Genomic DNA, 72,089 nt, shown 5'->3' with positions numbered 1-72,089 from the left:
TCTAGGTTTAGGCTAGTTTACTGCAGTGATTCTGCAATAAAGAGATTAGGAATAAAAGAGATGGGATTTAATTTATGAGATTTCTCTAACTGATGGCTGGTTCATGGGATTTTTATCATCACCATGAATAGGTTTTGCTTAGCAAGGGCAATGAAGGACTTCTGAGAACTCCAGGTGAGAGTTTTATAGTTGCTTAATTCTGCATGTGTCCATTTCTGAGTATCTGCTTTGAGTTACTTTAAAGTCCTTTTAACAGCCACTCCATCCGACTGTTAGAGATTTCCCTGATAGCTCTGCTTGTGCTTTTTCTTAGAGAAACTGATCTGAGAAATAAATTGCAAATTCAGAGCTTGCCCATGGAAAGGGGTCATTGTTTGTCTGGGAAGTCAGCCTTGCTGGTACACATGCTTTGCCTGTGGGCAGGGAATGATGCCCACCAAACCTGGTTTGCCCCAGTTTCTCTCTTTCCTCTTGGCTAGAGGAGCCTGGATATGTTTGTACTCAGCTCATGGATAGCAGCAAGAGACCTGGAAGGGAGATGTCTTCCAAGACAGGACCTGAAGCTGTTTTTCCCTTTCCTGTGAAGATTCAGAGGGAGGGCAGGATATCTAGCAAGGCCTATTCCACCCTTTCCTGCCCAAAGTCTACCTGAGCACCTCTGGTGCACCAGCATGGCTCTGCAGCCAAGCCAACTCTTTCCTTTAGTCCCCTTATAAACATAGCTCTGGGATATATCACCAGAGGATGTCAGCATCCTGATCTCCCAGGATGTTTCTCACAAGACATAGGTATTACAGCTGTCATCCACTGCACAGATTTTCATGCTGTGTGGGTTCTGCCACGATGCAGGCAGTTCAGCGTGGGCATCTTGTAGGGTGCAAGGTCTGGCTTTCACTCCTTGGGTTCATCCTTAGGTGCAAGTGTGATGAGGGCCATGTGCTGGGCAATGACACAGAGATACAACCCATGGACAATCGAGGGTCATCCCTTGCCTGACTAATGGCTCATATGGTATGGGGGCCTTCAGGAATGCATCCGTGGTGAGGCCATGACTGGCCCTCAGGTCTTTGAAAGGGGGCAGCCTGGGCTGAGGCACCTCGCAAGGCACTAATGTAGGGAGAAGTAACAAACACTGAAACTCTTCCTGATTTTCATCTTTGTAAGAAAACATTCTTAGGATTTTGCAAGGACACAGGGTGTGGTCTATTAATTTTATTACCAATAGGTCAAAATGTGTTAATCTTCTGGCAGGTGGGGCAGCACTTAGTGGCTAAGGTGGAGAGGCCCAGGGAGGGCTTGGGCTTCAGGACTGAGTAGCAGATACAAGCTGATCCCTCAGCTTCTTCGGTTATAAATCAGAATGAAAAGAAATAGTTGTTTCTCTGCATCACAGGGTTAGCACAAGGCTTAATTAACTTGTGTTTATGATATCCTGCTGGAAAGGTGTTAAGATAATTAGAAATGTAACTCCTACATCTGTTCAGGACTACTCCATTGGGGCTGAAACCCATGATTAAGATTTCTAGCAGATGTCACAATGCAAATGATGATGACTACTAAGTGGGAGTACCAGAATGAGGAGCACAAGCAGGTCTCCTCCCTCTGAAAACAGGTATGCTCACGCCATCACTGCTGTCCACACACCCTCATGTTGGGTGAGGTCCCTTCAAGGCACCTGGCCCCACATCACTGTGCTGCTCAGCTCCATGTCCAGAGGGTACAGGAAAAAAGTGCTGAAAAATGGTGTTTCATGATAATCATCCAGCCTCTGACAAGCAGATTAATCCATTCCATGCTTTCTACTCTCACTGTAGGCAACTGTGGAGAGAGGCCCTTGCCATTGGAAAGCACATTTTACCGACGCCATTAGGGAACAGAGTGACATCATTTAAATTTTTTGGAACAATGGCCTTTTTCCCACAACTGCCTTGTCTTTTGTTCCCTTTGCACTGGCGCCATGCAACTGGCTGGGGTCTGACGTTATTCCCCAGGGTGCCAGGAGAAAGCAGTCTCTTGAGAGTGGGTGATTGGGAGGAGTCAGGAAAACACTGATGAGCCCCAGTTGGTTTTGAGTCTGTTGGGGGAGGTGATGATATTTGGTTTTGGCTGTTCTGTATTTTAAACTTGAAATTTATTAGAAGAATACCTGACTGCAGAGCAGGGATCCAGCCTGTTGGTGTCTGGAGGCGGTGACATACGCAGACAGAAGGGAACATAAGGAACACTAGGTGGGGGCTGGAAGCTTCCTGGTCTGGAGCCAGGCTGAAGGACGGAGATAAAATAGGATCCTGCAAATAAAAACTTCCCTCGTTACTCTCTTTCCTCTCCAGAGCAGACCACTCCTTTGCATCAAGGTAAGGCTTGGTTCTCCTGGTCTTCCCCTACTGCTTCCTCGAAGTTCCCCCACCTCCTTTGCTTCACTGCCTTCTCCTCCTTAGCCAGATGTTTGTTTCTACTTTTGCAGCCTGGACTTGATTCCCACCAAGCCTGGTGTCTCTGCTCTTCACAGGACTGATCTAGCATTCAAGACTTTGAAAGTTGTTCAAACTAGGACTCCTCCCATGTTAGGAAAAACTAAGGTACGTGTCAGTGGCGATGTCTTCAGTCTCCTACTCAGCAAAACTGCACAAATGTCATCTACATGAATGCAATCTTTTTCTCAAACCCTGCTAACATTAGTAGTTTCCAAATGAAAGACCACACAAATTACTTCTTTTAAATATGGGTAGGAGGTACATTCCCTAACCTCTTCCTTGGCAGTGGTGGAGCTGTTTTGCCTGGGAGAAACAACAGAAAATAAGCCCAAACAACCCCCTCAAAACCACAAAAATCCCAAACTGAAATCAACTCCCAACAAGACTAAACTAGCCTGAGGTAGGCACCCAGAGAAGATTTCAGCCCACTCACTTTTGACAGTGCCATAAGGAAGCGAAGGCAGGATCTCATGCCAGGAAATGCCAGGCAAACTGAACCTGAGACGGGCTGCCCGTCTTCCCCGCTGAGCTGGCCTGGACACTTGGCACTGCATTCTGGGTGCGTTGGCTCTGTATGGCAGGTAGCCTCTTATGAATTCCTGCTGGCAAGCCTGCACCTGAAAAGCAGCTCCAGTGACTTTTATCTTTTTTTTTTTCTTTTTTTTTTTTTTTTAATGCAAAGCAATATGAAGCATGAGAACAGTGAAGACAACATGGGGTTGTTTGGGTAATCACTGTGCAGAGATTTAGTACCTGGTTTCTAAAACAAAAGTTTCTTGGGACATTAATTCAGTAGTAGTTGAAAAGACAAATGGGCTTCTGGGTTTATTAGGAGCGGAAGGGCAAAGCTTCAGCAATGCCATTATATAGACCCACAGTGAGCAACTCTCTTAATTATGCAGTGTCTGGCTCCAATCCCATGTCTCAAAGATGGCATAGCAGAATCTGGAAAGGTGTATAAAGGACCAATAAAGCTGGCCAGAGCTGTGATACAACTTCTCTAACACAGAAGATGAACTGAAGTTCCACAATCTGGAATAAAAGGCAACTGAGAGGAGAAACTGGAGAGGTTGTAAAATCATTAAGTGAATGAATTGTAGAATCATAGAATGCTTAGGGTTGGAAGAGACCTTAAAGATCATCCAGTTCCAGCCTCCTGCCATGGGCCGGGATACTCTTCACTAGACCAGGTTTCCCAGAGCTATATCCGACCTGGCCTTGAACACTTGCAAGGATGGGGCATCCACAAATTCTCTGGACAACCTGATCCAGTGCCTCACCACCCTCACACTATAGAATTTTTTTGTAATATCTAGTTTAAACCTACTCTCAGTTCGAAACCATTCCCCCTTGTCCTGTCACTACATGCTCTTGCAAATAGTCTCTCTCTATCTTTCTTGTAGCTCCTTTCAGGTACTGGAAGGCCATAATTAGGTCACCCCTAAGCCCTCTCTTTTCCAGGCTGAACAAACCCAATTCTCTCAGCCTTTCCTTGTAGGAGAGGAGCTCTATCTCTCTAATCATCTCGATGGCCCTAGACTTGCTTCAAGTCAATGTCCTTCCTGTGCTGGGGACAGGAAGGTGAATAAGAAGTAATTATTAGCACTTTGTCACAAGAAAAAAATTAAGACGCTTGAAATGGAGGTTTAAAGCAAAGAAGAGAAAGTATTTTTTCTCTCATTGTACTTCATTAAACAGTGGGATTACGTAGAATGTTGTGAAGGCTAAAAGATAAAATTAGTTCATAAGCACTTAGATTTATGGAAGAAAGGCTATCAGGGCTAATAAACACAGAGCTGCAGATGTGTCCTTTGATTCTATAAACCTCTGTCAGCCAGCTGCTAGAAGCCATAGTAACACACCAGGTGGAGCAGCACTGTATGCTGGTCCTAATCCTTCTTCTTTTTCTTTTTTAAAATGTATTCCTTTTGTATGCAATCCTAACCTTTTTCAGAGACTACAGGCTGAGTGGCGTTACTCATACGGTGGTTTTTCTACTTACAGTGCAACAGCTGTGAAAATGCATCATCTATCATTTGAGGCAACTGGGGAAAGCAACATGGCCAAGATGAAGTTCTCTGGGCTGGAAGTTCATTAATATGACATCAGCAGAATTACATCAGGGATCAATTATTACCGTTCATTTTCAACTACAAGTAACTGCTTGGAACACTAGTCCTTTCCAGCTAGGTTTGGTGGACTGTCCTTATAAAGGTAACAGTGTATAAAATAACCATAAACAGGATGAATACAAAGTATGCTTTGGATGGATGCTAGTCTACTCTCTTCATAAAAAGGATGAGAATGGAGTAATGTACATTATGTTTTAAGTTATGTTGCATAGTTGCCTCAAAACCCCTTCTTAGGGGAGCAATAAGTCTCGGGAGGAAGTGCCAGCTCCGAATTAATCCTGATAAAACCTACATATTTCTTCTTGGGGATTCTCACAGGAAATGTCTAGTTTTGCTATTTTAAATTATTTTTTTAAAAATGTGCTACCAGTTGTAGGCGTTCTGAAAATAGTTTAAGTAAAGGAGTAGGTGACAGGCATGGAGTAGGTGACAGGCATCAATATAAAGGAAGAATAGTGAAGTTTGTGTCACTGAGCTTGTCACATGCAATTTGAATACTCCTGAGAAGATAAGCAGTACCTTAGAACCTATTAGTTTTTAAACCAGCCACTAGGTTACAGAAGCAGGTCTCCCAGTTTAAATCAGCTTCAAAGTGAATGTGTGAGGAGTGTTCCTGGAAAAAGAAAAAAAAAGAAAAAGAGAGAAAAAAAAAATCTCCAAAGGTATCTTTCCCCTTTAATACACTGCCAAGGGCTTTCTTGCAACAGGAAGAGTTAGTTCACAGGGACTGGGAAGCCAGAATTTGGGCCTCAAACACAGTATTAGGAAAGCTAAAACATGTGAAATTATGCTGCTAATGAACCTAAGACAGTTGGCAAGTCATTACCTCCTGTCAGAGAAGCTGGAAAAGCAGTGTGAGGAAGAAGAGTCTGTGCTGCCTGCAGGGCAATTTTGGCTGTTAATGAACCTGCATGAGTGAAGAACATCAAAACAAGGCCAGGAGTCTTTCTTGTTTGTTTATTTCTTCCTGTAGGAATTTGTCTGAAGCTGCTTAGTACACTGCTGTCTGATGCTTTCAGGTTTCATCCAATATCTTCCCACCTCTGAATACAGGACCTCAAAATTGTTGACAATGGAAATAGGTAGCTTTAGACAACTGTACCTTTCAGATGCTCTATGTTTTTCCTCCTCTGCTACACACCATCGCTTTACTGTGAGGTTGCTGATGGCACCGAAGTGACTGTCATGGCTAGGCACGGTCTGACATAGCATGGAGCAGCTCCTTGCTTTTACCTTGACATTCCCCACTGTTGTTCTTCTCCATATAGCAGCCTGGGAGATTTTGATTCACCTGCCTGTTTCCCCAGCTGGGGATAACCCAGTGACTTTGTGATACTGCTAAGACTTCCTCCTAGAAAAGAAGGCTGTAGGAAATGTTTTCTTCTGCATTTTCAGTAGAAGGATATCGGACTGGACTGCATTCACCTCCGCAGATTTCAGATTGAGCCCTTGATAGCAGACTCCCCTCTATGATAAGATTTTCCTCCAACCTTTAAGAACATGCTACCCCAAACTTCATCACACCTTCTTCATCAGCATTTACACATCATCTTGTCATTTCTCGATACAGGATTTTCTTTCCTTCAGGCCGCAGACCACTAACTGTCCAAACATCTTGTGTTCATTTCACCAAGTCCTAACAATTTCTGACTGTTTTTCCCATTTCCTTGCCTATTTGGGTAATCTGGTATAAAACATTCTGTTTCTAAGAGGAAGGCAAAGCTCTTCTGCAGTTAACATGTTCCCTTATTTTTGCACTTTTATGCTAACCTACATCAGGTCCACTGCAGAGCAATTAACTATCGCTCCAGCTTCCTTAACCATTAGAAGATAGCTAGCCTGTATTTCCCAGTGCAGGAAAGCCATCCAGGGCTCACAGTGAGGATGAGGGAGCTCTTGGTAGACAGTGAAGCCTCACCTGGAATTATGCTGGCTTGTGTATATAACAGGATTCAAAATTTCACTGACCTTTGTCAGATGTTTCACCATTGATGTCACCCTTGATAGGGTAGAAGAAGCTCCATTACAACCAAGAGACCAAACAATCAATAATCAGCGTGTAGGGGAACACTGGATTCAGCTTTGCTTCCTGAAGCAAAAGCTCATGTGGAATAGTTGTTTATTTCCAGTGACAAACAGGGAAGAATCGTTCATTTCGCAGAGCTTATGGAAAAACTGAAGCTGAGAAGAGGAAAGAAATTATGGAGATGAAATAGTCAGAAGAAATTATTTCCTGTATACACAGGCATAGTATTTTTTTTTCCTAAAAGAACCTGATATGAAAAATATTATCATTGCTGGGCTATAGGAAAGGAAGAATTTTGCCTTCTCATCTCAGCTTGGTTTCAGCAGATAGACAAAGCTGCCTTTTGCAGCTCACAGAAGATGAATTTTTTTATCCTAAAACTGATGTTTTCTAACTAGAGCTCGACTCCTTACCGCATGAAGGCACTGGTGTAACCAGGGAAGCAGAGCATCCACAGAGCTGTGATACTAGCTGTGTACCAGTGAAGTAAATTGAACTGAGTTCCCCAAAAAGCTGTATGGATCACCTGGGAATTGCATAAGCTCAGTACTTCATAAAAAGGGCTCATTTATTAAGGATGTTCAAAGTAGAGTCCCTCATGATGGGATGACTGCTTGAAAGACATGACAAGGGGGTGAAGTTTATGCAGTTTGTGAATGACAACAAGTTTGTGCTGACTGGCTATGGACATGCAGTTCTGGGATGAAGGAGCACAATGGGACAAAGCCAAGATTTGCCAAGCAGCAGGAAGAGGAGTCACAATTTACTAGTCCAGGCACACAACCACTTATCATGCCTGGAACCATTCCCAGGAGGCAGAACTTGATTGTTCTATTGTTAAACAATTTTGTTCAAATTGTTGAACAACTGCAAAGTATTGTTAAATTGTTAGCATAGCTCCTACCAAAGAGCATCTTCCAAAGAACTCCAGGCCCAGGGTCTGTTCCCAGAAGGCAGTTTGAGTATAGGAACATTCTTTGGTGGATAGGAGAGCTTAAATATATGGTCATGGGACACTTAATGTCAGGAAGTGGAGCTGGGCACAATAACTTTACTCATACAGACATAGCTATAACTTGCACAGAGGAGAAGGCAACAGAGATTTATTTGAGTGCTTCTGAACAACCTATTTGGGAACCAGAAATAATTTTAAAAAGAGTGTTTATCAAGCCAAAACAAAGGTCTGCAGCAGCGCTCTGGATGATACCAACCCACGAAGGGCTGCAGGCACTCGTTGCTGCTGCTCTGTCAAAAACTCACACGAAAAAGTGAGCAGCTATCAGCTGGGGGATGGCCAGCCACTGCAGCAGTACTTGCTCAGTGCCAGGAAGTTTAGATACTAAGTTCTTGCTGTGTGGAGTAGAAGCAAGTGAAATCGCACATTAAAAACACTGCTCTTAATAAAGTTTTGTGGTTTTTTTCTGTTTAGTTAAAGCGTTGACACAGACAGTCATTTTGGGTTGTAAGCGTTTGCTTCATATTAGCTTGGTTGTTGCCCTATTTGTCATGCTGGTACTTGAGAAACTGAAAGCAGAAACTAGTAGAAAACAAAGGGAAACAGCTGAGCTTGTGCTAATCCTATAAAGTTAGTAAATCAAAAGCAAATAAATATCACAGATAATGTAACTGGGGACTATAAGACTACATAAGATCCCTCCAAAACATGGAATAAAACAAGCTATCCTCTTCATCTGCCTGTTGCTTATGCAGTTCTTGTTTAAATGTCATTGTAAGAACAATGTGCCAAGAAATATAAACTGCAAACACAGCATTTTAATAAGCTCAAAGTGAACTAAAACAAGCCAGAACAGATCTGTTGGCTTTTGCAGTTTTTTGTTTGAAGATGGGGAGGTTGGAGGTTGGGGGGCATGCAGGGAGGGTATTGTTTCTTGCACATGTTTGCCTGGTGCTCATTAACAGGGGCAGTGTTAAAAAATATCTGTGACATGTTACAGGCTATAATCTTCAAATTTAGAGCCTTGTACTGCTCTCAATCTAGTCACACAATCCCTGTTAAGGAGTGTAGAAAGCTCTGAGAAGTTTGCGTAATAGGCTTTAATAGCATCTAAGAAACAAAAAATCTCCTCCTCAACTGTGCTCAAACCATCTTTTCTCACATTTTGCAGAAGGACGTTGGGTACTAATGTATTTTACCATCATATAATCTGTTGTTCTTTAAGAGTAATCATGTAAAAATGGGCTTAAGGCAGATCTAATTCATAGATCTGATCAGTTGCCTTGTCAGATATAGCAGCAATTACAGTGTAGAAAGGTTAATCCCAAATGTGAAGAGGGCTGAGTAACATCCTTCCTCCCCCCTAGAATTAGCCATACATCCATCACTTTCCATGGCACAATATCCACTGGTTTTTAGTGCCTTGGTTAACAACAGCATCTCCCAACTCATGTTGCTCAGTTTTGCTTCTGCTTTGCTGTGCCAAAATCCCTGTGAACTCCTGAGATGAAGCTTCTGCTTCAAGTCCCAAAAGATCAAGCCTTTTCCAGTGTGTAGGCTGTGGTGGTTCCCCTTCCCCAGCACAATTGCTCTGTGCTGCTGCTGTCAGAGGGGCCTGGTGAATGGAAGGAGGATTCTCATGGATGCTGTCAGAGAGCTCCATTCTAAGCAAAAGCACAACCAGCACAAGGTTGGGCATGGTGGGGCTCAGGGACTGCAGCTCTGCTCCCTGCCCTGCATGGCATGGCATGACAGCCTCCAGGGCTGTGCCACCCTGGCCTCTTCCTCTGCCGCTACTTCCCTCCTCCCTTCTAAGCAGGCTCCTGCCCAGTGTTTTAGAAAATTAATGCTAAGTAGAAAATGATGAAAGAATTACCTGTAAATTACCTGACTAATCATATTCTCTCTCCTGGGACCTATTACGCTTCTGAGCTAGCAACTTAGTCATCCTCGCAGGCAAGCTCTCTGTGTTTCCTGGTTTTGTTTGTCAGGTTCATCCAGAATATTTGCAAATTTTTTAGTTTTCCTGCAAGCTAGCTGTTGAGTCCTGCCAGGTGCTCAGCTCCCCGAGCACTCTCCACAAAATTAATTAAGCACATGCTTGACTTTAAGCGTGTGAAGCTGATGGCAATTAGGAAAATGGCAGGTTCTACAGCACTCTCCTTGTTTGCTGGCAATTCCTTATGTAGTTGGGACAAACTGTCCGCTAGAGACGCTTGCCTCTCTCCATTGACTTATGAGGAAATCCTGACAGCCTGTACACCAGTAAGAGCAGTTTGGATATACCAGCCAAGACATAGCGTGTGTATCCCTTGGGTAGGGTATTTTGACTCACATGGAAGATAAGTGAAGCACTATTTTTAGCATCCTTTATTGATTCCTGTATAATTTCCTTTACACTTCCTGTGGAAGTTCCTTCCTTTCCAGTAACACCAGCATTTGAAGTAGCACATCAATCCCTATTATGTGTCAAACTTGACTTTTTTTCCCAAGCCTCGGCATGATGCGGAAACTCTTAAACACAAAGCTTTCCTGTAATTTAAACACCCAACTCTATGTGTAATTCAAATAAGATGTGGTGAGTACTAATGAAGTTACCCCCGGGCTTAGCAGATAGTACAACTTTCTGGATTATTTGTGGGAAGGTTGATATAGAGCCACAAAATACTTTACTTTGCCAGAGAAGAGAAGGAATGGCTCAACGAAAGCTAAACTCTGAATAACTTTGGCTCTGCTAAGATCCCTTTTGTGGTTCTGATTTATTCTTCCCACCTGAAAATTACAGGAAAAAATCACAGTTATTCACAGTTTTATTATACTTGCTCTCAAGCATGGTGACTCTCGAGCCTCCTGAAAACTCTTGGAGGAGTTACTGCTTTTAAAACACTTTCATCACCAAAAAGAAATGATGTTTAATTCAAACCAAAATAGTGGAAGGAGTCTGGCCACTAGTTCTGAAAGCCAGATTCAAAGGTGAAAGCTGAGGATCCAGTGCTGATACCTATCGTGTCTTGATAAGCCAAATCAGACCACGTCAAATGAAAAGAACACAAGTGTTTTCACCCTCAACAGCACTGTACATTACATCAGTGCTTTTTAGATTAAGATCTATCTGTGGCTATCCATAAAGCACAGAGCAGAGCAAGGCAAGTGCTATGCAATTTGCTCATTAACTATTTTTAACTCACGCATTTGCTATTGGTATGCCAGCCTTTGTCTCAGGATGTATCAAATTCTATTGATTTTGTGTGGGATTACAGCAGACAGAAATGGCCTTGGTCATTTTTGCATCTTTAGGACAAATTGCCTCCACTGAAGGCCTTAGAGCCACATTTTTAAGAAACATCCAGCCCTGTAAAAATGCCAAGGCATTGGTTTATGCCTCAGTTTCTTTGGTTTTACTAAATATAAAGTGTTTGTCCCTAATCTGTTAGAGATACATGCTAAGTTTTCACCGCAGAAACTGTGGGCAAAAGCATTGAACACAACCGCACTGAAGCACAGGGACCCACCTCCTCCTCAAGGTTCGCAATCTACCAGGTGTGTGTGCACCAGAGGAAGACAGATGAGTGGAGGAAGATTTAGCTATTTATGCTGCACGTGCATGGCAGAAAAGCCAGCCACAGGGTGTGATTCTCTGAATTTATGGCTCTTCCATACTGCATGAAATCCTCCCATACACTGCTGTATTTGGGAAGTGAAGGGGTTAACCGAAGCGATGATGCTTGTGTCTCTGCCATGCTTCCCAACAAATACTACTTTTTGATTGCCACCTAGGTAAGGGCACCCCAGGTCCATGCTGAGCTTCTCAGTAAAACAAGGAACTTCTCTTGGCCTCCCACTGCCCAGGTTTGGTGACACAAGTGTGGAGCCAATGCACACCAAAGAAAGGAAGGGGGTCATTTTTTCTTCCTGAGGATATTCTGACAGTAAAGTTTGGGAAAGATGTGTGAGCTTTTCATTACCTCTGCTTTCTGTCCAGTTCAGGTGAGCCCTGTGGGGATGTGTAAACCCCAAAAGGCTTTGAAGTAGGCTTGAAATATTTTGTCAACAGGGACAAACGAATACACTCAATGTCACAGAGGAGTTTTCTGTCCTTGTACCCAGGTGACCAGTTTGGGCTTTGACCGCCAAGATCAGAGGCCTAACAGACAGTTCACAGGCTGCAATACTTTTATCATTTTCTTCTAAACTCTGAATAGTTTTAAATGCTTCATGAAACTCAAGTAAAAGCAAAACTCAACAATGGCTAAGCAGCTTGCACAAAAATTTAGCTGTCTTCCTTGCTCTACAGTTCTGAAATGCTTTAGATGGATGTTCTTGTGCAACACTAGCTCCGGCTTCCACGGTGTGCATTAGGACTGCAATAAATAAGTTGTGAGTTACATGAGCCTGACATGGTATTTATGAAAAGATCATATTTGCTCCTTTGAAATAGCCACCCTGCAGAAAGTCTGGCACTTGTACAAAGGTATTTATTTGGTGCATCCCCTTTAAAGGTCAGGAAAGAAAGCTGAGAAGATGGGTAATTGCAAAACTTGTTCTGAAAATGTGCTCTTATCTGCTGGACAAGAGGGGAATGTCAAGAAGGCAGGGAGGTGAGCTAAAGCAGGCTCAGGGAAGATGCGAATTCCAGGACCCTCACGTAGGCAGATGTTACGAAAGGAATTCCTCCTGGCTTTGCCATCTGAGGAGTGTTGTCTTCAGCCAGCAGCAGAAGTATCCAAGGGAGAAAAGAGCCCTAAACTATTTACCCCACCTACCAATTTTTTGTGAAAGCAGGGACAAGAAGGAAAAGAAAATTCGATTTAACATGCATTTAATGTGGCATTTGGATTACCCTGTTTTGCTACGGACTGTCCTTTTAAATCCAAATCTACCTTCATATTCAGACATGAATTCAGACCTGGCAGTTATTTCAGTGTTTGACCCTCTTTTCTGTTGCCTCCAACACATTTAAACAGGTTTTCTGACCAACACTGCTGTTAATTTCAAACAGATAAGTGGCCTATTTGATAAATAACAATTTCAAAAACAGATACTCCCTCTTCCTTTGGACTTGTTCTCTGAGACTAAGATTACCCTGTTTTGCCTACTCCAATAGTTTTTATCCACATTCTCACTGATCCCCAAGTTATTTCCATGAGGCACTTGCTGTACCTTGTTACATGACCATGAAGACTACTCTTTCACTCCAGAAGGTATGGAAACACCTAACTAACTTCTAGCTCGTGTCCTTGGCTTTGGTGAGACTTACAGCCTCTGCTGAGCAGAGTGTTATTGCACAAGCCTTAATCCTTTTCCTTCATCTGGGCTTGTATTGATGCATTGAGGCTTAGAGAGGTCCACCACCAAGCACAGCACAAACTTTCAAACCAGGATTTTCCTGGCAACTCCAATTAAATACTGTAGTGCAGGAAGGAAGGATGGGCAGGACTGATCACCTTGTAAAGTGGAAAGTCTCTTATTCAGGAAAAGGTGCTCGTGTTGCAGACACTGCTTGTTCCCATGAGTAAGCATAAATTACCATTTCTGAGTTTCTCACACTATTAAAACTCACTGAGCAGACAGAGGGCCCAGCACAGAGGAGCAGGGAGGCACTGGGTGTTGCCAGGATCCACTGAGCCTCAAATGGAAGATGCCCAAGGATTCTGGAAGCAGCTAAACTTTTTCTCCATAAAGAGCAGATGAAGTTGTTCTCCTTTTGAAATAACAAGATGTATAATTCCTCCATATACACCGGCCATTTCTTCTGTTTTATTCATCTAGAAGTAACAAAAGGAGATGTCAGAGCTTGTCCAGACTTAGGTGACAAGAACCATTTGATGGAGGTCCACTTTTCTCAACTGTAAATTGAGATAGGCAGCATGCCAGTGAGACCACAAAATAAAGGAAAATAAATAACCATTTGTGGTAGCGCCCTAGAGTACCCCAGTTTCATGTCTCCCTTTTATTTACAGTATTGGTGGTTAATACTGCTGCATGAATTTGAACCAGTCAAAGAAGCAGAATTAAACCCCAAAGTTCTTGTTTTTGAACTGTGGTGGGCTGTGTCACCAAAGAGCAGCAAGTACCTTGTGCTCTGGTCAATGGGAGCAGTGCTGAGCCCAGACAGAGGTGACCGAAGCCAAGTCCTGGAAGGGAGATCCATAGGCTCTGCCACAAGCATTGCCCCAGCTTTGCTGTGACCTTGGGAAGCCTCTTTGTCCCCATCACCATCATTCCCTTTAATCACACTCATGAAGATGTCAATTGCTTCACACTTCCAAGGGCTTCTCTTTTAATAAGCTGTAGCTTCATTCACTCAGCCAGCTGGAAACACTGGGTTTCACTGGTGTTTGCAATAATGCAGTGGAAGAAGAGAGCCAGCCACAAATCAAGCAACAAAACATGTGGTCTAGTCTGGGGTGGATGGTCTGGGTTATGCAGCCTTGTCTTGCCAAGTGGATGAAATATTAATATTCTGCTCTCCATCTGACACCCACAAATACGAAGGTAAGAACAAAACATGAACTTAAAGTGTTTGCACAACAGCCATCAGGCCGTAATGAGATTTCTATCCTGTGGTCTCTGGGATATTTTAGACTGTCAGGCCCAGCAGTTTACAGCATATGGTTTATGCATATCAGACTTGGGGCATGCATCTGGATAAAGGTGGGCCACTGTGAAAAAATCTTCAGTGTCTCCTCTCCTCCATCACTCTCTCTCTTGCTCCCACTCCCTCTCCTCTCTTGCCTTTCTATGCCCCACCTAAAAGCATACATGCATGATCAAACCTCATTTTGTCCCTGGGAAGGTTACAGTAGTTACTAAATTAGGAACTTTCTCTCCTCAGCATTTCTAAGATAACACACAGGAAGAATAGTGGAAGGAAGAATAAGAAAACCTAAATGCGGGGATGGCTACTTCAGATGTGCTTTGGAAAAACACTTATTTGTGGATGAAAAGCCAAGTGCTCCTATTGATCTCTTTGCACCTGGCATAATAATGCAACCATCACTTCCAGCAACTACATAGATATAAAAAGCAGAACTCCACAGTGAACTACCTATCCCACCTAGCAAGTTGTGAATAACAGAGGGGAAGTTGGAGCTGATGCAAGTGGAATCTCTTTTCCCACTTAACTTTGGACTTCTGCATGAGCACAGGCTGCTGTTTAACCAGAGCATAAATCTCATGATTCCATGATACCAGTGGTGGCATGTCCATGTTTTTTCAAGCCAAAGGCACGGCTTTCAAGACACAGGTCTGAGAGCCACCAAACAAGCACTAGCAACTGCTGTGGTAGATCTCGACATCTTCCTGGCACTCAGTTTCCTTCTTGTATGGGTTACACTCAAGGGAGAAAAACAAGACAGAGGGAAGACATGCAGCTTGGGCTGCTCAGAGGAGTCTCCCCATGGTAATTCGTGGAGCTCCTTTTGGACCTATGAGATGAGGAGGACCATTGGCACTCATTTGAGTACAGCTAGCAACTATTATTTTCTTCTTTTATTACATTTTTAATTTACAAGAACTGGACACCCACAGCCTTCTCAGTGTCTCTGCCCATCACTGAAGTTCTTCAAGAGTCCTCTCTGTATCCAGAAAGGCAGACCAGATCCTTAATTCACTTATGAAGAGCTTTGAAAATGCATGTATTTGATGCCATTGAGAAGTGGATACCATGGTAGGGATGCAAAAAAAGTAATACGAGGCTGGAGAAGTTCTTCAGGAGATTAGAGAAAGCTAAGTATTTAGATATGTATATGAGCTGAACTAGAAACTATGCAGAAAGCTGACATGATTTAGACACTGCTAGCATCTGAGGATATGAAGTAGCAAGTTGGATGATGGATAAGCTGTAGGCATATGAGAGGAGCCTAATGGAAGTGGTGTCTGTGGCAAGCAAGAGAATCAATATCACCGTTTGCTGAAGAACATGTTTATTCAGAAACAATTAAATGAGAGTACAGACTAGTTGCCCCTTGTAGATAAGCTTGCTATTTATAGAAACCGCTCTCACACCTTTAAAACCTCCTCCTTTCAGCTTTGCCATTCCCTTTAGTGAGTATAATTGATTTGGTCAGTATTTCTCAAGGCCACCAACCTCAAGATAGCATCACTGGGAGGCATAACCAAGGATGACTTGGAGTCTGGCTGAGAAGGACATCTGGGCTTTGCATCACCTCTATTCCGAGGGAGCATCCAGTGAGCAATACCACACATCAGTGAAAGTTAGCCTTAGTAAGAATGTGACAGTGGATTTAATTCAAAGGTTGCTTAGGCCTGTGGTGTGAGCAGGTTCAGTGTCTCTAGCCTAAGGCCTCTTTCTTTGCTTATTCTTGGTGCCTTTTATCCACCGTAAAGTGCCTGCTAGTGGCTATCTCTTGGCTAGGTTGCATTTTCTGCTGCGTGCCTTTGTAATATTTTTCAGGAAATAGATTCTGAGCATTATCCCCATGAGATTCTGGAGACTTTTATGTTTGTTTTTGCTCTGGAAACAACATTTCTGGCCATTGATGAACAAACATCACAGGTTTAAGGCAAAGCAACTGGCTCATTCCAGGAAAGACTTTGCCTGACATATTGTTGATAGGCAACCTCTGAGGAGACAGTAACAGCTGTCCTCTTTGACTTAAATGCCTAAAACATTTAAAACCCTACCTTTATTTCTCATGAGAGGTGCTGGACAGACAATGTCCCTTCATTTGTCACAAGATGCTAAACATAGATCTCAGAGCCTGCACCAAAGGTTCCAAGTCTTAACATGATGGGTGATATTGTTGCTGTCTCACTGAGTCAGTTCTTGGTTACCATGGTTTAAACTGACATGAACCGCTTTTCACTGATCTCAGGCCACGATGTGTCTGTTTTACAAGCCCATGTAATGGAAAGGAGAATTTGCACTACTGGGTGATGAGAGGAAGTTGAGACCTGACCACAGACCATGCCTGTATATAATGAGTGCCCCTGTGCATGCTCCATGGTCCAGATAAATTTCAAGTGATTTGAGTTGATCAGCTGTCTCTCATGGAGGCGTAATTCAATCAACCTTGTGCTAAAGCATGCACATGGGTAATTACCATAAATTACATGGAGCAATCACTACTTTGTGTACCTTGAAACCTCTCTTCTCCTCCAGTCTGTCACCAGTGCACACCATGGGCTGGATTCTGGCTCTACTGATGCTTGGGCAGCTCCAGTGTGTGAAAGGCAGTGAATCCATCCTCATGAATAAGAATATCAGTCTGTCCCCTCCTAAATACCTCTCACTACCAGTGAGGTTTGGTTACATACCAAGATTTCTCTCAATTTGTCTTGCTGTGCACTCTCAGGAAAAGCTTTTCTCAGACCCCTGTTAGATCTATCTGAAGTTTTCACTTTGCAGCCTGTTATCAGACAAGATTCTGATTCACTTGAAATGGTGCTGTTGGCCAAGTGAGCCTCATTTACCCACATATATGACTTTGAAAGGAGTAACAGAAAGTCCAGCTCTGGTCTCAGACAGCCCTAGGCTAGCTCAGCAGTTGGAACTTTAATAGGAGCTGTATGAAATCAGACACTAATCCCCATGGACACTCTAGTGGGAAAAAACAAACAAACAAACAAACAAACAAAACATCAGGAGAGTTTTATTTCCTCTGTTTCTCCTTCCTATTACTACTGTAAAGTGCTATGGAATCAGACACAAAAAACATATGCTTCTTAACAGGAAGAACTTGTGTGTCCAGGCAGGTTTATATTTAGAATGGGAGTGGTTTAAGATGAGGGATGGGAGTTGCCTCTAAACATTGCCATTACTTCTTTAATGGAATGTACAGCTTTCCTCCCTCTTTAAATAGCAGAACAGACCTCTACAACCAATTATTAAAGCTTGCAAGCCTTCCTCAGGCCTATAGATGGCATATTCCAACTATTTGTATTCTGTGAAACCAGCAGGATGGAGAGCCGAACAACCAAAAAGGCAAGATTGAAAATGAAATGTTTCTTCAAAGGCACAAGGGAATTATAGGGGTTTCCCCCCCCCCCCCCCCCAAAACTCAAAGGCAGGGAAGTGGAGAATCAATGAATGTTCACAATGGATTCTTGCCCTTTATCTAATTATAGACAAGAAATGCAATGCAAGGGCACAAAGTGTTTCTGTTTTCTTGAAAACAAAAGCAGACTGAAAAATGAGGCACAAAATATAATGCAGATGGGAATTACAAAAAAAAAAAAAAAAGGATACCACCAATGAATCCTGCAAGAGCACAAAATACTGTGGTGGTGAGTGGGACTGAAACCTATGCAGTTCCAGTGTTGTTCTTTAGAACATGAATTCTTTAGTCCTTTAGAAAATGAGCTCCAGACATTGTCCTAGGGGAAATCAGAAAGTTTAAAGGGGACCCTAGGAGCTCAGTGTCCTCTGTACAGTGTGGATGTTTAGAAGACTGTAACTCAGCAGCAGACCAGATAAATTAAATTTATCTGGCATTTTAAATGTACTCTGACAATTATTGGTTCATAGGTTAGTCAGGTCAGATTCAAATAACCCTTTGACTCCATCTCTGTGAAGAAAATACTACAGAGGTCTGCCTGTACACTTTCAGGAACATATGAGGAACATATCTGCTAGCAGAGAGCACAGCAGCATGTCATTTTATTAAAAGTGTGCTATGCTGACGAGTCAACCTTTATTGAGGTTTGTCACACTTTTTTTGTGGATGTTGGCACATTCTGCACCATAAACAAAAGAAAAACTCATGTTTTACAGAGCAAAGTTTGCTGTTGCAGGGTTAAAGGTATCTTTTTAATCTAAACTGCAATCCATCTGGAGATCTGCAGCAAAGCTCACCAAAACCTAATAAAATAAACAGTGGATGGAAAGAGTTTATATTGGAAATTATATCAATAACAGCATTAGCAGAGCAGGCCACATGCAAGAGTGATGAGAATTCATCAGAAATTGTTCTGATGATCCTCAAATAACAAAGACTTATTCTTCTTTGTTTTTGTAACACATGCTATGGTGAATTTTCCAGTGTCCTTGAAGTCTGCCAAGAATGAGGAAAAGGAAAGGAAAATTAAGGAAGGAGAGTACTGCAAATATGGGATGACAGAGGGCAGAAAAATGTGGAATGAGCTTTGATGTGGAGCAGATGTACCCCTGCATTCCATAACCAAAACCAATGCCGAGGTCGCTCTGAAAACAATGAGGAGGGAAATGTCTCCTGTCTCCCTTTAGCTTCAACACAGAACCATTTCAGAAACTACAATGGGTAACAGAAACATTTCTAACATCCCCCCCCAATCTTCTCCCATGGAGGGAAGGGAGCAAAATATAGGCAGAGAGAGAATTACACTCTCAGGTATGCAGCAGTGTTTCTCTTAATTGCTTCTGGATTCAGACACTTTACAAAGTGCCCTATGTTACCCTCAGTCTGGGGCTATTTCCTCTGTCTCTTGGAGATAAAGCCAGAGAAACATTCCTAATGTGTTGTATAACAGTGTTCAATTGACATAATATGCAAATAAGAAACTGTATCTATTTTTTAAATGTTGAAATAGCAGAAAAATATAAGACAAAAGCATAAGCAATGGTAAATTACAATATTAGTTCAAATATTTTCTGTTTTTCTAATAACACTAGAAATGATCCTTTCAAGCTGTTAACAGCATTCAGAAAGGGATGGTGGGAGAGAGTGTCACAGATGATTTGGTGTCAGCACAGAATCCAAATCCATGTGGAAAGCTTGTGATGTTAAAATTTCTGTTAATTCAGTCTGGGCTGAGATTAGAGTGCAGTTCTGGCAGTATCCAAGAGATGAAGGCAGAAGCTACGCTGACTCCAACAGAACTACTATTTAACCCTTTGCATGGTTCTGCTTTATTAGAAGCATATGCCATAGACACAAAGGGCTGTCAAGGAGATGAGAGGATTATCCTTGTGGTTTTGCTTCTAGAATTATACTGAAATGTGTATATATATATATATATATATATATATATATATATACACATATGTCTCTATATGTGTTTTATAATAGATGGACTTCTTGTGTATGAGTATGTGTACATATACACATATATGTAAAAATATGAGGCCTTGAGATGCCTTTTCCATGGGTCAGAATGAGTATATTTTAAAACTTTCAAAGATTATTAGTAAGACATAAAAAGCCCCATTAAATTAGAAGAATAGAAAAACTAAGATCCCAAACTATGCAACATCAGTTACTTTTTCAGACAGAAGTGACTTTTTCAGAGAATGAGTTGTGTAACATGTTACTCCATTTTTGTCATTTATGTGGTTGAAAGTTAAAAGTGTTTGTGATCTTGTATACAGAAATATTCTTTCTTTTCTCTAGCCTATTCTGTTCAACAGGAATAAATTAAATCTAGTAATACAACAATTTTGTGTAAGTTTCGTGCATGATTTAATAATTTCTATTGGATGTGTTAAATAACAGTTAAAATAAAAATCAAAACATAAGAGAACAATAAGAAAGAGAATTGTTACTGAGAACACATACAAAGTGTTAAAAATGCTGCCTGCAACATTTGGGGCTCTAGTACAGTGTGCTGTTACTTTTCTGTGCCAGGCCTGGTGTACGAGAAGCTACATAGGACAAGAGGTTTTGCAGGAAGGACACATTGGCCAGGCCAGGCTCAAATGAGGATGTTTGAAGAATCCAGCAGCCAAGAATGGAGAGTCATGTGAAAAGGGCTACAAGTGCTCCTATATTAAGATACAACCCAAAGCGCACAGCACCTTTGGAAACTTCCTCTCACGAGCATGTTTCCCACTTTCATCTGAAACTACAGTCAGGAAAAGAAGCATGAGACCTTGCACTGACTACATTGTGGTTGTACCCAAGAGTCCCAGACAATCAGCTCAGAGTAACTGATTCACCAAGGGCGTGAGCAGCCGGTGGATTTTTTCTCCCTTGGCTATTACTAGCACCAGCTCCCAGAGACCAGGAGAGAAGCTGTGGGTGAATCTGCAGAGATGCAGCTGAAAAGACCCTCATGTCAATGGGAGATACCACACTGGGACAGTGGGCTGCAATAGGAATGCACCCAGTAGACTTGTGGAAGAGGTCCCCACAGAAGCCCTGGACACTCTGTTTGGAAAAGGACCTTAAGAAAACAATTCCTCTTTGCTTCTGGACACACAGGTCTTGTTGGTCAAGTGCACAGAGAGCTTTCACAGCCTGCCCTGGCCAATATTCCCTGTACAGGAGCACATGCAGGAAACAGGATTAGGCCTGAGAACATCAGTTAAGGATTAAGCTGAAATAAAACCTGCTCTATGGCAGTAAGCAAAGTTTGATGTTTTATTTCACACATCCTGGGGTATGCGCAGTCAAAGGGGTTCTTTGGAATTCCCAGTGGCTGAATGAAATTGATTGAAGTGCAAAAAAAGTCAGTATAAAAAATCGCCTGAAAGCAAGGTAATTGCTTCCAGATGTTTTAAAATTGCCTTCAGAAATGAACAATCAAATCCTATAGGAGGAAGACACAATAACAGAGACAGGAAGAGTCAGGAATATTTACGAAGAACACTGTAGAGGGCACCTCTTCTTCCAGCAGAGACATAAAAGACCAACCACCAGCATCCAAAAATCTGTGTTTTGGATGGTGGCTTGCTATGGACTTTCAAACTGGCAGTCAGTTAAGCGGAAGGGATTGACACGCTAATTACAAGTGAACACAGCCATGACAAGAGTTGTTAGCCACAAGTTTTTCAGGCCTAAATTAAACATGATAAGACACACAAAGCCTTGGTTTGTCGAACTGTCAGCATGGGGCCACTGCCTGTCACTCATCTTTGCATGTGGCCTTACAGTAAACAGAAAGGTAAACTTACAGTCTTATTTCCCTTTTGACTGATTTAGTACATGAACTCTTTGGTCTCATTTAACCAGGATTTTCTCATTAAGTCAGTCTGCATATATATGTTCTTAAACTCTAGAGAAAAAGACATCTGCATTGAACTTCCAGCTGTTACAGACATGTCACTGCAGAGGCCTGGGTCTGATGACAGCAAACTGTGTTCCACCTCCTACCCTTTGAAACAGATCCCCGGCTTAGGTACTGCAGCACTCCACTGTGCCTTGAGTCATACAGTCAAGTGTAAAGAACTGAATTGCCCAACAATATATATAAAAAAACCCTACAAAGAGTTCAATTTGCTGTATAGGATTTTTCAGGGACAGTGCCCCCACTCACAGCACACTCAAGCCTGAACCAAGTACTCTCTTAACATCCACTGTCCAAATGCAATTAAACAGAGCTGTTTTTCAAGAAAGCTGCACCCACACGAATGAGCCATTTAAAACATAATCCATATCTGTACTGACATGTACCATACAGACTTACATGCAGTATGTAAATAACTGAATGGAGTATTGAAGGAAATCAGAGAAAAGATATGGCCATGGGAGAAATATCAAATATAGATTTGTTAATGACATTTACACAACCAGGTGGGATTTTTGTGCTGTGTTTGTTGTTCAGGGTATTTTTTACTGAACAGCTGTATATAAATATTCTTTAGCTCAAAAGCAGAAAACAGAGGGCAATATAGCTGAATGTGGTTTCCATATAGCGATCAGTGTGCCTGGAGCACAGCTAGTTCTTCTGTGCCAAAGTGGAGCTGGAGAGGTAATCTGTCTCCCTCTGGGAGTAGATGTTTGTAATTAAGACACCATTTCATCAGCCTGTAGCGAAAATAAAAGGTGCTTTGTTCTCTGTGGTTCCAACAGGCAGCTGAGGAAAGGATTAAAGAGATTAAATCAGGCTGAACTGCCAGAGTAATTGTTTCTGAGGATGGACCATGCACTTGCCCACCCTGGAGCTCAGCAGCAGGTCCCTCTGCAGTGGAGGGGAATTCTCAGAGGACATGAGCACCAGCAAGGGGAAGAGACATGTGATGACACACAATGTCTCCAAGCTCACATACTCTTCATCTTCACTGAACTGTTCCCCTTTAGCATCTCACTAAAGTTGGCATGAGGCTGTTTCCTGGTACTGCACTCACGTGTGCATGATGCAGCTGCACCTCTGAAGATGCAGTACAGCAGATCTGCAAAAACAAGAAGAACAGAGTAAAGGGGCTGTGCCAAGGACTCCTTTATTCCCTCACAGATCCAGCTCTCTACTATTCTGTACACTTCAGGGTCATCGCTTCTGATGCAGGCTACGTGCAAGATATTCCATGTCTGGTTTTCTAACGTGCTGTTTCTCTCATAACTACATGAATGACCAGCTATTGCAAATGATGAAGTTAAAATGTAGAGCCTGGTTCAGATAGGCAGTTTTGTCCCAAAATGTCAGAAAGTTACTTGTTCCTCCACCTGCCAGTTCTGTCTTTGCTCTGGGTGGGGAGAAAGAGCTTCTGAAATTGTTTGTGGCCTAGACTTATGGACTCATGCTGAATTGATAAGTAAAACTTCCAAGCGAGAGAAGCCCAATGTTTTACTTTATTTAGCAGAAGAGCTGACATAAGGAAAAAACAAGAGGTCCCCAAAGATTAAGGGACACCAATTTCTCTAAAGGAATTAAGAGTTGATTCAAGGTTTTTTCCTACACCTCACCCTCTGGCAGTCTGTCAATATTCCTGAAACTAACTACAGCGAAGTCAGCTCCATCATGATCTGCTTTCAGACATCCTCAGGGATACCCTGATGGTTGACACCCTTGTGTCTTTCTATTTCCCCCCCACACTTGTATTAACACAGCCTGTGACTATCATGTGTTTTCCAACTAAGTTTCTGTTATATCAAATAATCATGCCAGAAGCAATCGCTTCCATGGCCTTTGCCTCTCTGTTATGGTGCAGGCAATGTGCCTGGGAGCCTCCCTCTGGAGCCCAAGGCTTTGACCTTCTCCCATCAGCAGCAGGCATTAAAGTGATTGTCTCTCTGCAGCAGTTGTGCAACAGGAGGGAAGAAGGACTGAAAATATCCTGTAACTGAGCTTGCTCCTGCTTTTTTGGTGAGTGATTTAATCTTTCTGACACAAATCCTCCTTCTCAAAAAGAAAACTTCTGCTTTTTTAAACAGCTCTAGCTGGACTGTTAAAAGAAGCTTTTGAAAGCAGAGGTCATGAATGCACAATTGGACTTCCCCTTAATTGTTTAGAGCTTGTATCATGGGTCATCTGTGCTTGGACAGTCTCATGGCTTCACAGGCACTTGGGAGAGCCAGGACTGACAGCAAGAGGAAGGGCAAAACTCAGTATTGCTACAGTGCACATAAACACTTCATTTTCCCTGTCTGAACAGCTCTCCTGACGTCAACAGGGATGGAAATTAGAGCACAACCTAACGTGTTTTCAAGACTCAGACCTTAAGCAAGCAATGGTTGTTCCACCTAGAAGGAATTATTTGTGTTAGTCTTTCAGGGAAGGCAGACAGAATCGAGCAATGGTTCCATGCAAGACAAAGTTTTTGTGTAGTGAGACACAAGCCATTTTCAGAATGGGAAAGTGATAAAGATTTAACTGGGAAAGTGATAAAGATTTTTCTCAACTCAGGATTGACTACATTTCTAATCATCCTGCATGGCAAACATTTCAACTAGTGTGAAGATGACTGCACAAGCAAGAGAATATTGAAAAAATTAGGACATTTGCCATCCAAGAAGTGAAATTAATTCTTCCCCTTCAGAATAATTTCCCCGTCTCTCTAATGCAGAGGCCCCTGTGCATCAGTCCTATTAGTCTTTCTATTGTAATCTAATCTCTTCATTTTGCACTCCACGTTCTCCTCTTCCACTGTCTGCTTCTCTTCCAATCTCTGCAAGGGCTACAGTATATAAGGGTAGAAAGAATTCACACCAGCACTGGTTGATCAAAAGGCTTCTGCACTATAAGCAACCTAAAAGAAGGACCACGGGAAAACATATATGCAAAAAACAAACAAACAAACAAACAAACAAAAAAACCACAACCAAAAAAACAACAACCAAACCCAACAAAATCCCCAAAAAACTCACATAGATTTACTTCTCACAGGGGTTCTTCCAGTGTTTGGAGTTTGAAGATTAGCACAGACTTTGGTGCCACAACCATTGGCAAACTAAATTTTTCAAGGAACTTTCCTACTCTAATTTGATGGTCTAATGTTTCCATAAAAGACCTTATTACACAGCATAGAGGAAGCACAAAAGACAATAGAAGCATATAATGTATGACTGAAATCTCCATTCTTTCAAATACCTACTATTTACTCATTAAGATTGTCCCAGGTGAAGAAAACGTCACCTACCAAAGTGAAGGGAAGGGAAAGGGAACAGGTCTGCCAGAAAATCCTTTTTCTCAGCCCTGCAACGAGCACACAAACACTAAGGAAATTTGCTAAGGAAATACTAGACAGTATTTCCCAGGGAGACAGACAGCGTGACTTCCAGCTGTTCCGTGCCTTCACCAATCCTTGAAAACATTATAAAGACAGCAGAACAGGGTCATTTTGCTTTAACCTAAGGGAATTGCTGCTCTTCTGATTACAGAAAATCAAGAGCAGAAAAGAATAATTGGAAGGGGCATTCCAGCAAGCTCTCAAAGCTTCAAACAAAGACGTCTGCTAACACTGCCCAAAATTTTTCATGAGATATAGCTGAGGACACCTGATGCCTCTTGCTACTTTGAGGTCAACAGCGATTAATCATCAGGAGCTGCATCTGGACCTGTTCTGATGGGAAATCTCCAAACTCCTCGAGAGGTCCATGCTGTCCAGTTAGTCCATTTTGAATTCCGTACCTTTTAGGTGAGTACAAGGCTTGTTTTTGTAGAAAAAGCTCTTATCTAGAAACATTCTTTCCTTTTATGGATATTTTTTTTCTGTCCCTCAGGTGTGAAATACACTGTACATGGCTCCTGGCAACCCTTTATTATACTCTAGGTTTATTCTGCTCTCCGTAAGCTCCTGTGGCACTGGATATTGATTACCTGTTACCTGGTAACAACTGCATTTTCTTATTTACATCAGGTGTGCCTTGCAGTTTGAAATGCCTTGTTTTCAGTGTACACAACATGAGAAGCCAATAGCACAAATACAATGCTGTCAGCAGATAGACTACAGTATCCAAGGCATGATTAAAGGATACCCCTAGGCTAGAATATTGGTTGGAAAAGACTGAGTTCATATACTAAGTCTTATATCCAAAGGAAAACTGTCACTGGAAGCCCAGCTATGAATCTCCTACACATTTGTCACAGCCAGAACCTTATCTCTAGGTTACAGTCAAGACATTAAATTAAGAGGTTTAGTGACTTCTAGACCAACAGTATTCAACTGATAACCCCATGTGGTGTTTGCAACCTCATGGGGTGCTCCTTGGGAAGTGACATACTCCAGGCTGCCCTTCTCCCAGGAGGGTCTCACGACCAGGCTGTATTTCCCAGGAGCTATCCTGGCCATGAGTGTGAGTAGTGGGTCGAGCAAGCCTAGATTGTTACTGCTTTGCCTGTTCACATCTGGTTTAAAATATACGCCTTTAAAAGGGATACTGGAAGTTTCTTCATCCACCTGACACCAGTTACTCACACTTAAGTGAGTGAGTTAAACAATCACAATGGCATTAAGGTAACAACAACGTTCTAATCTGCTTTTTTATAAGTATGCCTCTTTAAAGTAAGCAAATAATTATTTCCAAGGGTGTATTGCAGTCATTTACATCCAAGGCGTGGTAATGCTACCACAGAGAGCTCATATGGACCAGAGACAGGAGCTGTTTGGAAGCCACATTGAGCCTGAGAAGAGTAACTAGGTTACACAGCAAGCCTATGCTTACCAGCAAGGGTGCCTTTGCTTCTGCTCAGGTGTCAGGGCAAACAGCCCTGCCAGATGCCTCACACACATCTGACTCATTTGCTTCAGTGAAGTTTCCTGGCTTGCTTAGTGAGTTTTGCCATGTGTATGCTGTTCTTGATGGCTGCCTGGCAGAGAAGAACCTAAATAGCTCTGAATGCAAATTGTCTCTTTTAAATGCTGTCCTCGTTGTCCTTCCTTGAGAGGACTGAGATAACTGAACCAGTACAATAAGTTTGTGATATTGCCAAGAATAGCTGGAGTTTGTAGGTGGGAAAGCAGTGCTGGCTTCGTTAGCCTTCTCTCCGAATGTATAGCTAAGTGGATAGCTTAGAGCAAAGCCCAGGGAGCTGGTGCCCTGCCCTACAGAAGGCCATGTGCAAACATGTTTTCTAGGAGCAAAGCTATGGGCAAGTATGGAAACTTTCTATTTCAAGTTTTCTTACCAGGATACCAACTTTTTGCTAGAAACACCATAGACAGCCTGGACAGCTTGGACTACCCTGGCTTCAATTGTCAGATACGGGACATCAGGGTGAGGCACTTCTTGCTGGAGGCTTGGATACAGCCCATCCCATGAAAGGGAAGGGCCAAGGACTTTGAAGGAACCTGAATTTCCCCATATGTTTTCACCCCTACCTTGTACATCTAAATATGTTATTCGTGGCAGGGCAGTTTTAGAATGTAGACTGAGAAATGTGAGTAATTGAAACCTAATACAATCCTGGCTTCTCAACAGACACCACACAGGAGGAAGAGCACCTCAGCTCCTCTAGGAACACAGAAAAGGTACATTAATGAATCCCCAAATAAGTAACAGAATAGAAATGAGGAATAAATTATTTGACAGCATTTCCACAACCTGGGATTTAAGATAAGGTACAAATATTACCAAGTAAGACAAACTTGCACTGTCTCAAAATCTGGCTTGGGACCAATGGCTACAGTTATCTGGCAAAACAGTAATTGCTGTTAACATCTGACACAGGTTCCTCCTCTGAGCTTTCTGCTCAATACATTTTTTTTTAAGAGATGAAACAAATTTTGTCAACTAAACTTCGGTGCTACAGAGCCACTCACCTGCCACAGAGTACTTTGACCCAAGGGACATCCTTTGGGGACTATTTTGAAGTAAGAACCATTTTGTCCAGCTCTCTCCTTCCGCCGTATAGCCTATGTAGAAGGTGGAGTATCATGGCTGTTTCTCTAGGCACCCCTCTTCATGGGTTTAATTTCAGAGTTCTATGTGATCACTGAGGAGTTCCCCCCATCATTACTGTATAAGCATTAAGAGCAGTCAAAGGATATTCACAATCAGTGGTGAATCTGTGGCCTTTGGAAACCACTTAACAAAGAGAGGGCCCAGAAAAAGCAGGAGAGATTTCGTATTCTCGTTTTTATATGCTGCACTGGCTATGTCTTTATATCAGAGCAAGATCATTACAGTGCAAATTGAAGGAAGCAGGTCAGCTTACCTCCCTATCACTGGTAAGAGACAATAGCACAGCATCCAGTCTGTGGATGCTGTAGAAATTATGCCTACCTATGTCCTTGGCAATTTCTCTTACCAATTCAGGAATAACAGTCTTTCATAACACTGTGAAAAACCACCTCAGTGCAAAAACATGTTTGCTAGCATGAAAGAGAGTGGCATAAGAGTGTAAAAAGGCATTTGCTCTGAGGAGAAGAGTGCTCTGCAGGTAATGGGACAGAGGTGATAATTTCCAGTGCTATGGCTGATGCTGCCATATAGAGCTGTCCCAGCTTAAGCACATCACTCTGGGTCCGTCTTCTTACCCTGGCAGATAGGGCTGTCTGCACTGTTTTATTTACACTCTTGAAACATATTTACTTGACCTTCATGGTAGTAGCTCTCGTCAGCCTAAGGTTGAATGTTTAAAGCAACTGCGATTGAATGGTTAAAGCAATGAGCCATACGTGGCTGAAGGGAGTTTCTACCTCCTCACAGCTGCATGCAATTTTCCCCTCCCTGTGGTCAGCTGGATGCTGTCAGTACCTACCACAGTCCTCGTCTGTCTTAAACAAGCGTCTGAAGGTCTGGTAGGAAGAGGTTAAAAGAATCTGAAATCCTCCCAGCCACACATCTATTTCTGTGCACATACAGTTCCTGGCACGGCAGCGACCCTGATCTAATTTGGCATCCCTGTGGCAATACCTTTTAAATGCTATTGCTTCGAAAATAATGCTGTTTAATGAACAAATGATCCCAGGCAAAATAGCATAGTAGATTTCATAAGCTAAGGGAAAAGTTTAAGGGAACAAGCCGAACATGAGTGCTTCTTCAGAGCAGAGGGTAAGTGGATTTTCTGGTCAAGGAGGCCTGCAAAATGACCTAACAGCAATGTCTTTCCAGGATTCCTGCTGGGACCCCATGTGTCTGGTTTGCTTCTGTTCAGGTGGGTTATCACAACTGCCCAATAAACACACACCTCAAGAGGATTTGCTTTTTTATGATCATCACTTGAAATGCAGGACTCAGAAGAGAAGGAGATCCTGACCCCAAAAGGAAAGGAAAGGAAAAAGGAAAGGAAAGAGGAAAGGAAAGGAAAGAGGAAAGGAAAAAGGAAAGGGGAAAGGGCTACCCACTCTGCAAAGGGCCAGCAGTACTGTGATCTGAATATGGACCACTCCAGCCCCAAAATGAATCCTAACTGGGATTATTGCCCTCAGATTGACTTTCTGAGCCCTTACGTATGCCACACTAAGCCATCATGCAAAATGGTTTAGCCTCTCTTAGCCTGTCAATAGTCTTTATGTCTAGCCTGAGAAGAAGATACTGTCTATCCCAGTGGTGGTGGGATACCATTTTACTTAAAAATTTTAGTGGTAATTTCTGTGATGAGAAAACATGTCTAGACAGAAACAGATTAAAATCCTTTTCTTGTTTTACACTGTACGCTGCAGTGATTATATGAAGATAACTTTGAACAAGTAGTCCGCTGGGACCATGATACTATGTTATCCAAATCCTGACCTTAATCCACCCTGCAACTGCACAGAAACAATTCCAGTCAGGCTAAATGCAGTGAAAGGATGCTTTTCATCTATATGTCATCACTTAGTCTTGCTGTATTTTGCAGCTATTTAATGCTTTGCATACATTTTTTCAAAATGTTGGATGGGCTTATCCCTCTCCAGGCAGCTTTCCAGCCACTCTTCTTCCCCAAGACTGTAGCATTGCATGGGGTTGTTGTAAGCCGACTGCAGAACTTATGTGTGTCTTAATGGTGTAGACCATTTCTGCTCAGATTATAGGTGCTTCATTCTGCTCCCCATCTGGGTCTTCCAGCTCGGGGGGGCTGTGTACCCCTGGGACAATGGGTCTTACCACTAAAGACTGAGGCAAAGAAGGCGTTAAGTACCTCTGCAGTTAAATCCAGTCTGTGGCTGATAACACCAAGGGGTGTCACCCAGGGCTCGGTATTGGGACCAGGCCTGTTTAATACCTTAAATGACCTGACAAGGAGACCAAGTTCACCCTTAGTCATTTTGCAGATGACACCAAGTTGTGTGGGAGTGTTCATCTGTTGGAGGGTGGGAAGGCTCTACAGAGGGATCTGGACAGGCAGGATTGATGGGCCAGGACCAATTGTGTGAGGGTCAACAAGATGAAGGCTGTGAGAGTGATGGGGTCACAACAACCACAGACATAGTGCTACAGGCTCAGGACAGAGCGGCTGGAAAGCTGCCTGGTGGAAAAGAACCTGGGAATGCTGGTCGATGGCAGCTGAATGTGAGCCAATGGTGTGTCCAGGTGGCCAAAAAGAACAATGACATCTCGGATTGTATCAGAAATGATGTGGCCAGTAGGATGAGGGCAGTGATAATCCAAGTGTACTCAATACTAGTGAGGCCACACCTCAGATCCTGTGTTCAATTTTGGGCCTCTCAGAACAAGAAAGATATTGAGGTGCTGGAGAATATCCAGAGATGGGTAACAGAGCTGGTGAAGGATCTGGATCACAGGTCTTATGATGAGCAGATGAGGGAGCTGATGTTGTTTATCCTGAGGAAAAGGAGAGTTGGGGGGGACTTCATAGCTCTCTGCAATTACCTGAAAGGAGGTTGTAGCCAAGTGGGGATTGGCCTCTTCTCACATGTTACAAGTGGTAGGACAGGAAGAAATGGCATCAAGTTGTGCCAAGGGATGTTTAGATTAGATGCCAGGACAAATTTCTTCACTGAAAGGATGGTCAGACATTGGAACAGTCTGCCCAGGGAAGTGGTTGAGTCACCATGCCTAGAGGTATTTAGAAGATGTGTAGATGTGGCACTTAGGGACATGGTTTAGTGGTGGACTTGGCAGTGCTGGGATAATAGTTGGTGTCGATAATTTTAGAGGTCTATTCTAACCTAAATGATGTTATGATTCTGTGTCATAAAGTGGAGTGCTCTCTCAAAATTTTTTTTCAAGGATTTAAAAAACTTCTCTTCCACCAGCTCACCTTTGTGAGTCATGATGCCCAGTGACTGAGGGGCACGTGGGATTTGCAAGTGCTTAGTACAGAATTTCATCTGAACTAAAAGTTCCAAGCATATTTTGTGATTTTTTTTTTTTTCCCCTCTGGCCACACCCTGGGAATAGTCACCAAACAAGGCTTCAAGAACTCAGGGCAGGGACGTCTTTCCTCAGATGTATTTATTCAGAAGCTGGCACAACAAGGTTTTCAAGCACAATTTAATAATCACTTGTTACTAATAATTACCACCTGCACACTGATAATTATGTGGGATAACTTTAACAATTGTTTAGTCCAAAAGGTGTTGTTAGTGCCAGGCACTCTGTTTATTCAGGGACTTTACCCAGCAGCACTGTGGAGCTCCCTGGTCATGTGCCTGGCTGAAGCGTGCTGGCTAGTCCTGCAACTGGGAAGAAGCTGTGTCAGAGCCTTCATCCCCTGCCAACAGCAAAAATTGGCTCCTGGAGCAGGCTGGACCAGACTCAGTGGCAGCCAGCTATTCCCAGCTTCATAGTGGCTCCACGGTTCCAAAAACCATCAAAATTAAATGTTGGTCTGACTGAGTTGCTTACACCAGAAATGCTAAATTACAGTGTAAAGCAAACCTCCAGAAGACTTGAATTTCTTAGAGAGTAATTTTACTCTGGCATTCTGTGCATCGTTCTTCCAAGAAGACATCCCTGTTGGTTTTTGTTTGATTGAAGAGTACATGTAACCTCCAAATAAAATAAATATGCATATGCTTAGATATACACAAAAATTCTGGAATTTAATCTGTGCATATGTGTTAGTATATTTACATATACACAGCCACTATATGTAGCCAAGTGTGACTGATATATGTTGCCCCCAAAAATGTGAGGTTGTCTAATTCAAGTTACAACTGAATTTTGGATTTCTGCCTGTGAAGCCCCTGTTGCACACAGGAGGTATTACTGGCACTAATGTCTCCTTAGTAGAGGGGACTTCAAGTCAGAGGCAAGTGCTCTCAGCCCAAACTGTACCCGCTGGAAAGTGTTCCTGAGCCAGGCAAGTCTGGCAAACCTGAAGGTTGTGGCTCTGTCCTCATACAAACGTAAGCAGAAGTATTAATCTTTGTTAGCAAAACAGACTAAATAGGATAGATAAGAAACCATGAAAAATTCATGATTTATTTTGAGGCCAGGGGAGGAGTAAGGCACATCTCTCATTACTGCTAATCATTAGCCCTTAAGAACCTCTGTCCTGAATTTTCCACGTTCTCCTAGACTACAAATTAGGAGATCACCTACATTGATGTTCAAGTGTCTTCTGTAAAATATTTACTCCAAATTCAATCAGTTATGAGCAGCTGGAAGGTATTAACATCACACTTGTAGCATTAAGCGAATACTCCAGCCCCAGTCCATAAAAGAGCTGGAGGTTCATGCCACTGAGTTGAGATGTCTGGCCAGACAGATAAGAAGTTTTTAACTCGTGTTGTGCCAAAGAGCAGCTGTTTGGCAGACTCCATGCTGGGGATGCAGGCTAAGGCTGCTGCCACGCCCAGTTGCTTCCCACTACGTGCAACCCCTGCAAGTGCCCATGTATCTCCCTTCCCTGTGAGGCTAGGGGCTTTTGGGAGTGCTCTGGAGAAAAGCTTTGTGGAGAGCAGGTGAAAACAATGAACCTTTCTAATTCTTCCCAAGCTTTCTGTTGGTTGAACACTGGCTCCCAGTGTTCATGTAAGGTGGGACAAGAGCAAAGAAAGCCTCCTGATTAAAAGCCAATTCTTCACCTGCTGTAATTGTCTGAACCAGTCTCCCGGCTGTCACTGCTCCTTCATTTCCAGTTTTGAATAAAAGGGAGCCTTCCTGCTCAGTAGAATTGCCATCAAACCACTTTTATTATCCTTCATCATCATTTACAAATAGGAAACAAAGTGCCTATTCTTAAAGGGGAGAAGCACAGAAATAAAAGGAGAGGGTTGAGAAGGGACTCTTTGTGTCCTTGGAAATTTGTCTGGGGATGATATAGAAGGATTCTCTCACCACTTGGAGACTGGCATGTTAGACTGATATGATGGAAAAGCCTGACTTGGCATAGGCTGGGCACATCTTTGTACTAACTCTGGGTCTGCCTGGCAGACATTCAGCCCTGTGCCACGCATTGGAGTTGCAAGTGTCAAATTGTACTGTAGTCAAAATCAAACAAACAACACCCCTGGATAGAAACCTTCCTAAGCCCCTATTAGTAAACAAGTGCATAGTGCTGGTGAAATAAAGATTAAGACAAGCTTAAGCTGATACTTAAAAAGGTGATATTGGCCATATCCTTCTTGGAAAGAGCTACACTCTGATGGATGTAGCTCTAGCTGACCCAGTGCAGCATGATAACTCTGCTTTGCTTTATTAACAGAGAAACTCTGAAAAAAATCCTTGGAAAGTTAGGAAAACCTCTACGAGCCCCACAGGCCAGAAGTTTGACTGTGGTATGTGGTGATTTAAATATACTGCATTTAACTGCAATTGCAGAGCATAATAGGATGCCTGTGCACCCCACTGCAGGTACAGCCATATATTCCAACCAGGAGAAAATGTCCCAGAGTCTGTGCCCACCAGTCTGACTGCTGTGGATGTATGTTCTGCAGGTGGCATTTTTAGCCCATTTCCCTCTGTATTGCTCTGCGTGTTCACTTTGGCAAAATCTCTAATTTGTGCATGAAATGGCCATTTCCTTGAATGCCATGACGCACTGGTATCTAATTTTCTAATTTGTAGTTTCAAATGCTTGTTTGGACGAGGAGCCATGTCTGTGGGCAGGCAGTGGGGCTCAACCATGCAAGCACAGACTGCTGTATATCTGGACTGTGGGATTTTAAAAGTACCAGCAAAACAACAAACCTCACGAAAAGGCTTCAGAAAATAGTGTAACCTTTAAATGGCAATATTACTAAGAGAAAAAATAAAGGGAAGTAAATTGGGAGTCATTTAATTCAAGTAGATTCTCAAATATAATGTAGTTAATTCAAAGTTAATTTCATTTAATGTTAATATGAATTAGCTCACATCTGTTGCAGATATCCACAGGACTGATTTAACCTGTGAACTTGGGCTGCTTTTCCTGGTAGTACTTTATACCAATTACAAAATCCCACCACAGTATAATGCTACCCATCTAATTGCTCCCTTTGAAAAGGAGCAGGGAGAGGATGAACTATGCAAAATGGAAACTGGTTGCTTGCTTAGTGTACAGCTACAAGGCCTATAGCTTCTGTGCTGACAAAACAATTCCAACAGAAACACAACAGAGCTTACTCAGAGCTATAATTGTCTTAATATTGGCCCGTGCCCAATTTTCTGTAGAAATGAAGATGTGAAAATACTTCCAGAAGTACTGGCTGAAATTTAAAAGATCATTGACCACTGGTCTCTGTTTTTTCCTTCCTTGTACACTTATGAAGCCTGCTTTTCACACTGTTTTGTGGTAAGTGAATTTTAAGACTGGGAAATAGTCCCCACTGGAAAATTGCACTGAGAACTCATATAAATCATACTAAGATGACTTTTTGAAGCCAGATTAGATTTTTCAAAGCTGATGTTCTCTGCATTGTGATGATTTTATACAGATGTAGTATTGCAGTTTAGCAGAGAGTGTTAGCAGAACTGACACCTAGATGCTCTGAGTACCCTTAATGCAACTCTCAAATGAAATGTGCAGCAATTTAAACTAACCAGTCACTATTTCCCCACTCTTCTGAAGAGCTCCCTTTGCTGTAATTCCCAAAAATGCACATACACATGCCTGCTGATCTAGCGACAGGGCCTAAAAGTCTCAAATAGGACAATAAACTACAAAAGAACAAATATATGAATCATTTACATCTGTGATGGGCTTTGTTATCTCTGCACCCAAGTCCTGCATTTTATAGTTTTTCAAAGAAAGGTACCTATGGCAGACTTACATGGCTCTTTAAGGGAAGGCTTTGCCATTTAAAAGATTTCCATTTCTTCCTAGACTGATGTCTAAGCCTGACAGATTCATGGGCTAAATTAATTCCTTAAGCCCTTTGCCCAGTGATAAAGCTTATCTGAAGCAGAAAATGGAAATGTACAGTGTGCTTTACAAAGCTGATCAAAGACGCCTGAGAAAGTACTGAAGCAATCAGAATGAATGATCTGCTCCCATGGGTAGGAAAAGTGGATGTTTTAATTGCATCAATTATTCACCACCAATTGTGAGAAGTCTTTTATGTCTGTGTGACTGAGAGGCCTATCTCAAGCTAAAATCAGCTGAGTTTCCTATTATTTTTCCACAGACACCGAGTTAGCTATGGGGATGGTTCAAATCAGAGATGGAGGAGCCTGTCGAAGTTTGGAGCAAGGAGCTACTGCGTGGCTTCTTCCCTACTGAAACTCAAAAGGAATTAACAGTGTGGTAGGAAATGGATCTTTACTGAGGCGGTCTTTAAAACAAGGAAAAACAGACAGTCTCCCAAAGAACACAATGTGTTGTACAACTGTGTACTATATTTTAACATACTAATATGTTATTATCCAGCAGAAGATAACACACACAGAGGACACTAACACAAGCCATTTCTTTTTGTTATTCTTCCAGTAACATAATTCATGGTAAGCCCATAAATTTTCCATTTTTTAGGTGTAAAAAGAAATCCTTGCTGAAAAATTATTAGATGGAGATGGTTAAAGAAATTCTAAAGAAGTTTCTAAATGCCATCCTGCCATTGTGTCAATCACTTAAGGTCCTTGTAATATAGCATGTTTGTTAGCATTTTATGCCTTATGATAAAAACAGAAGTACCCTTTGATTTGCTTAGGATCTCCTGCATAGCTCAAACCCTAGAAGATCACTCTCAGCTTAATGACCGGAAACAACGCGGACTCATGCCCATGCTCCCGTGCACATTTACTCATCAGGAAGGCGGAAACAGTTGCCTTTGATAATCTCATTAATTAGGTCTTAGGCAAACAAGCTATTGTGGTGCCTTGGCAGGGCCTGCATGTCATCTGAGCCATCGCGTGTGTGCTCTCTGCTTGCAGGAAGAACTGAAAAACAAATGGGTTGGCCTGAATTTCCTGTGCAGTCATGGGTTTCCCAATGATCTGGTTAGCATGTCTGAAAAGACACTGCTCTTCTACTGATCCACAACAAGCTTGATCCAGCTGTCAGCTGAAGAAGGGTTCATCTAAAAAACCACAGGTTCTGTGTTTCTCTAGGCTCTGCCATCCAGCTCCTTCCTGCATTCTCATCTAAAATCAAGATTTCTCCAGATACATCCTTGACCCTGGCAGGGAAAACCCTGGCAGTCTGCTGGCTCCTAGGTTGCATGTGCTGAGAAATGAAGCCCTTTCCTAAGTGTTAACAATGATAAATAAAAAACTGTTTGGTCACACTGTCAAAGTTAGAAACATGTTAGCCTAAGTGCCACATGATAACAATCTGTTCAAGAAGCCACCCAAACAGGATTGCTGAGTGCATCTCTTCTCCATCTTCCTCTCTATGAGACATTGGGAGTGATATCTTGCATGACACTTAGCAAGAAATCAAAAAATGAGAAGATGTTCTCCTTAGCTCTACCAGCTGCAAGAAGTCCCTTGACAACTGTGTTACAGCCCTGTATTCATAGAAAGCAGACACAGTTCTAATAACAGCCTTCCCCAGAGCTAGAGGTGTTTGGCTCAAGTGTCAGCCCAGGCAAGCCCTCATGCTGCCACTTTCTCGCACTGGCACTACTTATTTTAGGAACCTCTGGCTTTAAAAGCTTTAAAAATATGTCTGAAAAGGAGCCACAGCTATTTGTCATGCCATTCTTAGCTGATCTTGCTCCACTGGAACCAAGGGGGCTCTGCTTGCTGGCAGAAAATTAAGCCTTGTGGCTGCCTCATGCAGCTTCTGTCATTAAAGCTCATCTCCCACTTCACAGAGAAATGCAAGGAGAGTGGTTTCTTCAGACCACATCAACAGTGCCCCATATCTCTCATATCATTCTGTTGTTGAATACTTTACAAAACAGAACCACAGAGATTTGGTATGAATGTTACTGTACAGGTATAAGGGCTGCAGCTGGATAGAAAATTAATTCAGGGCTTAAATTCCCCGTATTTCCCCTGGTAATCCTTCCCCGGGTTTTGAATTCAGGGTCTGGAGTCTGGAGCAGGAGGAACTCAAAGGGATGACCAAGTTCACCATAAAGTGCAGCACATCCAGTCCCTCACACTGCACATGGGCACCTGAAACTTCAGCTCTCCTTTATCTGAGAATGTGATGGGTATTATTGTTAATATATCGTTTGAAGGTACACTTCCAAATCAAAATGACTAATTTTCAATGTGCCATTGTGTGCTCTCATGATCCCGCACAGAAAACTTTCCCTTGGTGAGACTGAGCAGTTTGAAATCATTTCAGATTCAGAGCCACGATGCTGGAGAGAGCAGGGACCCCAAACCACATCTTTCAGACTGGGGCAGATGCCCATTCTCCAGCCATGTTGCTTAGTAATACTAGCTCTTGTAGGCTGTGGTGCCTCCATCAAATCCACTCAAATTAATTTTTTCCTGAAACAGCCGATCTAAAGAGATGCCAGATGATGTCAGAGATGCAGCACGAACGTTCGCCTGTGCTGTGCGTGCCATTGTACCAAACATTTTTTTATTGGGCAGAGACATCCTCTCTGGTTCTCTCATCACCTGTGCAAAGTGCCCAGCACACCTGTAGGGTGTTTTTTTATGGACCACAGCAACTTTGAAGGAACAAACTCAAGTGAAAGTGCAATGCCTGAAGCCATTGTAAAGGCTAAGTACATGGCAGGCAGGCAGTAGGATGCTTTACCATGGGATGAGCTTGTGAAAATCAGTTATTGCCAGCTAAGCAGGAGAGGGCAGTGAAATGGTTTTACCTCTGGGACTCGGAGCTCCCTGTCAAGATGTCTCTTGGTATTAGGCAAATGATTCCCCTATTTTCTCTTGTGGTGGTCATAACTGGCACACTTTTCTCCCCCTCCTCCCATGTGAAAAAGTTACTTAAAAGGAGACTCAATTCTCCATGGAATTACTGAAAATACAGGTGCCAGAAACTGAGAGCTTTTCCTTAGCAATCAGTGTAGCCTTCATACAAAAATGTCTTTCATACTTACTTTACCCCATGTAATTACACAGCAAAGCCCCCTTTAACATCTCACTACATAATGGCAACTTTCTATTTCAAATCAGATTACTGTAAGAGTTACCCAGCCATTTCAAGAGATAATAGCTGTAATTAAGGTGTTTCTAGTGATGGGCTCCTATTACAATGTGGCAGATGATTCTCTGTTAGTCTTGTTGGCTGCATTAGTCACAATTGTTTTCATTAATATTGACAGTATTGTCTTACCACACAAATAGAAAAGGAGATTAATCAAAATACTGTTCTGGTTTCCCATGCTCTGAATGCTTCCTTTGGAACTGATGCTCAATTCCTAGCTTCCAGTTGGAATAAAAATAATTTCTTGTAAGATGTGCAGGCCTTTTCACCCATGTTACTTAAAGTAATATTGTGAGAAAAAAGGGACATAATTATTTAACTAAAAATCTGAAAGCAAAGCACCAATGAAACTTAAATGTTGCCATTTCTAGTCATCTCATCTGGTTCCAGTCTGTGTGTCAGTGACATGAGATTGCTGAAATGTGTTCAGACTGGGGAATGAGGTGAGCATATATGTATGGATTCACTGTCTTGGGGGAAAAAATTGCACACACAAGGGACAACTGGCATGTGAGCAATTTGGAACTGTAAAGGTGACTCAGGAAAATGGAGGCCTCCAGTAGCAGCGCCCCTCGGTGATGGCTTGGTACGAGCAAAGTGTGTTAGTTTCAAAATGATGGGAGAAAAGATTGGTTTTATACTGTCATTTTTAGCAAAGCCAGTGAAGTTAAAACAAGAGATGGTTACCAGTTCTGCACAGTCTGAAGATGTCAGTCAGCTTCTCTTGAATGAGGTTGTCATGGCAAGTTACCCAGAAAAAAAAATGTATCAAGTACCAGAAATAAGAAGGGCCAAGACAAGCATGAGAGGAGTGCAAGGCATGATCTCATACAACACACAGTGAAAAGGGGAGCAAAGAAACAGCTTTTCTCTGAGGAAATTCACACACTGATTTCCAGAGCCAGTAGTTTGCTACTTAAACAAACAAAGGAAGTAAACCAACCATAAAAAGGCACATTTGGGAGTACATATTGACCACTGCACCTGTGGTTGCTACATGTGCTTTAGAAATGCACCTATGAATCATGAAAAAAAATTTCATTTCAGTAGATTTGCATACTATAAAGTAATAGAAAGCTGTGAATTCCTTAACTTCAATTTTCTAAAGAAATACATGAAAATACCATGGGAAAATTATCTTTATAAACATTTTCACTCACTTTTTGTTTTCAAATTCTAGTTACTGGCACTCCCTTTTGGTTCCTGCAACTAAGACAGTGTGTACACCTTGTTTTCCCACTCTTTGCTTTCTTCTCTGGACAGAGAAAACCAACTCTCATGGCAATGGAAAACTAACTAACTTTAAAAAAAATCATAACCCCCCAAATATCTGAGTTCTCTATATAATGTTTTAATCTGTGATCCCCAATTACTTTTTGCTTGTGTTTTGTAAAATGCTCTTCTACACTCATTTTCTGGAGGCTATAAACTCACTTATATAAAGCTAATAAAACTAGCTGTGTGAAGGCTTTGGCAAAAATCAGTATTTAAAAAAAAATAAATCCCAGATTTGTCCAAAAGAAGCATACATTGTGACACTGACATATCAAATTCATTACTGCTCAGTGTCTGTTGGCTGTAGAGGATGTAAAAAGCATACGGTTTCAATAAAGAAGAAGTGTTGTATAAGTCTTGAAATGAGAGCTGTGGTTGTATCCAGTCTCTAAAAAATAATTTTCACTTTAGACTAAAAGTTGTCATTTATTTGGTGAGGCAGGACAGGATATGGATGAATTTATACTTTAATAAATAAGAAAAAGTTCTACTGATATGAGATTAGACAGAGGTGAAACAGAATAGACGTACCAACACTGAGAAGTACAAATAGTGAAAAGATCCTACATCTATCTGTGGAAATATATTGTAGGGAATGGTACAGAAATTGCTCCCATGTCCAAAATAATAATAACTGTAGTTAGGAAAATAATAATAACAATGAGAATTAAAGACTGAAGAAAGAAAGAGAAACAAAAAAATATATTTAAAGGTATAACTGTTTATGCTGATCAGTATGTTCTATTTGAGATACAATAAAACAATGGTTGGTGTTGTACCCTGCTAAATTTGTTACAATTTGTTCAAAGATAATGATAAAGCATGTGTGGTAAACAGCAGTGCCTGGGATTTATCTGCTGGTTTCTTATCCCTGACCACAGCTCTTCCCTTGGAGGGGTGTGAGCATCTGTCAGTAAAACTGCATTCCTGCTGGTTTAGGGAGCTGCTGCTGAGGCTTGATTCCTTGTTTATCTTTTTTTGAACCATTGTAAAGCTCTGTTATTATGTTTGTGATTTCTGTTACTGCCAGTGTGATAAAGAGTAGTTTCAGAGTTTAGAGCCCTAGTTCTGTGCTGGGGCTAAACACTACTTAGCACTTGTTCAGTTTGTGAGCTTATCACCAATGAAAATAGAAAATAAGCAGATGCCTTAATTTGAGTAGGTTCTTAAGGGCTATTTGTAATCAGTGTTTGCATCTCTATTCATGTTGACTGAAGGTAAATTCTGATTAATTTTATAAAACTGAATATAAAGGGAGCAGGAGTTTCATGGCGCTGCCTAGTGCAGAAAACATAAATGGAAAGACCCTTGTGTCAAGTCTGTGACTGTCATCTGGAGAAAACAGAAAAGGTGAAATGAGAGGGAGTTTTGAAAACAACCCTTTCTCATCAACTTTCTCTTAGGAAATGAAGAAATAATTATTTGGGCATGACAGTGTAGATGTGGCACTTTCTGAATATTTACCCAAAGGCTTTGGAAAAGAGAAATATGTGGCATAAATGATACTGTTGCCATCAGGCTCCAGGATTACACTTCTGGCCCAGGAGTGATGGGAAGTTTTAACTTTAATAAAGGTTACAAGTATCTGCTAACTCTTACAGATTTAAAATCACACCAAGCATGTGCAGGACCTTTGTTCTCATTAGGCTTCTGTCCTTCCTATTTTCCAGTTTACAGAAACCTTTTATGTTATTTCAGTTTGGGTCAGAAGTGTCCTCCAGAAGTGACGTTACTCAGTGGCTTCATCCTGAAGGTCACATTATTATCTAATGTGTGTAGTTTCCCCTTGGGAAGGATCTACCATGTTTCATTGTCTGATGGATTTAAACACCACAGTTCATAAGGATCCCAAAACATCTTGCCGTTTGGTGCATTTTACACAAAAGGCTGCCAGCCTGCAGCAGATGGCTTTCTGTACGTAACACATAAACTTCAGTCTTACTGAACTTCTGCAATTGCCATTTTATTTTTGCACAAATACACTGTCATCCATCCAATATTTTAAATGCACAAAGCACAAGACTCACTCAACTAATAGTTTCACACATATAAGGCAACCAACAGAAGCATCACTTAACTGCACACTGGGAGCAATGATGGGACATTTTGGAGGAGATGCTGGGAATGGGCAGGGCAGTGTTTTATAAGGGCAGAAGAAGAACAGCTTTCTGAGCAACTGGTCTGATGGTGGGCAGAGACATTGCTAAGGGGACCCACAAGTGGCAGCATTGAGTGAAAACCACAAAGGAGTTGGTGGAGTGAGGAAGCCCCCATGTAAATCCTACTCTTCAGCCCAGCAGCACGGTGCCATGGCTCCCTACTGCTCACACAGCAGCACAGACACACTTCTACAAGGAGCAGCAGCCAAATCTTACAAGGGAAACACAACCACGAGCACTTTCCCAGCTATGGGTTGATTTTCAGCCCAAGACACAAAGCTAGTTCAGATTTCTGAATTTTCCCATCCTTGTTCACATCGCAGTGGTTGAGCAGGATCTGGCGGAACTTGTCCAGGTCCACCCCGCTAATGCTGGGCTGCAGGCAAAAGAGAAAAACAGTGCTGAGAGAGAAAATTACTCAGGATTCTCCCAGCTTTGTAAAGCAGCAGGTCATACAGCAACAATCCATCCAAGGAGGACTGACCAAAAGGCCCCACATAAGCTCGTGTGCAGCGGAGAGGCAAACAGAGGATTGGGAAAGGGCACCCTGCAAAAGCAGAAGGAGCGTGGGACTGTGAATAACTCTACAGAAACAGCACCTTGACTTTTGTGCTTAGTGAAGGACATCAGGATCTGATCTATATTAAAGAAAAGTCTGCAAAAAGGTGTGCAGTGCAGATAGCTGCACTACCAGACCTCTGCTTTCATCTGGTTTCCTCTCTCAATCCTGCGGTGCAAGGAGTGATGTGGCATTTCTGTTAGCAGACTCCTATTTTACAGGCTACTCAGCAATGTAAAAATACCTTTTGTGGATCAAACTGCTGCTGAAGACACGTTTTACAGGCTACACTGCCTCTGTATGCTGAGCTGTACTGCTTGCTCTGCTTCCTGCTTCTTTGGGAGGGGCTAAAATTCACATGCATGGCTTGTGATGTCCAAGGACAATGCTGATGAAGGCCCTTAGGGAAAGTACAAACTTCCCTCCTTTACACACACACAGCACAAATCCAACCTCCTACCGATTCCCACACCCTTCCCTGCACACTCCATGGCCATAACATACACCTGCAGCTGTCAGCATGTAGCTGCCGTTCTCTGGTCTCTGCTGAACAGACATGGGAGTGCTGATATCTCTGTGCCAGGTCACACTGTGGGGAAATGCAACAGCTCAGGCTCAGAGGAAGCCAAAGACTAGACTCTGTGTCAAAACCTCTATCTTGGTCTGCATCTGGAAACTCAAGATAATCCAGTCCAGACAGACTCCACTATCCATCAGGAATAGAAGTGACACACTGGGTACAGTATTGTCAATTAGAGATAGACCTCAAGTAGTTTTCAAATGTAGTCCTGAGATAACCTAGTGAACCATGAGGTCATTCTGGTGAGAACCACATCCTCATGGGAAACAGGAGAAAGAAATTCTAATGATTGATCTATGCCAACAGTTTGTGCTGAGATGGTCGCATTCCCTTTTGGTGATAATCAAAGTGAAATTTCACTCTGTTGTCTTACTAGTCTCTCTATGTACATAACATTTCCAAAACCAGCCCTGATCTTTCAGAAATACAGAGTATTATTCAAACAGAGCCATGTAGATACCTTGACCAGTTCCATCATGTCTTTGACAAACCCATCCACTTCAGGGCCTTCAAGTGCTCCTGTTTTACTCTGAAAGATGGAATAAACAGCAAAACTCCCCAGTGAATCAAAAACACTACAATATTTGCTGGTCAGTAAATCCAACCAGTCACCAAGTATCCAATCAGTCACCAAGCTTTATAGCATAAAGTTCACAGAACCACAAAAAAGTTTGGATTGGAAGGGACCTTTAAGATCATCCAGTTCCAACCACCCCACCATGAACGTGGGTACCTTCCACTAGACCAGGCTGGGTTGCTCAGAGCCCCATCCAACCTGGCCTTGAAGACTTACAGGAATGGGAAATCCACAGTTTCCCTGGGCAACCTGTTCCAGTGCCTCACTACACTCACAGTAAAGAATTTCTTCCTAATATTCAAGATACCTTCCATTTTCTCAAACAATCTCTTCCCCTCCAATGGGAACAATATCTCCCACCATTTTGTGAGGCTTACTGGTCACCACTCCGAGGGAACTGTGTGACTCTCAGAAGTGGCACAGAATTATTGATGTCTAACAGGCAGATAGATGGTAATGTCTGTCATGGGCCAGACTCCCTAAATAATCATTATTTCAGTACTGGAAGGGGTTTTATTTTTCAAGGCAGTGGTGATGCAGATCCCAACAATCAAAGACTGTGAGCGCTAAAGCCACCACCTTCTCTGCATCTCCTTCAGGGATACTGCTAATGCAGCAGCAATGGCCGTGGCAATGGAGGAAGTCAAAATGGGTCTTTGCCACGAGATCTCTGAGCATCACACCCGTCTGTCCCTACTTTACCCCTCCCAGTCTGATATCCAGGCTCATAGACCATGGGCTCAAGCACAGCTGCTGGTCCTGAGTGACCCCAACAACACCCAGCAGAAAGAAGAAACATGAGCAGCATATGCAAGGGATTGAATGGCCTCACGGGACTCACAACATCATAGTGTGCAAAGATCTTCTCAAAATCTCTCCTCCTTTCTTCTGTGCTGCAAGCCTGTATGTAGAGAGGACAAGTAAATGAAAAATTTAAGAAAAAAAAATCAAGTTTGGGCCCAGATTATCTTAGCTGAGAGAAACAGAATCAAGATATCAAAAAAACAGTGCTACTTACATCCATTTTAAATTGTAGAAGGAAATTTTCCTGGAGGGCCAGAATCCTGAACAGAGAGATTTAAATTATAATCTTTCCACTGTATCATCTGCATACAAACTCTTCCTAACTCTCCTTGTTTGTAAAGCAAAAGGATGTTAGATTATAGGCCTATAAAAGAGAAAATTACAGAGGGCTGATGCGGGAACACGTACCCTCCTCCCTGTCTGATGGGGCATGGCAGGTGCCCTTTGGCTCACCACAAATGTGCTTCATAGCACCATTGCTCGTCACAGAGCAATTCTGGTGGTCCAGTGCAACGAAGGTTGTCAGCCTCTGACTCAAGAGCTGCCAGACAACCATTCCTCGTAACTGGATTGCTGTGCTACATTAAAGGAAAGAGACATTTATTGCTCTCTATTGGAGGCAGAATTGGTGGCTGTAAAAGTAAAGGGCGAAGTAATACTGGCCTGTGCACCGAGACTGGCTGACTTCCTCTCCCTTTGTCTCCTAAAGCACTGATAAACTGTTTTCTCTCTCCTACTCCTCTGCTAAACCTGAGGTTTTTAGAGCCAGTGGCACAGGGACACTGAGCTGTGTCCACACATGGAGGGATTTGGAGTGTGAGAAATGTGCTCAGACTACAAGGGAGCCTCAGATGGCCTGGTTCCCAGTAGGGAACTGTATTTAAGAGAGAATTGCAACAGCAACTCCCTTTAGATATTCTCCATTCTGCCTCATGTATTTCACGGTCAAAGGGAATTGCTGTATGCACTGCAATTATTTGTGCTCACAATTGTCGTGATCCCAAGCAGAAAGTAACAGTGGCAAACCTGCACCTTTGTCCTCTCACCCCTAAACTGGTGTTTTAAGGCTGTATCTGCACATTTGGAGTCCTATCTAATCAGTGCACGTACATTTACAGAGAAAGGCATACTCTCTGTCTGTAGGCAATGAAAATCATCTAAAAGCCTTGGGAGACCTCATCACTCTCTACAACTACCGGAAAGGAGATTGGAGCGAGGTGTGGGTCGGTCTCTTCTCCCAGGCAACCAGCAGTAGGACAAGAGAGCACAGTTTTAAGGTATGCCAGGGGAGGCTGAGGTTAGACATTAGAAAGAAATTCTTTACAGAGAGAGAGATCAGACATTGGAATGGGCTGCCTAAGGAGGTGGTGGAGTCACCGTCCCTGGAGGTATTTAAGAGGAGACTGGATGTGGCACTGAGTGCCATGGTCTACTTGACAGGGTGGTGTTGGGCCATGGGTTTGGACTCGATCTCAGAGGTCTTTTCCAACCTGGTTGATTCTGTGATTCTATGCTTCTGTGAAGTATCAAGGACAGAAAAAAGACAGAGGCCCATGACTGAGTCTCCAACTTCATTCACAAGCATCTTCACCTTGGTTCTTCAAATTCTTTCTTACTGCCACTGCCAAACTCCTTTGTGGTGGTACTTTGATTATTCAAAAAAGTAGCAAAAAAATGTGATGATGTAAAATAAATGCACATCTGCTACCCTGCTGAAGGGATTGACATCCTTTTTTGGAGTAACAATGTTATTGGTTCTTTTGTCACATCCTGGGAAGCATCACAGAGGTAGCATGGTGGTGCTGTACAGACAGGTTCTGGCATTGCTCCTGTCACTAGCTCTAGATCCTCAGACTATTGCAATAGGGACAATGTTTTGGAGAGGTAGGATCAGAGCTGATATAATTTGAAAGGAGGCAAAATTCAAATGCACATCCCCAGAGGGAGATGAGCTGACAACCCCATCAACATTATTAAATCCTACCTTGCCAGGTCATTCAGGTCCAGCCGTCCATCTTTATTTTTGTCAAATATTTTCATCTATAAATCAAGAACACAGAGATAAAATAGATAAGCTGTGAAGAGAACATGCGCACAAAAAAGCCAATACACATTTTGCTCTGCCCTGTGCCCTCACCTCTGCTTGCTTGGGGTGCTTGCCCAAATCCCAGGCAGCATGGCATCCTACGCTACCACCGAGTGCAAGGGTGGCACGAGAGCACAGCAAAATCCTCCAGCTTTCTGACAGCAAGAACCCAAAGCAATCAAATGCCAATACCACTCCCTTCCCACCTTACATGGGGAGAAAGGCAGGCCTGCAGCAAACACCTTAAGAAACTACGTACTGCCTTTGCCATGGCCTCTGGAAAAACTGCTGAAAAAAGGGAAAAACTTCTGAATGCTTCCAGCCTGACACCATCCTTGTCTTTCATTGTTGCTGTGGCTACTGAGTGGTAGAAGTGCAAATGTCACCCTCTGACCAACTCTCAGGTCAGGATTTGACACCACTAAAGCACTGCAGTTTGCTTGGCTCAAAGCCTGCTGTCGGAAAGCTCTAAGACTGGGAAGAAGGTTCAGACTGCCAACAGCAAGAGGTTAGTCTGTGTGAATTCAAAACTTATCCTTTCCTTAAGATTAATTTTTCCTTTATACCATCATTTTGATGAGTCATGATCAAAAAATGTTTGTTTATTTATTTGTTGTATTTCATTCTGCATTTCTCTTCAAGGCACAAAAATGAGTCTGTTACAAGGAAAGGAGGTGGGGAGATGTTTAATGAGTTGCAAGCCTGAAAAACTCTTGGCTCAAAGTTCTAGAAAAAATGTATTCCACATTGTAGTGGTGGGGGAGAGGAAGCTTAATATTGTACTGTGACAGGCCACCTTTCTTTATCAGATACTCAGTTAAGGAATATGCATTATATTGATAGATGTAGATATTGATAGACCTCATCTGCTTGTTTAGTGGTTGTGCAGAGTAACCAGTTCCCTACAGACCTGTTATGTGATTGCACACCTGCTGGAGAAGGCCTGCAGCAGTCCCCATCTCACAAAGATTAGAGGGACAGGATCATCCTCTGTGACACAACCTGAATGAGCGGGAGCCAGCAGCATTTTCTGAGCACTTCCTAGCAGTGAAGCCTAACCCTTGGATGTGAACACAGTGTGTTCTGGAAAGCTGCCACTTCTCAGGGAGGCCTTAACTATTTTGTCAGTGCTGCCTTCTCCTTGCCCCTTTCTCAAGGGCAGGCAGCTATGCTGAGACCCTTTATGGTACTGCATTTAGATTGAGATTCTGCAACAGATTGTCTCCCATTAATTATTCTGAGCATTTTACACTACTGAGGTTTGGATGGGGATTTTCAAGAGGCAGTTTGTATAGGCTCCCACCAAAAGACAGTATAAAAGTCCTCTGAATGATTGAAGGCCCATATTGAGATATTGGGAAAAATGGCATCCTAAGAGCTACATGGGTGTTCAGTGGCATAAGGAAAGCGACTCCAAGGTATCAATGGTGTGAGCTTATGGGACCAGAACAGATCCGGTACTTCCCTAAACAAGAGCCAGATTAGGCGCACATTTCCCATTTCATATAGGCCTGTCTGGGACAAGTTTTGAGTCTCCTTTTCAGTGAAACATCTCCAGCCTCATCTCCTTTTCCACAGAATAAATACTTAAGCATCATAGTGTAGCTGTCCTTGTCTTGGGACTTTGGGCATCCTGCCTGCCCTGTATCTGCTCTACATTGTGGGTGCAGCACATTTTCATGGGTTCAGAAGTCACAAATAGCCAGGAGGCTGAAAAGCTTTGTGCATCCTTAATGAAACAGGATAGATTAGAGGTGGTGGTTTAGATGTGAAAGTCTTTCTGTTTCAGTGTCAATTTAGTGAGCTAGTGGTTTTCAACCCTATCCATTTCTGAATCCTTTACAATATTGTTGCAGTAGCACAAACTCCATTAAAGCACATTTATCTGTGGCGAGAATACTTTCCCTAGTGGAATGCTTAATGAAAGGAAACATCCCCAGTTTGCTTCTCTTGCATGGTATCTTTGAGCTTGATATTAAACTTTCAGTGGCTGACCATGTCTACTTACAGCTAACCAGCTTCCTTCCCTGACCTTCTTGACTTCTCCCTGACCTCCTTGACTTCTCCCTGACCTCCTTCACTCAGCTCTACAAGAGAGTATCTTTGTGTTTTCTAGTTGTTTGGCCTTCTTCTGCAATGAGTGTCCTGAATAAAATTTGCAAACATATGCAATGTTTTGATTGTCCATACCAGTCAACAGAGGGAAAATAAAAGTCTGGCTGGAAGAGCTAGGCTGAGCTAATTCTTGGCCAGTGACTTCCACATGACAGATAGAAAACATGTAGGGAATTAGTTCAGGTACCACAGCTAATAAGATAGTCCTAATCCTGTTATCTGGACAACGGGAGCTCATGCATACCCACTACATGGCAGTCTCGCATCACATTACTTGGGGAAAAGCCTGAGGAAATATTTTTTCATTAAACTTTCAAGTTTCAAGCATGTGAGTGCTTGTTCTGATCTGCTGGTTGCGTGAACGAGCACACAAAGAATGTCAGAGGGTACCCCACGTGACAAAGTGTACATCATGGGAGAAGTTAATTGAAGAAGATAATTGAAATGGTTATGAGATTGTTTCTAGTCTGAACTTTTAAACACACCATCTTGATATGTTAAACTTGATGGCTTTTCAGTTTACACTCCTGAAAGGTATATTTACGCTGCCAGGCTGATAGGAAAATATGAAATGTGGTTAAGGACAAGGTTTGGCATGTTTAAATAGCACTCAATTTTAGTTAAAGGTTTGTTACATCTAGCAGTATGCTTTATAAAATGATGCATTTATTTTACTGTCAAGCTACCCCATGTTTTAAAGTGTTTGCACAAATTAATTCACTGACATTTTAATGGCAGTGCATCAGGGGCATCTTAGTTCTGTTTGTTTGAATGTAGTCCATGCACTCTGAGGCAGACAGAGAATATGTAAAAGCTGGGTTTGCAAAATAAGTGTTGTTACATCTCCATTTCTTTTAAGTGCAAAATCAGAACTGCCATTGGCTTTTGATTCAGCAAACAAAATACCTCTGCTTTTCCAGTCTAGTGTTGTAAAGAAGGTCAGTGAAACACCACAATATGATATGCTTTGAAGAGCAATATAAGGTTATAAATATGAATTATTTTCCATGACGAAGATAAGGAAAGAAGTAAACATCCAAACTAAATAATTCTGTGATCAGTGGACTCACTAAAACCTGCCTTTACATCTTCTCTGGTTCTTTGTGTGTAATAACATGGGACACTGAAAAGAGACAGCTTTTGCTTGACTTCCTACTCCCACAAACACATATATCATGGGCACCTATGCCCAACAGCTGTAACTCAAGTTGGCCAGTGAGTAGAGAGGTATTGAGAGTGTATCAGAACAGGTATGTGCCCAAGCTCCAGGACTGCCTATGGCTTCTTTATTTGAGGAAGGATGAGGTCACAAAGACTTTTGCAGACAGATAGGAGGGCCCCATGGCCAGCAAGTTATTCTCAGGACAAAAGCTCAGTCCTCTGCCCAACCAGATTGCCTGCGTCACATAGACAAGTCATTTAGTGAAGATTTTCTAAGAGTGTTTTGATTCCTAGAAGAGCAAGGTGTTATCTCTTGGAGTTTTCAAAAGCCTGCAGGTTCTTGAGTTCTCTTGGTTTGAATCTTCAGAAATGAAGTTTGAGCTTAAAAGGGACATTCTGCTTCCCTTGCCTTATGCCACAGCAAGTGCAGTGCAAAATGGGAAGTGGCAGCACCACCTACATTAAGTCAAGAAGGGACACAGGAGGCAGATTTGTCTCCATTGTGTTCATCAGCCTTGTGGGTCCTCTCTTTATTACGGGCATCAATGCAACAAGAAGAATCACGTGCATCAAACCCAGGAAGAAGCTCTCTGCTGGTGGAGGGGCTCCCATAGCGGTGGCTTGGGTTAGATGTCACTGCAAATGTGACATCAGAGCATCCCTGAAGATCCAGTCTCTTGAGGGTCATGGCATCCTTACAGGTTTGCCTGGGAGGGGGACCAGCAAGGAACACTACCAGGAAAAGGATTGTGAGCAGACTGTTCCTTAGGCAACCACTCCTGTAGGCTACACTCCATTCATATTGTAATTCTAGAGCTTTGAAAAGTTTGCTCAGTGTGTTCACAAATCTAACAAACTCTGTTCAGGTTTTTTTTCAATATAATAAATATTTGTCTGTCTATTATTGCACCATTTCTTTGTTGGTCAAAAAAGACTTTGTTAACAAAGATGTGCTAGCTTGACTAGGAAGGTGTTAAGGGTCTTATTTACTACAATTTTCTATGCTCTGACTTTTATTTCCCTGTGCAAGTACACTGGCACTGGCACTGAGCATGGACAGAAAGGCCTTTCACAGCCAAAGAACTGATCACATTGAGCCCCTAGCATTATCCTTGCAGAGGGGACAGGCAGTAGCCACAAAAGCACCAGAAATGCCCCCCCCATATGCAATAAAGGTAGTCCACAATGCATACTCATGGACATACACAGACTATCTTCAGGGAGAAGTCAACCTCTTTCCCTCTGCACTGAGAAGACGAGGAGCAGCTGATCAGCTGCAGGCTTGTGTGCTCACTTACATAGCTCAGTCCCCAGGAGAACCTTTGTAAACAAGCCCAGCAAAACCCTGGCATCATTAAAGCTGTGAAAGATATCTATATTGACTTCTCTGGGGCTAAATTTCACACTCAGCCATGTCCATCTACAAACTTTCAGATACTGTAGCTCATGACCAATGCTTGTTGTGTTATTAGTCACTGCTCTTACACTGTTACCTCTCTAGAATTTTAGCTTGTGGTGGACAAAGATAGTATGTTGGCTGGGTGAGAGTTATCCTTTTCATTTTGCTAAAATGTAATAATGCTCAAATTAAAGGATTTTTTTATGCTCAGTCTGACATTGTCAACATAAGGCAATGCAAAAAGTGAATGTCAGTGTTGCATGTGCGACTGTTTCAGGAGGATATGTAACTTAATTTGCTAAAGTTTGACTCAGTAGTGAGCTTATCCTTCATGCGACTTGTAGGCATCGGGATTTCAAAACTAGAAGTAATATGCTGCTATCTGAAAAGCTGTGAACTACCAGAGTTTCTATAAACAAAGTGATAACATATGCCAAGATGCAAAAACTGAGTGAAAATTTTGTTACAGAAGAAAAAAATTATGAATACCTAATTTCAACTGAAACTATCTTAAATCTAGTTTCTATTCCATCATTTACAGTATTCTATTAAACACACAGGTGGGCATGCACAGGTGGGCATGCACAGGTATAGAAGTTGTGACTCACAACAAAATGTTACCAAATGCATGTGTGAGATGAGTATTCATGGGCTGAAACTTCACTGGGACACAGAAGCCTATAAATACATTGACTTTGGGGTTTGGTGGAGTTGGGGAGGGATAGGAAAAGGTTGTTCTACTGTCATCTTCCACAGCCTTCTTCTCATCAAGAAGCACAAAGGGGACAAGTTTTCATTTCTCTAGCTTGTGTTAATTCAGGACGGCAGAAAATTCCCACCATGCTTTTAAAAACCTCCATTTTCAGCTGCTCACTGTGTCTCCTGGAGCATACATTGCAGGACCCCCTGGGGCCTCTTCTCATGAGTCTCAGAGCAATATAAGGCTTCGATTCAACCTCCAAGCACTTGCTCTCAGCCAGCAGCTCTCAATCTGTGCCCATGGGAACAAGTTAGTCCAGCGGCACCTGCATTCAGTTGGTTGGAATCAGAGGGGAATGTTTCAGCCTTGGATCTGAGAAGGAGTGTGTGAATCAAAATACGGAGTTTGCAAAGGGTCCTGGGGATTCTGGTTGGCTGGATGACAGCACCAGGTGCTGTTTGCCAGGGGAACCCTAATGGAGATGGAATGCAGGGAGGGCTCTGCAGAGATTCCCGAAGATCGAATCATGGTGTGTGCAGCTTCATTTCTTCATTGTCTATAGCAATAAAGCCACAGATTGTTTTCAAGGACTCAGAACTGCACACGATTTTGTAGCTTCTCGTGCAAGTAGTTGCATGTAAATAATTATTCATACACACTTGATGACTATTAATACAAACATTTATCTATGTAGGCATAAAAAACTCTAGAACTGTGCCTGCTTCCTTGTGACTTTCCCCAGTGGTTTTACTGCTACTCAAGATTTGATTTAGCTGACTCACAGAGCTTGTATGATGCCGATGTGTTCACTACCTGTTTTCTTTACAATGGTTCATCACTTGTTCATGAAATCCTTGATCTATACCAGTGTTCTCTGAAGAAAGGATGTCATGTCACAAGGAAACAGAACAGCCTCTTAAGAAACAGCTGCTAACCAATGTGATAAAATGATGCTCCTTTCCAGAGATGACCAATCTCTTCCCAAAGAAATGATTTCTTCTCAGGTGTTTTGTTTTTTTGTTTGTTTTTTTTTTTTAATAGTGTGGTGTACAATTATTAATAGCAGCATAAGAGGCAAGAATTCAGCATGCCCTGATGCCCTGGTTAGTATGATATCTGCTTGCACCGCTCATAAGCTGCAAATATCCAGCACAGAAGCATAAAATGCAGCCTTTTTTTTTTTTTTCCCCTCACGCCTGGGCTAGCTTCTTTAAAATGATAGCTTGCATTTTCTCCTTTATCGCTATCTCCAGAAGGCTCTAGGGTCCACTCAGTATATCAGTAGCTGCTTAAGATGCGTGCAGCCAGCTGTGTATGTACAGAAAAAAGGGCAGAGATCTGTAAATTCCTGTGGAGACAGATGGATTTACAGCTCCTAGGGACACGGCTTATTTCAACAGCATATTATTACAGTGGCACTTGAAAGCCCTGAGTTGGATGGATGGGCCACCTTGAGAGACCCTGTAGTTGCGTGCAGCAGAAACAGGTCCTTATCCCAAGGACTTTGTGCTCTAAAGAGATAAAAGTCTGGGAACGAAGCAATAGGGGAGGGAAATATAAGTGTGTCCACTCTGCAGTAAAAGAATTTGTGCTGCTGGTTGCTAAAGATACAACAGAAAGATTATGAAAGCTTCAGGAATAAAATGGAAGGGCCACTGTCCCCTTTTTCCTAAACAGTGGTGTTGGTGGTAGCCCCAGTGGGACTCATCACTCCACGTGGAATGCAGAGAGAGAAAGCAAAGAACTGTCTTGCCCTGGGCCTTCACATTGTACCTTTGCTCCTCATGTTATTTCTCCCTCTTTATTCAGCCCACAAATGCAAGGCTGAATCTTCCTTCCCTTCTTGGAATTTTGCCCTTCTGCTCAGCTATGTTCCCACTCAATCACTTCACACAATTTATCTGATACTATAGAAATACTGCCCATGTGGATACTTTGTTGTGGCGCACTGAATTTGTATTCTCTATTTTACAACAGAATATCACAGGGTGATTACGTGTGTGGTAATTTCACACCCTGCCTTAGCTTTTGGAATTGGATGTGTTTATAAACGTCATTGACCTTCAGTTTAAAGAAAAGAATTGCAAGATAAAAATAACTATCTGCCATATCTTCGTTTTCTAATAACCATTAACATCCCTGGTTCTTTTGGCATTGCAGATTTGCAAACCTTTGTCCTCAGGAGCCAGATTTGCATTTCAGATCACAGATTTCCCCAGATATACAAAGCATCCTTTTTCCCAGATCAAATCTTATCTTCTGATGTAGAGACTAAACTGCCTCTCCAAAGATACAAAGCCAATCTATAAAAACACATGGGAATAGAAACCAGACGTCCTGGCTCTTAGCCCTGGGCTGCATTGATACCCGAGTGCATTGGGGTAGTAGAATCACAGATCTTTCTTGGGAAATTAAGGGAAAGGGCAAGAAGTTGGAGGAAATGAACCTCCAAGGAAATGAATGTCTACAAGCTCCAGATCACCTGTTTCCCAGCACTTGATTAGGGATTAACCACTGGAGATGGAAACCTCAATGGAGCAGCAGGAAAGCTATTTGCTACCTGCAGATGCTACCAGGGAGATTTTTGTTCTAGCTGTAACTACTGGGGTTTTATTGTTTTCAGTCTCTGCCAGTTGGAAAATAATTTCTGTTGCTAACATTCCTCTCCTTTCAATGTCTTTTAAATATGAAAGAAAAAAAAATCAACACTCTTCTGTAATGGTACAGTTTTTCACACTGCTCTAAAGGGTCACATTTCTAGACACAGACGCATCATGCATACATAACATGGTATTGCAAAATATGTGGGCAGCTCCTTGTTTGTTTGCAGACCAAGCCAGTTTTTAGGTACAAACACAGATTTTGTGCCAAGAAACAAGGCAGTCCCATCTGAAAGTAATTTTAAAAATTGCAGTGATAGATGTCTGCTAGTGGAATTCAAATAATACCCTTGAGAATGACATCAGAAATGAGATATTTTTTTTCCACCTTTTTTCTTCTTTTTAGATGTTTAGATATAATAAGTTGCTCTGAAATCCAGGTGACTGATGCTAAACTTACACCAAATAATACACTGTTGATTGCAGTATAAAAACTATATTGTAATAAGGCAGGGGAATAGTTGAAACTTTCAAACTCCCAGTCTTTCAGGGAAGCAGCAGGGAGCCAGCAAGGCCTGCTGGGCTTTGCAGAGCAGAAAAGTTATGTACCTTCTTGTCTTGGAAGCAAAAGGATTTGATAGGAAGGAGGGAGGGAAGGAGGGAGTGAATGAGCTAGAGACCTAGCTGTGGCTGAACATACCTGAAAGAAGGATGCACCTCACCTATTTTTAAAGGAGTTTAGAGCTCAGCTTTCTTTGGCATAGAGTCAAGCTGTTTTCTCATAGGGAATAGTTCAACTTAAACCAAAATTATTTGAAATGCTTTCACAGCTGATGTCCAGTGTAAAGAACGGTTAGCTTTAGCATGTTAACTTCCCAAAGGGTTCTCTGGTACACGTTTTAGGAGGGCTTTTATGGACCTATAGACATTGACTCTGAAGGAGATTTTTAGTCAGTACTCTAACCTAAACAATATTATCTTTTCTTACCATGGTATCAGTATATTCTTCCAGCTTTATTTCAGTTACCACCTTATTATGCTGCAAAAAGAGATCTCGCAGGAAATCCTGTAGTAAGAAAGAGATAAATTTTAGAGTAAATTCAAACCTAGCAGAGCTATATAAATCTAGTTTTACATTGCTGGTTAGTAGTAGTGTCTTCAGTTTGATGAAGTTCAAATATTTTTTTAGCTGAAACATATTTTTGCAAATAAATTAGAAAATAAACAAATTTCCCCAGAGAATGCATACTGGAATGAATCCTTAATTAACTCATAAAATAAGCAAAAGATAAGATAAATCATGCAATATTTGCTAACTGATCTCGAATCAAAATATTTTCCATTCAGCAAAACACTTAAACATCCTCTTATATATTTGCTGGGGCACAGGTTGAAGCCACACGCTGAGATTTCAGCACATGGTCTGCAGCCCAGGGATGGACTTTTGTGCCCAGTCGACTCAAAGTGTTTGAGTTACTGTTTATGAACTGTCTCTCGCCTCAACAGCCTGAGCTTTAATGAGAAATCAGAAAATCTGCAGGCTCGGGAAGAGATTGTAAAGAAACCTTTTGGCTCTGTTTAGCTGAGAGATGTCAAGGTGAGACAGCATTTGTGGGACTCATTGGGTGCCTCAGGGTTACCAAGTGGGGTCAAGGGACAAGGCAAGACATCAAGGGCAACAGCAGAGCATCCTCCCTCCTGCAGGGTCCCCCCTGACACCATGCCAGAAGGCGTGAGTCCTTCAACTCGCTATTAACAACCTAGAAATGCCATTTGTGAACCACACAGAAAGGCAGCAAATTGGTAAAGCTGACAGAAAGGCTCCTATTGACATCAGTGAGCTGTAGATCAAACCCATAGAGATTTGTTAGAATAACTTACTTTGAGCTCACCAGCTGAAATAAATCCACTGCTGTCAGCATCGTAACTGCGCCAGATCTGAACAGGGATAAATTGATACAATCACATAAATATTGCAGCTAATCATCTGCTCGAGTGATAATTGTAAAAATTCAAATCAGAACTTCCATAACGAGCAAGCTGTTGCATTATCCAACACATAATTCATTGTAAATTAAATACAATAAACTTTTCACACAATAGCTTTTACTCACACTTGGATGCTGTACATGTGACATGCTGCTATCACATGTTTAATGCAGACACACTGTCTGTAAAAGGAAGAAAAGCCTAAGAAACTGCTCCGCATTTCTTACCTAATTTGTACATGCAGTTCCTTTTATTGCTCTGAGTAAAAGTCAAGGCCATACACAAATGGTCATCGATCTGCAGAAGCTCCCAATTTGCATGTGAAATAAAAGTAATCGAAAGAAGTCTTGGAAAAATTGAAGTTCTGTGCTGGGATACTTAGAGGCAGAGATTAGAGGGAGATTGGGCAAGGTTATATGGGCTTGTGATCCTCACTTGAGGTTTCCACTCCATGCCTGACAGGCTACTGTTTCAGGATAATATAGTGCTTAAAATGTGCCTGGTCTGCCTTCTTGGTCTCTGCTGTGCTGCAAGTGAGGCAAAGCTGTGGCTTTGCCGTAGCTCCCAAGAGCAGTGGATTTATCAGTGGGGAGGTTTTGTCTCTGGTGGCTTGATTGATAGCTGGCTGAGAGCATTTGAAAAGTTTAATGAGTACCCTTGGTCCAGTCCTGGCTACCATATCTCCGTTTTGCTGGTGTAAACAATGTACAATCTTCTCTACCTGAACAGGTCAGTACGTGTTTTGCTTCCACAATATCCATCTATTTCCCATACTGTGTTCTGCAGTGGGTAGAAGGGTTGGTATTGAGGAAGCTGTTAGTGTGCAAGGGAAGAGGCAGTGTGGAGATACAGACCCGCATGAATTCCACACTGTTGTCCAAGGGAGTTTCCCGTCGGAAAAGCAGTAGAAAGTTCTCATCATCCGGCAAGATCATACTGGCAAGCTGGAAAAAAAGCATTAAAAAAAAAGCCTGCAACACAACAAACCCACACTAAGAAAGTAATGAAAAGAAAAAACTGGGGTGGCTGCTGACATAGTATGGGAAATGTAAGTTGGACATGTTTCTCCCTTGGAAATAAAGTCTAGACCAAGACATCTGGATAATATAGTATACTCCATGACTCACCTCCTCCCCACACAGACTCTATCTTCCTGATCTTCCAGGTCTGCTATAGCTCCTAATCATAGAATGGTATGAGTTGGAATGGACCTTTAAAGGTCATCTAATCCAATTCCTTTTCCGTGGGGGGGGATATCTTCAACTAGATCAGATTGCTCAGAGCCCTGTCCAACCCGACCTTTGATGTGTCCAGGGATAGGGCATCTACAGCTTTCTGGTCAATATGTTCCAGTGTTTCACCACCCTCATAAAAAAAAGTTTTCCTTATATCTTGTCTTAACCTACCCTCTTTTAATTCAAAACCGTTACTCTTGTCCTATTGCTGCAGACCCTATAAAAAGTTTATTCTAATTCTCCGTCCTGCTATAAAAGAAATCTTGAGCTGGGGTTGGGCAGAGATACCTCCTGGATTTGCAAGCGTCCATCTGTGGTGACATCGTAGACAGACATGAATTGCTCCTTCATCCTCTGAACTTTTTCTTCTGTGATGGTGTTCTGCCACAGGGAAAACAACATGCACATGAAAGTTGCTGAGGGCACTGGAAGTCTCCCGGAAGAAATATCTCCCCACTCACAGTTAACCTCCAGGATCACTGAATCCCTACAGTTTGGGGGTGATGGTTTTAAAAGCCTACAAACACACCACTGCGGATGACTTTTTGGAAATAAGTCCTATGCATAGCTTTGTAGCAACTAAGCTTTCAGTTGGAAGATCAGTGTTTGGAGACCCCAAAATATTTCAGTGACACCTACTTCTTTAGCCAACTATTCCCATTATAACACTGAGGTTTGGTTTGGCTCAAGTGTGTTTTACAGCAGTTTTCATCCTGTTTGTTTTCAGCTCGTGCTTTTCAGAAAGATATCCTTATCCTTGAATGACATCTCTGCAGTTCATTAGATCACCAGCCTTGAAACGTGTCAGTGGAGCTGGATTGTTGCTTATTATTACCTGTCAGCTGGTTAAAGACCTGGCACCAAGCCCTGTCAGTGTTCCTGGGTTAGTAGCATAGAATTTCAAGTAACTGACATTTTCTTTGCATCTGCTCAACCCCATAATCGATTTATACATAGTGGGGAGTTTTCAGGACTTGTCAGGTTAAATGTTTTGACAGACATCACTGTGACAGGTGAAATACAATGCTTAGATTCAACAGGCACAGTTTCTTTGGCAGCAGCCATGAGGGTACCCAATCTGACTGGACTACAACAAAGTACAATTTTCCCACTAGGGGAAAAAGCTTCTGGTCATGTGAGCTTTGTGGCTGGGCTGGGAAGGTCTCCTAGTTAATCTCACTCAAGCAAATTAATGAAGTCACATATCTCCCTCTGCACCCACACTGAGCAGGTCCTGGCTTCTCTCCCATTCCGGGGGAGGCAGCCACGACTGGGAGGGGAGGGAAAGAAGTGAGGAGGACAACCCAGACTGGCTCTTGGCATACTTTTGTAGCAATTTTACAAGACAATAAATTAACTTCTTCCCAACCCCTAAAAAAAAGTCCCTCAAAGATTTTATCATCTCTGCGTCCAGCTGGATTTAGGACTACAGCTGCACCTTCCTGGGTCTTCTAACCCAGTTTCTCACCCTTTCCACCTACTACTGAAGCTCCATCAGGTTGTACACTCCCTTTCTCATTGCTATGACACAAGATCATGAGCCACATTCTCAAATTGGCATTATAAGTTTCTCCTTGGTATTATAACTCTCTCTCATGCTATTTAAATTGCCTTCTGACAGCACCTTCATTCTTTGAGACACCTCCCAGGAGTTAGGCAAGCCTATCAGTTGCCAACCTCAATAGGCTTGCAAAGTACTCTGAAATTATCCTCCTCCATGCCCAGTAGGGTAACTTATTTCTGAAACAATAATCATAGCTGGTGTTTGAAAAGCGTGCTGTGGAGTTCAGACTAGTAATTTCTTAAGAAAGCTTATTGTTCAACTTCATGTCAGCTATTAACCACCACCTCATTGAGCTTTCTGTGGCAGGAACACTGTTATCTGTGTAAAAACAGGACAGCCTCCTTTTTTTTTATAAACTGATTTAAACTATGGGATATGTCAAGTAAATGCCTGGAATGCTTGCCATATTTACACAGCTCCGTGAGCTTTCAGTCCATGGGGTTACACTACGGTAGATTTTTCAATTTGAACAATCACTCTGTGTTCATAAATATTCTACTCATGGAACGGAAGTGGTAATAGATCTGCCAAAACCCAACCTTCACTCACAAAGAATAAAAGATACCGCACAATCTGGCTTTCCCAAGATATGTGCTCAAGGCAAAATTATTTGTATATCACAAATTTTTACACTAAGGATGATTCACCTTGGGCTATGACAATTAGGTTTCAAAGATGACCTTTATGGTAACCAAAAAATCCTAATCTCAGAAGATTAAAAATAAACAAATTAAAAAAAATAGATCAAGTAAGACATAGTACAGAAATCAAGACTGGGAGACCTGGTCTCCAAGGTCGATCTACTGGTGGTGCAGACCAGTAGCTTGCTCTGATTGCTTTTCTATTCCAAAAACATTTAAAAGGCTGGGAAAAAAACCCAATCTACATGATTTGTTCCCTTTGCCCAAGCATGGGCATGGATTGTAGACTCCTGTTCTACTTGCTGACTCTGTAATCTGATTTTGGATGTCTGCAGCCCATGGTGGAACAGCCTGGGCATGCTGCAGGGCAGAGCTGGGACAGTGGGGCAGATGGCTGAAATTGCCAGTTCCTCCTTGAAGATTTAGGAGATAAGTTGAATTCTCTGGTGTGTTCAGATTTTATTCGTGTGTAGTTTTGGCTTCAAATCAGTGCTGAGGCATTGCTACAGCAAGAAGGAGACATTTGGGAAAGTTGTGAGTGGTTCAGCAGGATCTTCATGCCTAGACAAGAGCGTACTCCAGAAACAAGAGATGTTTTTGGGCCAAATCACTGCCTATTCAATATTTCAGGATTTATGGCCCCAAGGCAGAATTCTACCAGCTAAACATGTTGTCCCTGGTATTATTTTTACAAGTGCAATGTTCTGTGAGACCTAAGAAGGCTTCAGGAGTCAGCACTCCAGCTGGGTCTCCAAGCTCTGCTCAGAGGAAAGGACATAGACAGAGACAAAAAGCAAAAAAGCCAGTGGGAAAATAAAGAGAGATGTTATGGGGAATATTAAAATATTCTAAAGCATTGTAGATATAGCAACTGACTACACTCATAAATGTATTAAACAGGATTTTTTTTTTTTCAATAGCACTGCTGGTTTGTCAAGACAACAGACAGGTACCCCAATAGGGACAAGATAACTATTCACAGATAAGTGATTACGGTTGATGCAGCTGCTGCAGGGCAAATCCCTGAGCAGGGATGCAGCAAATAGCTGTCGGTGGGAGTGGGCACCTCTCAGTCTGCGTGGGGGCTGAGGCTGAGCTGGGATGCCAGGGCAGTGAGGGGCTGCACAGGGACACCAGCCAGACTGGGGGTACAGGGGCCCCTTCACTGCCTCAGCAACTCTTCAATGAGGTTGCTGAAGGGAGGCCAAAGGCAAAAGCTTGGCAGCTCACTCGTCAGGAGACTCGATTTCTTATTCTCTGCCTTTGGGGTCCTACAAACATTTCCCTGCCTCCTCTATCAGGGCAAGTCCTTTGATAGAGGGAGAAAAATCAGGAGCAGGAGAGCAAGATGGGGAGACCTCCACGCAGGCACTTGCAGGGATGGTTCCACTGCACTGAGTGCTATGGCCACCACCTTCCCTGGCAAGTTTGTCTTACCTTACTTCCCTTTAGTTACTATCTCAGTGTTCAACTACAAATTGCAACAAGCAGTAAAGTCTAGAAGCCAAGCACACTATGCTTTCAATGTCTCAGGCTCATTCTCCATTTATTCAAGTGCTATGAGTTATGATAATAAAAAACCCCAAATACACCATCTTTTTACTCTGGTTTTGGCTGGATACAGTTAATTTTCTCCATAGTTGCTAATGGGGAGCTCTGTTTTGGATTTGTACTGGAAACAGTCTTGATAACATAGGGATGTTACTTTGCTGTATATTATATTTCAGTCTATATTATAATATATATTTGATTTTACTATGTAGTATATATATTTTGCTTTTCTGGATATGGCTGAACTCCTGCCTGCCCATAGGAAGTGATGAATGAATTCCTTGATTTGCTTTGCTTGTACCTGTGGGTTTTGTTCTACCTATTAAAATGTCTTTATCTCAACCCACAAGTTTTCTGCCCTTTACTCTTGTGATTCTCTCTCCCATTCCACTGGGAAATGAGTGAGTGAGTGGCTCTGTAGTGCTGAGCTGCCAGCTGGGGTTAAACCATGACATGACAAATAGCAGGATACAAATTTGTGCCTCTTGTCTCTATGAGCTGGGACAGAGGGAAATGGCTTTCCATAACTGAGCAAAGGTCAGCTAAGAAGGTTGCTTTCCATAGCAAAGGTCCATAGCTGAGCACAGCTTTATTCTTCAGAGCTAATGCTGTCTTGGTTATGTTGTCTGTCTCAAGCAGCAGAACCTTACCCAGTTTGAAATGTTTGCAAAGCTTTCCCATTTTGTGAGGGCTTACATGAATGCTGTTGCATCCTTTCCAGTCACTGTCCCCCCAGAGAAGCCTTTCTTGTAAATCCTTGTTTTTCCTGGTGCATGCAACTCCCTGAGTTTCTGGATGCTGTGTGTTTTCCAAGGGCTGCTACATATCCTCAGTGTCCAGTTAGGAAAGAAATCCTTATTTCTTTCAATGAGAGGAAGGCCATGTCACTTTTATCCTCACAAAAGTACACATTTTAAAATATTGCTGTGACTCTGTTCACATATTTATCAGGGTTAAGGAGTAAATTCCCTACTACAGATACTCTTCCACAGAGTTCTACAGAGAAAAGCTTCTATGCTTCAAGTTGTCATATGAAATTAATTTTCTGCTCTCTCCTTTCCATGTCCAGTCTTTGCCTTTCCTTTTGCAAAAACCCTTTAGAAGTATTTAGCATCGCAAAAGTAATCTGATTTTTAATAGTGTTTGTAATCATGGAAAGGGCATGATCACTTTTTTTTGTTTGTTTTTCTTTTTGGTTTGTTGTTGTTGTTGTTTGTTTGTTTTTTAATTTCCACAGCATTTAATGTCTTTGTGTGGCTGGTTATGATTCCTCGGAAACCTGGATGTAATCTATCTTCTTTGTTAACCCATTCCTTTTATGTTATTGCCTCTTTAAGACATTCATGTCTTTGGCATCAGCGTGCCTTGATGAAAATGCAGCTATGAGTCATTTGTTGAGGGTGGTAAAGAGTAAATGTATGGAGCACTGTGGAGTCTTTCCTATTTGATGAAATTTAACTCCTTCTGATCATGACAGTCTGGTCATAAATTGATTTATTTTTTCCTTCTTGATGTGATTTTTGGAAGCAAGCCACTATATTAATTAGCACATAAAAAACAAGAAGAAACTATATTTAGGTGACTATTAAAGCCTGTTTCTAAAAAAAAAAAAAAAAAAAAAAAAAAAAAAAAAAAAAAAAAAAAGAATAATCTGAAAAATGCTGGCTTAACCACGTTTCTTCTAATGTTTCAGCCAAATTCGATAGAAACAAATGGCCCCAGAGATATCAAATTCCTACACAAGATCTATGAAAATAAATTGTGTCTGCCAAGAAGGATAGTTGGAAAGCAACATCAACAACTATTACCATGCCAGAAGCCACACAGTACAGACAGGAGGCCAGTAAAGACCAAATGAAACTTCAGTAACATAAACTTTGACCTTAGGAGAAAACCTTTTTTTTTTTCTTTTTTTCTTTTTTTTTTTTTTCCCCAAATATTTCTTCTTTAAATCCTATAGCATTGAAAAAATTAATCTCAAGAATGACTTCATTTCACCCAGGCAGCTGTACTTGGCACAGCCTGCACGAGTGTGGGATATCACCCTGCAGCTCCTGAGCTCACTTCTTGTTTGGGTCAATCGTGCTTACTTAACTGCAGTGCTATCACCTTAGAGTTGGGCCCTCTGTTTTGGTTAGGATTTACTGTAATCCTGCATGCTACAGTAGATAAGCACTTATCCTGTTAGCCTGCACCCTGTTTTGGTTCCTTTTTTAGCTCTCATCAGCACAAATGTGGGAAAGATTTTTTCCACGTAAAAGATACCAGCATCTAACAAAGGCTACTATAGCCTTCCTTGTGCCATCAAAATTTTGTGGTTAGGCTTTGAACAGGTTCTTTGTTCTGCCCTTTCCACTAGGCTAAAATTTTCTGACATGCATTTGGGTAATGAAAACACATCATGTCTCTTCACCCATAGGCATGTTGAGTTTGCATTTAGAGACACTTTGAGGCACTTCCCTGCCTTAACTTGAAGGAACAGAAATAGGAACTGTTCAGGCTAATTAAGGCTGACAAAACCCACAACCTAAAGAAATAACTGCATTTGGCATTATTTAGAATGATAGAACGGTTTGAATCAAAAGGGACCCCAAAGATCATTTGGTTCCAACCCCCCTGCCTTGGGCAGGGGCACTTTCCACTTGGCCAGGTTGCTCAAAGCCCCATCTGACCAGGTGCTGAACACTTTCAGGGATGGCACATCCATAGCTTCTCTAGGCAACCTGTTTCTGTGCCTCTCCACCCTCACAGTAAAGCATTCCTTCTGAGTATTTAAATTGTCTAGAGTATTGCCTAGAGGTTAGAATTCTGAATTATTCTACATGTAGATGAAAGCTGAATGCTTTCTGCTAGGGGTCTTCTTGCTGGTCACCAAAGACCTTAGGTCTCCTGGGATGGTAAAACACAGGAGAAATCTGCTTTGGATGGCTTTAATGCTAGCTGATATTTTGGCCATAAAAAACTTCATTTGACTAACTGCTGCATTCCTACCCATACTAAATTAAACACATGATTTAGATAGGCAATGCAGTGTGCAGGAAAGGATGACATGCAAGAGTACCTGGAGGATGCTCCTCTCCTTTGGAAGTAAAATGTGAAGACAAATCCTCCGTGGCTGTTGAGGGTGGGGTCCTAAAGTGTAACTTCTGTCCCTTCCAGTCATAACTATCCATGTAGGTTTGGGGCAGAGGAATTATAACCAGGCTAATACCTGTCTTATCTGATCAAATTTATGCTTCAATAACGTTTCACATGGTCTCTCACACATCTACAGCTAGTTGAGGACAACTGTCTCTTATCTGAAAGTCTTCTGTCTGAGTACAATTTAAGCAAAGTGAAATACCCTTCTGAGAAAACCCAATGGCAATGTGCATTTCCCTCCATATCTGCCCAGATATCATTGTTTTTATGAAAACTTTCAGTAATCCAAACCCAAAATTTATAGCCATTCATCTACAAAACTCTTCTTATCTAAATATTATAAGAATATACACAGAGCTTCATTAAAAATATACAAAAGAGCAAGCAAGAAAGATACTAAATTATCTTGATATGGAAAGAAAGATGTAAACTATTACAAGAGAGAAATGCAGAGGCTCTCTTCCAAAAAAAGTACTTCTTTGATGCTAAAAGAAACTGTCCTTTCCCCTGAGCTTTCACCTCAGTATAGAAACTTTTAGAAAATGCATGGAAGAGGTGGCTATATTCTAGAAGAGGTTTATGAATGAGCAGAAGAGAACACAGGCAGCTCACAGCAGCCATGCAGCAACAGGTTGGAAGCTGGAGGTTCAAATGGTTAGAAAGAAGATACAGGAGTAATAAGAGTAGCAGATGGAAAATGTCAGCTGTTCACAAACATATGCTGGGGGGGGCGGGGAGAGGCTGAATTATCCTTGATTGTGCTTCATATTCCCCAAACAAACCAAATCACAGAAGCCTTTCCAGCTGATGAAGAATTTGCATAAACTTCAGTGTCATAAATCACAGAAGACTTACGGATATGTAACACACATCTGGAAATTGAAGCTATTTTCTTAGGAATAGAATAGAACAGAATATTTGGGTTGGAAGGTACCTACAATGGCAATCTATTTCAACTGCCTGATCACCTCAGGGCTGACCAAAAGTTAAAGCATGTTGTTAGGTGCATTGTCCAAAAGCCTCTAGCAATCACCCATTGCTGGAGGAGAAGCACCAAAGCAGTATCTGGAATTTAGATTGGTGTACTACAGGTCTACCTTTGCTGCAAAGTTTTCCCTTCCACCCCCATAACTGTTGATGGTTCAGCAAAAGGCAATGAATCAGCCTCCCTCACTGGATGCTGTTTCGAATTTCTTTCCTCACTCAGAGTTGTCAGAAAGAGCTGTGCCTCTCAGCTTCCCAACAGGCTCCTTTTTGCATTGTTTTCCCAGCTGCTCCCATCCCCTGGCATTTAGTGTCAGCTGCGGAGGGTGCAGAGTAGTTGGGAAGAAAAACAGAGCTGAAAGACTACAGTGGTCATTAAGAAAAATAACAGCTTAGAGAGTGCAGGCTGAAAAAATATAATTATGAAGCCATTCGCTATTCAAGCAGAGACAACTTCCAGTGCTGATAACATTATTTATCACTTGTGTGGCACTTCAGATGCAGTCACTAATTAATCCTTGCGACGCATCTGTAAGTTATGCCAGTGTATTGCTGTCTCACCCTTTCACTGTGCAAGGAAACAGAGACATTTAAAGCCCAGATGAGTAAAGGTCAACATTAAAGAAGAGACATGCTCAGTCCCAGCTCACTGCTTCTATCACAAAGAACACTTTCTTTCTGTAGGGTGGCAAAAACAGTGCAGAGGGGACCCTTTACTCCTCCTGCCATAAGCACAAGCCTGTACAACACAAATCATGTGAAGAAGACAAAAAATGCCTCAACGTTGTTAGACAAACTCATTGTACAAAGGTAGTAGAGATCTTTGTTTAATCTGGTGCAACAGGTGATCCCCGTACCCAGGGGAGAAGGCAGAGAACTGTTCTCAGCCTCCCAGGACAAAGCTCCCCCGGGGTTTTCTGCCACCAAGGCAGGCTGCAGTGGCTACTGCCTGCTGGGTATTTTTGTCCCTAATACTACCAGAGTGGAAATGTTGCCAAAAATAGGCAAGAAAACTAGGGCAGAAAACCAAAAGCCCTTGAGAGCTTGTTTGAGCACCCTGAAAGTTAGTGAGCACTGTCTTCCAGAATTAGCCTATTTCTTCTGTTTAATAGGAGGAGAGGGAGTTGGTTCTTTCCTCATTCAATTTGTATGAAACTATTTCTTTTTAATGGCAAAACCTAGACAGCAGAAACAAAGGAGATGCAAGCTGGATGAGGATGGAGAGTTAGGCTGGAGTCATCCAAGCAGGGATTTTTAACAACAAATAAAACTATTATTGATTTCTTGAAGTAGAAAGTTCATTTCTAGACCACCCTCATTTTGCAAGTTCTACATGCAACCTAACACAATGTGATAGAGTTCACACTGATATCAGCAAGACCACAAAAACTGCTGTCATACACCAGCTTTGCAACTCGGCTGGTGTTGTGTGATGCTGTCCCAAAATCTCGTGTAAGGGATGCACAAGGGAAGCTACGGGCTAGAGTGGGGCTTGGAGTTTCTCCTCGACCTCTCATCATTAGGAAGCTGCCTGCAGCACGAGATTCCCAGCTAAACCTCAGTTTTATAATCATCTACAGATCACTCCAGAGAGCCCCACATGGGGGTCCTTTTCTTCAGTGACCCACTGCAGCATTGAGCTCTGCAGCCTCATTTTAAGCCTCTCCTTCGACATCTCATGTTTCCTGTCACTGAGTTTGCTTGAGTATGCTTTGCATCAGTGTTTCAATGCCCCAAGACTAGCAGCTCCCAATTTCTTCTTTTGTTCCTGGGTAAACAATCATGAGCTTTTCAATTTCTCTTCAATCAGTTTTTCTGCATCCCTAATGATTCTTTGTGCTTAATGTTGAATCTTTTTTGATTTACTTTGAAGCCTTTTTAGGTGCCTATATGTTCATCTAACCATCCACTCTCTGAAAGATGTTTCTGCAGGAACTGCCAATATTTCAATCCAAATTTACTTACAAATTAAATGAAACCATGCTTGAAAAAATTATTCACAGCCTCTGTTTTTTTATTGTAGCCCTAAAGATCCAAGAGTGCTAATTGGCTTGTAAGTACAATTCTGATTTTACACTTGATACTCATCAATTTATGCCTTTTATCAACTACCTTTTTCCTTTCGTTAATTACTTTCTGCTTAAAGGAATTGTTTAATCTCTGGTTTTTGGCACACCCTCTTCTTCCATTTGGAAGATGTTTCCTCCTTTTCTCTTCCTATCTGGACACATGTTGTGTAGCAAAAACATAAATATATTCTTTACATGCTTCTGAGTGCTGGCCTGAGTGGAAGGATTTCTCCTTCCCTGATGATGACACTTGTAGGCAATGTACGACCTGGAGCTAAAGAAACCAGTCCCTCTAAATTGTCATGCAATTTCTGTTAGTACTGAGATGCAAGAAAGGGGAAATGTTGCCAAAAATAGGAAAGGAACCCAGGACATTACCCCAGAAACACTTGAGAGCCAGGTCTGGATCTTAGGAGCAACAGAATTCACTTGTTTGGCTTCTAACCATTTGCAGCAATACAGACAAAAGCCTTATTACTAAATAACATTCAAAATTAATGACACTCTATTTGTTAAAAATTGACCTGGGAAAGTCATCACCATTGCCCTCCTGCTCACCCTGCCAGGCTGTGTGCTGGTGCTTTTTTGTTTGTTTCTATTCAGAGGCAGTAAATGACTTTCTCTCCACCTTGCCAACCAGACCCTTCAGCTGGTGCCAGCTACGACCTCACCCTGACAGCAGCTGTTGGGCTGAAAACAAGTGATCAAACTTCTCAGGTGACTGCACTTATTGTACCTGCTTAAATGCCACCTTGTTGCCAAGAGAAAAGCTCTTTACCTTGGAATCGCTAAGGAAGTCAGCAATCAGGAACAAACACAAACCACCTCTCAGCACAACCTTTTCACTTGGACTTGATGCACAACTAATGCAGCATGGTACTTACTTCTGGTCCCAGTTTCTCCAGGAGGTGATGAAAAAAGTTGTCAAGTTCCTTGCCTTCTATGTAACCATTGTCTGAATAAAAGTCAAATATATTAATGGTCAGGCGGTACTGCCCGAGTTCCAGGAACTGTTTCATGGGCTGCATGCAGGGAGCTCCAGGCTGCATGATCAGGATCTCAGCTGGGGGCCCTGCCTGCCCACTCAGGAAGGTCCTATTCGTTTTGACCTGGTCACGTCTATGTAGGGACTGGGTGCAGCGCTGCTGGGCGCCCCTAGGAATTTTCCTCGCAGAAAACTTTCTGGAAAAAAAAAATTCCACAAACTGGCCCCAGAAGAGGGAACAGCAGACAGAACAGGGAGGCGATGAAAAGGCAAAAACTTTGGGGTGAAAAGGGGGATTTACAGATGTGATATTTAGCCACAATAAGGAGGAAGAGGTGGGCTCAGAAACACCCCCAGGACCTCGTGGGGGTGAAGTTTGGACGTGTTGGCAGAAAGCCACTGGTGCAGGCTCTCAACCTTATGCATGCAACAGCCCGAACACCCCACATCGGACTCACCCGCACGCACACCCAGATGGGCAGCCCACCAGCACGGCCAAACCCCTGCGCGGCACCCACCCGCACAGGCAGCCCGCCCACCCGCTAGACACCCCACCTGGGGCTCCAGACACGCGTGTTCCCCCTCCCCGCCGTCCCCCACTTGCCGTCGGCGTCGAAGAGCCGCCAGGCCCCGAGGAAGGCGGCGGCGTCCAGGTGCCCCTCGGCGCCGCTCTCCATGGTGCTGCCCGCCCGCCCTGCGCACCCTCCGCACCCTCCGCGCCCCGCACCGCCAGCTCTGCCCGCGCCCCGCCGGCCGCACCGGCTTTGAGGGCGGCGGCCCCGCCCCGGGGGCGGCCCTGCGGGTGGGGGTCGCGAGGGGAAAGTCCCCCTTCCCCACGCGTAAGGCACAGCCCCGCGGGGCTCGTCGGACCGATTGCACTGCCCGCATCGCGCCCGCACGGCCCCGGGTGCGCTCGGGCACAGGGGCTGACAGGACGGACCTCAGCCTTCCAGGTGGGATGGGGACACCCGACCCCGCAGGGGCGCGCCGCTCGCAGACGTCCTTTAAAATTTCAAGCCTCCCCGAAGGGAGGCAAATGTGCCTTGAGGGAAGTGTGCGACTCCGGAAAAGTGGAGTTTAGAGGAGGGGAAAAAGAAGTTTTCTAAAATGGAAACTCTCCTGCTCTGTTTAGGAAAGCAGAGCAGCATCGGGCAGGGATCTCTTGCCATCTCATCCCTCCCAGCCACCAGAAGAGTTTCCCTCGGAGGAATGGAGAGCCACACAGTGAAGATGGATAGAAAACTATGCTCTCTTCCTCCTATAATACTAATCAAAAGAAGAAACTCTGGGATTCAAGGTAGCATTGCTGATAGAGCATGTGATTTGAATGTCACCTGTGTATTCACCTGCATTGATTTCAGGTACCTGGAGATGGACTGGGTGTCTCTGTGTGTACTCTGAGAATCATTATTATCTCTTTTGAGATCCCTTACAGTTTCTTCCAGGTTGCTTTTGATTCAATATATACATATTTCAACTTCATGCACATGCTGATTGCTTTAGAGAGGCTCTCAGAAGTAGAGTAGAAAAGGCTTTTAAAAATTATTTAATGTTTGCCCAGAGCGGGCTCCTATTTGTTCTGAGAGAAAAAAAAACCAACCCTCCTGAAGAACTAGAAGTTGCATTGTAGTCAGGAGGTATCAGGTCTGCACATCACATTCTTTCAGAGAGATCACAACAGAGATCACACAGGTATGTCCAGCTTTTTCAGTGTGTGAAGGAAAAGGAGACAGTGTGAAGCTGATGTGTTTAAACAGCAGCATAGGAGCAGCTCAATATGGGGATTCCCTGAACAGCAACCTGGCGTCCCTTTTGGATCTCAGAAAAACTATTGTCAGGATGTTAATGCAATGGCAAGGCCAAAAGCATTCCCTGAGCACGGTCAAATGGGGGACCCCAGCACAGAAGGGGAACAAGTGCTTGTTAGGCATGGACACACGGGGAAGACTAAGTTTAGGGGACACTTGCCCAGGTCCCTTGCTGGCATGACCAGAGACACTCCACATGTTTCTCTGCAACATATCCTTGCCTTAATGTCAAAAGGCATCCCCCAAGCATGAGGCCTTGCCCATGGAACCTCTCCCGCAGCCTATTCTCCCCAGTGCTTCCCACCATGGCTTCCCAGCCAGAGGTGGCCTTATGTGCCCCATGGGAGCTGCCTGAGTTCCTGTGTGAGGTGAGTTTACTTGGCACTGTTCCATGGCTTGAAGGTCACTTTTTGCTCCCGTTTCCCTTCCCAGAACCCACCTGCCCCAGACAGGGAGCATCCTGATCCAGGTTTTAAGGAAAGGACTGTGCATCAGTTTCTAGCAAGATTTGTAACCTAGCTTTGGAAAGCATTGCCATGGCTGGTACCAGGAAGGCTCCTCAGTAGTATGATCATGACTACTCGTTTCTTACTGAAAAAATATTTTTAACAAAACTAACTTAGAGGAAATATTAACCATGTTTTGAAATATTTTGCAAGGGGAAGCAGCCATTTGACAGGGATGGAGACAGAGAGGTTTTATGGGAACAGATGCTAAACTCAGGGCATTGAGAAGAACTTGTGTGAGCTAGTTCTCCCCTGTGTCCTCACAGGAGGAAGATCAGGGAAGAAGTGACACTTTATTTAAACTGTCAATATTTATTCAACACCTCCTACAACTTCAGTGAAAGTAGGTCCAAGCTAGAGACAAAAAAGGACCTTAAAGCTTAATGGGCTCTCACAGGAACTGATTGTTACCTGTGCATGAGGATGATATGTATCCATCCATCCAAACAGAGGGAAAAGGGATCAGAGATGATGGCCTCCTCTTCTGTTTGCAGCAGCTATACCTTTGCTCCCCCCAGAAAACCCTCTAATACCCTGAAATACCCTGTAAATACAGGGGTCACCCCATAGATGCACAGCTTAGCTGCTCTGCCCTGCCTCATGTATCCCACAAGATGGATTTAGGGTTCTCAGGGGTGGAATTGCAGAAATTTAGCTCAAAGTAAATGGAACCAGGAGAGCTGAGAGAAATCCCAGCCTGCAGTGAGGACGTGGCCATCTTGCTGCATGGCTAAAATGGCACTCAGCTTCTCCAATTGCATTAGGTGACTCAGTAAAGCATGAATGAAAAAAAAAAACACCAAAGTAAACAAAAAATAGCTCAGAGCAACTTTTGCTTGCCCAGCAGGACTTTCTGCAGACAAATTGCAAAGTTGCGGAGCATGTTGAACTGTGGCTCCATTGGCATTAGCATTAAAGCAACAAACTGAAGGCAGTTAAGGTGTGTTCAGCTCATGTACCAAACTCAGCAACCATTCTGCCTTGGCTTGTCCTTAAAGAAATAAATAAGAATTAAAAGTAAGCAGTACTTTTAAAAAGTAACAAACACTTTTGATTAAGGACTTTGTCTTCAGCTTTGCACTGGGCAGTAATGCTAGAGGTTGAAGGTCTCAAATCCATGTTTTAAAAGGCTGAAGATGAAAAAAAAAAGGCAAGTGGACAATACTCTCAGGTCTCAGGGACATGGTGGGACTCTTGGGGATGGTCCTAGGCAGGGCCAGAAGCTGGACTTGTTGATCCTTGTGGGTCCCTTCCAACTCAGCAGATTCTGTGAATTCAACCTTACTGCAGATGCTCTTAAATGAATGTGCTTCAGCAGGTGTCTTGAGGTTGGAAGCATTTCCTGGCCCTGCTGTGGGTTGGGGAGCCATCCAGCTGAGGGACACCAGCAGTGATATACTATTTAGTCGATACTGATAGTAAATTAATAAATCGCAATTTTTCCCAAGTAAAGAGCAAAATAAGGAGCATGGGGCCAAACCCCAGGCTGGGCTTTGTAGAAAGGTTTTATCAAGCAACTGCAAATGGGAAGACAGAC

At 42.6% G+C, this 72,089-nt stretch overlaps 1 protein-coding gene across 1 annotated transcript; it reads right to left on the bottom strand.

Moving 5' to 3' along the window:
- Nucleotides 1-41,336: 41,336 nt before the first annotated feature.
- SCGN (secretagogin, EF-hand calcium binding protein) lies at nt 41,337-68,923 on the bottom strand. Its single transcript, XM_027886848.1, has 11 exons — nt 68,843-68,923; nt 68,138-68,208; nt 57,592-57,684; nt 56,923-57,012; nt 55,961-56,017; nt 55,068-55,145; nt 46,003-46,058; nt 44,233-44,278; nt 44,056-44,115; nt 43,098-43,166; nt 41,337-41,874 (listed from the first exon to the last, which is right to left on the bottom strand). The coding sequence occupies exons 1-11, from the start codon at nt 68,913-68,915 to the stop codon at nt 41,746-41,748; spliced, it is 822 nt and encodes a 273-aa protein (XP_027742649.1). The 5' UTR covers nt 68,916-68,923; the 3' UTR covers nt 41,337-41,745.
- Between the last annotated feature and the right edge of the window lie 3,166 nt (nt 68,924-72,089).

This window comes from Empidonax traillii, unplaced genomic scaffold (assembly GCF_003031625.1).
Source record: "Empidonax traillii isolate 1590-97213 ecotype Southwest subspecies unplaced genomic scaffold, ASM303162v1 scaffold196:size3368384, whole genome shotgun sequence".
Classification (NCBI taxonomy): Eukaryota; Metazoa; Chordata; class Aves; order Passeriformes; family Tyrannidae; genus Empidonax; species Empidonax traillii.
Note: the sequence above shows the minus strand (reverse complement) of the source record. Positions and strands in the feature narration are given on the sequence as shown.

What these genes read in the sequence shown, in the direction of transcription:
- SCGN (XM_027886848.1), bottom strand. Translation starts at nt 68,915, where the DNA reads ATGGAGAGCGGCGCCGAGGGGCACCTGGACGCCGCCGCCTTCCTCGGG. An exon ending in GCGGCTCTTCGACGCCGACG is followed by an intron (nt 68,209 to 68,842) that starts GCAAGTGGGGGA and finishes ACTTTTATTCAG; the next exon opens with ACAATGGTTACATAGAAGGC. An exon ending in GACCTGAATGACCTGGCAAG is followed by an intron (nt 44,279 to 46,002) that starts GTAGGATTTAAT and finishes CTCTCTGTTCAG; the next exon opens with GATTCTGGCCCTCCAGGAAA.